The sequence below is a fragment of the Suncus etruscus genome, chromosome 3 (genome assembly GCF_024139225.1).
Source record: "Suncus etruscus isolate mSunEtr1 chromosome 3, mSunEtr1.pri.cur, whole genome shotgun sequence".
Classification (NCBI taxonomy): Eukaryota; Metazoa; Chordata; class Mammalia; order Eulipotyphla; family Soricidae; genus Suncus; species Suncus etruscus.
The window spans coordinates 95,754,748-95,826,836 of NC_064850.1; the positions used below are offsets into that span (position 1 = coordinate 95,754,748).

The following is a 72,089-nucleotide window of genomic DNA, read 5'->3' on the forward strand; positions in this document are numbered from 1 at the left end:
CAATAGCTGGGTGGCAGCAACCCAAATGTCCAATAACAGATGAACAAATAAAAGAAAATGTGGCATATATAGCCAATGGAATGTTATAAAGCCAGAAAATAAAAACCAGTTCACGGCAACTCGAATTGAAATAGAGAAATAGAGTATTGTATTGAGCAAAGTAAGCCAGAGACAGATGGGCAAATACAGGATGATCTTACTCATCTATGGTATAGAAAAATAAATCAATAGTATGAATAGCATCAACTGACAATCATCCTTGTATTATAGACATGAGAGTGCCAGGTTGGAAGGAGAAGTGAGGTTATGGAACGCTTAGGCTAACTGAAAGTATGGGAACATTTGTAGAGGTTCTGGAGCATGTGGTTGGGGAAAAGGAGTTAACATTAACATTTACACCTTGGGCTGGAGAGATAGCATAGAGGTAGGGCATTTGCCTTGCATGCAGAAGGTCAGTGGTTCAAATCTTATGGTCCCCCTAGCATGCCCAGAATGACTTCTGAGCATAGAGCCAGGAGTAATCTCTGAGCTCTGCTGGGTGTGACCCAAAACCAAAAACAAACCAAGAAAACCCCAAAAGCAGCTATACCTTAACTGTTGATCAACGAACAGAGAAAAAATGTGGAAAGAGGAAAGTCAGACCAATAGTGATACAGGAAGAGGGATTTAGGATCATGGGCATTTTGGTGGCTGTGGTGTGCTGCAAAATTGTATATAAGTATAATAAACAAACATAAATGTAGACTTATTACCTAAACTATAAAATAAAGTTTTTTAAACTATAAATGCATGATAACACAAAGCTTAGAAAACTGACAAAAACTTTAATTCTATTTGTGATACATGTCCTAAAATGTTTAGAATCTTTTCTCATTTATTATTCCAGGTTTGACTTTAAACATTCCTGAAAAGTTATAGGAATATTATGGCCAGTAGTCAGATAAAAAAAAACTTTATAAAGAATTTAAAGGGGTTTGTCAAAGCTGAACAATGCTTAAAAAGTTTAAACTATGTCTAAAAAGTTAAACTTATTTTTTTAAATCAGTAATAATTGATTTGTAGTACATTTGTAGAGCAAAATTTGTAGTAATTGATTTAAGACCATTTGTCCTACAAAATATTATAATATGAAGAAATGACTGAAGGGATTTATGTTAAAATGAGGAATCTTGATTTTTCTAGATAGTCAGTCACTAAATGTGTATTTGTTGCTTAAAAGATATATAGTCAGGTGAGTTTTAATTTCTATATATGTAGACCTTGAAGAGACTTATGAGGAGCATTTTTGTCTAAAACAAGTTTTACTAACATGATTATGTAAAGTCAGTAAACCAATATGTAGTTCTGTGGTTAACTGCACTATATCAATTCTTTTGTTTGTTTTGTTTTGGGCCACATCTGTGACACTTCGGGGTTACTCCTGGCTATGTTCTCAGAAATTGCTCCTGGCTCTGGGGACCATATCAGATGCTAGGAATCGAACCCAGGTCCATCCTGGGTTGCAAGACAAATGCCCTGCTATCACTCCAACTCCCACTATAATAGTTTTGTTCATGATGTTCAGGGATTACTCCTGGCTATGCACCCAGAAATTGCTCCTGGCTTGAAACTGCTTTCTGTAAATAAGAGCAAAATGTGGTCGTTGAGAGTTTATAGACCATACTAATCTACCTTGACCCTTTTCCAAAGCAATGGAGAAAGCCAACACATCCTGAAACTGACCCAGATGATTTGACTAAATAACCACCAATAGCCAAAAGAAACATTATTTGTTCCAGAATGGGACAAGAAGATTATTACCCTTGCAACAACTAGGCAAATAAACTCTGGTAGTAGTATATATACAGTTCAAGTTCAATGAAAACCTGACATAACATAAGTTTTGCATTTCTTCACCATGCATTCTGCTATAGTAGAGTAGAGTACAGTAAAGTCCAGAAGATGCCTGAGATCACCAGCAGCCACACTGCATTGAGACTTCAGTGAAAATAGTACTTGTCTATTGTTTGGATAACAATATTAATTATAGGTATGAGTAAGGGGCTTGCACACTATGGTGATAGTTTTGGTCTGCCATCACTTGTGAGTTATTCAACCAGTATAAAAGAAGCAGAAGGCTGTAGAGATGTAACTCACTGGAGGAGAACTTGCCTTATATTTGTGTAATCCTGTGTTTTATTACCATGATGCCATGTTCCCCTGAGCATTTGCCAGAAACAGCTTGAGTACAAAGCCAGGAGTAGCACTCCTGGACATATGTGACTTTAATTGACATATGTGACTTTAGTTGACTAATTTAGTATTGACCTTCCTTGCAATAATCTCAGTATTTTGAATTCAGTAAATTTGTATAATGTAAAATAATTGAGATTTGAGAGATACAATAGGGGTTTGGGTATTTGTCTTTTATGAAGCTAAGCCTGTCAATTACCAGAACTACAGGTGTTCGCTCCAAATTCCCCTAGTTTAACCTCTGAACAGAATCAGGAGTTTCATCTGGACACATGTAATCTAGAAACCTAAAATAAAAGGAAAAGCACTCATTTCTGGGTCCTACTATCATTTTGCTTTATAGAATGTGCAGCCTCTCTGCAGCTAGCATGTGTGACACTAAGAACAAGTAAGCCACAGAGGGAGGCAACTGGTTTGAGTAGAACCAGAAATTAGGACCTAGTCTGATTCTGTGCACATCACAGGCAACTGTTTCATCTCCCAGGTCTCTTCCACTCTAGGACATGAACATCTAGAGCATGATCATTGTCACTGTCCTTTGGTCTATAGTTATTATAGAGATAGTCGAAGGCTAGCTATGCCCATGGCTCTAGTTTTTTGATATTTAGATTCAGTGACTGACTTCAGCACATTACAACGGAGCAGGTTCTGATGGCTACCTCATTGTCAAGGTCGCTCATCATTCTGCATACCTGTGAGCAGTGTCAGCTTGATGCATGTCTGACCCAAGCAGTAGCACAGAAATGCAGGCTCACCAGGAGCCCTGGCTTGGTTCAGTGTCTTATCATTATCTTAAAACTCTTGATTATATTTTAAAAGGAATCTTACATTTTCACATTGGAACTTGTTACTATGTTGTCAACCCTCTGGACATGGCTGAGGACCGAAGACTGGCAGCTGAGATCTCAAAGGAAACTCCTAATCTCTCGGAGGGCTTAATGACTCACAGATACTTGTGCATTGGCACAGAGATTGGGAAGATTGGAAATGTCCCAGCTAATACAGACAGCAAGCTTAATTCATGACTATTAGCATCTCTCCTGTTGTTATTTATTTGTCTGTTCACTTATTTTTGTTATTACTGTGATGGGCTACATCCTGAGTGACTTTTAGTGGTGCTCATGGGGCCCCTCAATAACTGGAAATTATTTTAGGGTCACCAACATTCAAGACTTGTACTCCACCACTTGAGTCACTTCTTTCACCAAACAGTCCCATTTTAAAGATGAGAAAACTAAAACTTGGAAAGGTAAATTATCTACACAAAGCTCAAATAGATCTAGGGAGTTGTTGGAGTCCACATACAACCCTTCAGCTCAGAGACTGTGACCTACAGCCTGACAACTTGGTCTGCGCTTTTCCCCCTGAATCTCATTTATTAAGACTAAAAACAAAGCAAAACAAAAATATGCCCATGTGTTGAACGTGCAAGAAAAGATTCAGAGGACTATATTTTATTTTATTTAAAAAATAAAATAATAATGTATTTTATTAAAAATGAATCATGTATTTTACACATAATTTGTATTTTACACAAGTACATGTGTAGCGTAAATATATATATACATATAAATATATACCTATAGGCATACATATATAAGTTACAGAGTCAACAACACTGCAAGCATGAGAGCAAACTGCAGCATCAAAACTTGAGAATGTGCTTACCATCTAGTCATTAGAAAAGATGCAGTCATAAAATTTGTTTCTACATGGATGGTCTGGAGAGTACGATGCTGAGCAAAATGAGTTGGAGAAAGAGGGAATACACAGAATGATTGCATTCATTTGCGGGATATAAACAAACCATAGTAAGAGAATAATGCCTAAAAACAATAAAACTGAAGAGCAGAAAAATGGGCCTTTAGTAGGGAGATTGCCAAAGTCGTGGAAGGGAGTTAGGACAGAGAAGGTACCACTGTGACAATGACAGGGGAAAGTTATCATTCTGGAGTTTAGAGGAGATAAAATGACAAGCATGATACCCTTCAGTGATAGGACTGCAAAGTCACAGTGCCTAAAAGGAATAAAGGAAAAAGTGCTTGGGAGGTTGGGAGATTATTGTAGGAAAGGAAACATTGGTGAAGGGATGGGCCCACAAACATTATATGCCTAAAACTCAATTACGAATAACTTTGTATTTAATGGTGAGTCAATAAGTTAAAAAATAATGCACTGGCTCAGGAGACTGACTGGAGGGTAAAGGAAGACTGGAACATAGTGGAGTAAAGTTGACATTCGTGGTGCAGCTGGTTTTGGAACATCGTCATTCTGAAACTCAACTAGGAACAACTACTTATATCACAAAACCTTGATATATAGTGAACATTTAAAACAAAAAGCCAAAGACAAGATGAAACACAAAAACTTTTCAATTGTCACAAATACAAATTAAAGACTATATTCTGTAATATTTTAAGTCATAACTCATGATTCTAAGGTTTTAGCATCTCTAAGAATTTAAGCATTAAAATACTGATCAACTAGAAAAATTCTGGGCATATAATAATGGAAAGGCTCTTCTAGAGAAATAGTTCAAGGCTTGAGATAATTGCTCTTGCATCATCACTGTGAACGCTGACCCAGGGTAAGCATAAACATATACACAAAGGTGCTCATGTATACACTTAGACAATAAACCCAGATGATCACACACACACACACACACACACACACACAAACACACACACACAGCTCTAAGCCAGATTCTCCATGGGGAATTGTAGCTGGCTCAATCAGAATGACAGAATGCTTTGCTTTTTTGGACCCTGATTCTCTGTACAAAACCCAACTCACAGTCAAATTTAAATTTGTTTTGGCAACTTGCATTAGGAAACCTCAGGGACTTGCTAGATGGTAGAAGCAGTAGCTAAGGTTGTTGTTGGTAATGTCCTGAGAGGGTCTTCAGTGTGGGATAGACCTCAGATTCGGGGCACCCCACATAGTTCTCTACAAAGCTCCAGAAGAGATTGCCAGTGTTGGGGTACTCTGTTCTCTGCTGAGTTTCTCAGAGAGCCACCTCTATTCCCCATGCTGCCCTGTTCCCCCACCTCCACCCAAGGTGGGGTCTATAGTATCTCTTTCTTGGATTCCCAAGACTTGGAATACAAAGACTTCTATGAATAATGCTATTAGTGAGGTTCTAGTTTCTGGAATATCAATTTAAACCTATTTTACAGAGAGAAGCAGACCCCAAAAAGTCAAGTGCTTCACTCAAGGTCCCAAAGCATGTGTAGGGAATAGGAATAGGTAGCACAGACAATCCCTCTAGTCTTGAGTTAAGCACAAGGATCTGCCAAGCAGATCTCTGGAAAGAGCATCATCATGCTTTGGAAGGACAGAGGCGGAAACAATTAGCAGACATCCCATACACCACATTGCCCTGCCTCTCAGCCCACATTTCCTCTGTCCTGCTCTTAGGTGAAGGGCTCCAGTCTCAAAATGTAGCTCAGTTGTGGCTGCTGAACTGCGCCAGTTGCTATGGGACTCTCCAGGGTCCAGGTTAGAGACAAAGGCAGAGCATAGGGGGATTGAGTTTTATACCATCTTCATTTTTCCCTCTGATATTGAACGCACAGATCCCCCTAATGGAATCACTAGTCTCTCACGGTGAAAGGCGAGGGGTGCTCCAGTGCCCTCTGTGTACCCCTCTCCTTCCCCTCCACTGGCCACGCCTCCAGCACTTTGCATGTGCCTGTATACAAGAGGCTGGAACCCATACGTGAAAAGGAAACACAAAACAATGTTAGGAGTCGAGGCAGTAGAGCAGAGTAAACACAAAAACCAAAGACTTCAAGACTCTGTTCAGTTGCTCACAGCCAAAGCCCAGAGATGTGCTTCGCTCTCCTGGAGAGTTGCAGAGCTGGCCTGGCAACAACTTGTGCTGGTAATGGAGTGTCCTGGGATGGAGTCCAGGCCCTTGGTGTGAGCCACTGAGCTTGTGAGCTCCAGCTGCCAGAGACAGAAATGTTTGCCAAATTCACTGTGGCCCTGCCAGCTTTGGCGACACCAAGAACATACAGACTTAGAACTCCAGGCTTCTTTATGTGGACAGAGTGTATTCTCTGGGCACATCTTCCTATAGAAAATACCTCTACCTCCCAGGCCTGTGGCCATAGTTAAGGCCCTTCCAAACAAGTTGCAGTGGGGAACTCTGAACCAGATTGCCCTGGATTTCTGCTTTCCAATACCTTCTCCCCTCTGCCTTGCTTCCCTTGGTATGCTGGGGTGACTGTCACGGAATGCCAAACTGCACCATGGTCATTCATTATGCCTCTGGAAGCTTAAGCTCAAGATCAAACGGAGGCTGTAGGGTTTGGGGGTTTCCTCTGAATCCTCTCTCCTTGATGTCTAGGAGGCAGTATTCTTCTTGCATCATACCTGGCTTTTTGTCCTGGGCATGTGTCCCTGGCATTCTATGTCAAAATTCCCCCTTTTCATAAGGACATTAGTCTGATTGGATTAGAGCCCATGCTAACAGTTTTCTTTAACTAATCAAGTCTTTTTTTTTTTTTTTTTTTTTTTTTTAAATTTTTATTTTTAATTATGAGAACAAGGGTGCAAAGTAAGAGGACAAGGTAAAGTTACAGTGGAAGGACAATCACCCATAACATAATTCTCAGAAGTCCCCTTGCTGATATATTAACTTTGAAATTTCAGCCAAAGAACATTAAGATAAATAACACAGAATCCATGTACAATTACTTTGTCCCTCAAGTCCCCAGATTGTAATACATTATAATATTTCTTAACAGTACACAAGGCAATCTAAAGCCATAAAACTTACGTAACTCCTTAAACATTACAGGCATAGTATTTTCTTACATTTCCATATACATGCATATTAGCTTAAGTTAACCTCAAATTTTAAGTGAGTTCTTTTTAAGGATTAGAGTTAAAGGAGCACAGTAAGAATGGTGTTAGAGTGGCAATTGTTGTTTGCATAGGCTCACCAAAATATGAGGAACATGGAAAGAAATAACCTTGGCCTAAGTACAAAGAGACCAGACCCCTGAAGTTTCCTGGCACAAGACCAAGTCTAGGCTCCAAGCAAGCTAGATCGTCCAATCCAATACATTGTCTGTAGTGCCAACACACTTTTATTTTTCACACAGTCTCTGTTGTTGGTATCATGTTTCTGTATTAAAGATCCTGGAATCTGCATATCTTACATTGAAGTCAGGACGTGGAGCATCCTCTCCTTTCACCTCACAATCAAAGGGCAATGCAGGGAGCCCTGTCCTGTAAGCCGGTCGTTGTTGTTGTTAAGTCTTCTCAGTGTTAAGGGAAGTCTCTTTTGAGCAGGTCGAAGTCTGAGCAGTGTAGGTCTTCCATGGTAGAGGATTGCTTCCAAGTGATGTTATAGACCAGCCTGGATGTTTCGTGGATGGCTTTCCTGGTTCAGGGGAGAATGGAATATGCCCTTTCTTCTGACGTCTGTGCCAGGTCGTTATGTCAATGTTCAGGGTGTAAGGTCCCTTTGCACTACAAGGTTTGTGTGTTCTAATCTCTATTAGATAGGATCTTATTTGTATTTATACTATTTTCCCATTTTAATGTGCCTATGCAAATAAGAAGCAATGCCACATGGTGTTATTGGCGCGTATGGGGGCCATAAGAACAATTACAATGATTCCATTGACATGATTCAATCATAAGCATTAAACTGGGGGACTCTTCCACCAAAATTCCTTGTTAAACAGCTCAAAAAGAGAACATAAAAAGTGGTTAGAATCATCACTATATAAGACAACATTTAGTAAGAATTATAGCTGTCAGAGAAAAAACACAAAATATTCTAAAGAAATACGTGTCCATTTTATGTATCTTGAAACAGTTTGGGGTTGTCATACACAATGCACAGCTTTGGACTGTGATTACGATTCTACACTACTGAAGTTAAAAAGAGAAAACTAGATTAGTGATGTTTGAGAAGGGGTTAGAGAGTTAAGGAGTGAAAAAGAGCTTTGTAGGGGTGTGGGAAAGGGGAGAATACAAAATAAACATTCTGTGTACGGAAAACATAACATAAGAATAAGGGATATTCTGAATACATGAAATACATGAAGTACGCGCGGGGGCGTAAGCCCCCGCGCGGTTCTGTAGTTTTTGGATGCCTAGGGAGGAATTTCTCACCCCCTCCCCCCAAGGCCCGATTAACCAGGCGTGGCCCTGAAGACCCGCCTGGTGTAGGGGGAATCATGCTCTCCTGGACAAAGTGGTCAGCCCAGGGTCCTATGGCTAGCTGTCCTGCCCAGAGCCCCCATCATACCAGGCAAAAAGCCCACGAAATCCTGGCATGTGGAGTGTTCTGGTCCCAGCCGAGCCTCTGTGGTTTTTGGATGCCTAGGAAGGATTTCTCACCCCCTCCCCCCAGGGCCCGATTAACCAGGCGTGGCCCTGAAGACCCGCCTGGTGTGGGGGAATCTTGTTCCCCTGGACTAAGTGGTCAGCCCAGGGGTCCTATGGCTAGCTGTCCTGCCCAGAGCCCCCAACATACCAGGCAAACACACCAAGAAATCCTGGCATTCGGAGTGTTCTGGGCCCAGCCAAGGCTCTGCAGTTTTTGGATGCCTAGGGAGGAATTTCTCACCCCCTCCCCCCAAGGCCCGATTAACCAGGCGTGGCCCTGAAGACCCGCCTGGTGTGGGGGGAATCATGCTCTCCTGGACAAAGTGGTCAGCCCAGGGTCCTATGGCTAGCTGTCCTGCCCAGAGCCCCCATCATACCAGTCAAAAGCCCACGAAATCCTGGCATGTGGAGTGTTCTGGTCCCAGCCGAGCCTCTGTGGTTTTTGGATGCCTAGGAAGGATTTCTCACCCCCTCCCCCCAGGGCCCGATTAACCAGGCGTGGCCCTGAAGACCCGCCTGGTGTGGGGGAATCTTGTTCCCCTGGACTAAGTGGTCAGCCCAGGGGTCCTATGGCTAGCTGTCCTGCCCAGAGCCCCCAACATACCAGGCAAACACACCAAGAAATCCTGGCATTCGGAGTGTTCTGGGCCCAGCCAAGGCTCTGCAGTTTTTGGATGCCTAGGGAGGAATTTCTCACCCCCTCCCCCCAAGGCCCGATTAACCAGGCGTGGCCCTGAAGACCCGCCTGGTGTGGGGGGAATCATGCTCTCCTGGACAAAGTGGTCAGCCCAGGGTCCTATGGCTAGCTGTCCTGCCCAGAGCCCCCATCATACCAGTCAAAAGCCCACGAAATCCTGGCATGTGGAGTGTTCTGGTCCCAGCCGAGCCTCTGTGGTTTTTGGATGCCTAGGAAGGATTTCTCACCCCCTCCCCCCAGGGCCCGATTAACCAGGCGTGGCCCTGAAGACCCGCCTGGTGTGGGGGAATCTTGTTCCCCTGGACTAAGTGGTCAGCCCAGGGGTCCTATGGCTAGCTGTCCTGCCCAGAGCCCCCAACATACCAGGCAAACACACCAAGAAATCCTGGCATTCGGAGTGTTCTGGGCCCAGCCAAGGCTCTGCAGTTTTTGGATGCCTAGGGAGGAATTTCTCACCCCCTCCCCCCAAGGCCCGATTAACCAGGCGTGGCCCTGAAGACCCGCCTGGTGTGGGGGGGAATCATGCTCTCCTGGACAAAGTGGTCAGCCCAGGGTCCTATGGCTAGCTGTCCTGCCCAGAGCCCCCATCATACCAGTCAAAAGCCCACGAAATCCTGGCATGTGGAGTGTTCTGGTCCCAGCCGAGCCTCTGTGGTTTTTGGATGCCTAGGAAGGATTTCTCACCCCCTCCCCCCAGGGCCCGATTAACCAGGCGTGGCCCTGAAGACCCGCCTGGTGTGGGGGAATCTTGTTCCCCTGGACTAAGTGGTCAGCCCAGGGGTCCTATGGCTAGCTGTCCTGCCCAGAGCCCCCAACATACCAGGCAAACACACCAAGAAATCCTGGCATTCGGAGTGTTCTGGGCCCAGCCAAGGCTCTGCAGTTTTTGGATGCCTAGGGAGGAATTTCTCACCCCCTCCCCCCAAGGCCCGATTAACCAGGCGTGGCCCTGAAGACCCGCCTGGTGTGGGGGGAATCATGCTCTCCTGGACAAAGTGGTCAGCCCAGGGTCCTATGGCTAGCTGTCCTGCCCAGAGCCCCCATCATACCAGTCAAAAGCCCACGAAATCCTGGCATGTGGAGTGTTCTGGTCCCAGCCGAGCCTCTGTGGTTTTTGGATGCCTAGGAAGGATTTCTCACCCCCTCCCCCCAGGGCCCGATTAACCAGGCGTGGCCCTGAAGACCCGCCTGGTGTGGGGGAATCTTGTTCCCCTGGACTAAGTGGTCAGCCCAGGGGTCCTATGGCTAGCTGTCCTGCCCAGAGCCCCCAACATACCAGGCAAACACACCAAGAAATCCTGGCATTCGGAGTGTTCTGGGCCCAGCCAAGGCTCTGCAGTTTTTGGATGCCTAGGGAGGAATTTCTCACCCCCTCCCCCCAAGGCCCGATTAACCAGGCGTGGCCCTGAAGACCCGCCTGGTGTGGGGGGGAATCATGCTCTCCTGGACAAAGTGGTCAGCCCAGGGTCCTATGGCTAGCTGTCCTGCCCAGAGCCCCCATCATACCAGTCAAAAGCCCACGAAATCCTGGCATGTGGAGTGTTCTGGTCCCAGCCGAGCCTCTGTGGTTTTTGGATGCCTAGGAAGGATTTCTCACCCCCTCCCCCCAGGGCCCGATTAACCAGGCGTGGCCCTGAAGACCCGCCTGGTGTGGGGGAATCTTGTTCCCCTGGACTAAGTGGTCAGCCCAGGGGTCCTATGGCTAGCTGTCCTGCCCAGAGCCCCCAACATACCAGGCAAACACACCAAGAAATCCTGGCATTCGGAGTGTTCTGGGCCCAGCCAAGGCTCTGCAGTTTTTGGATGCCTAGGGAGGAATTTCTCACCCCCTCCCCCCAAGGCCCGATTAACCAGGCGTGGCCCTGAAGACCCGCCTGGTGTGGGGGGAATCATGCTCTCCTGGACAAAGTGGTCAGCCCAGGGTCCTATGGCTAGCTGTCCTGCCCAGAGCCCCCATCATACCAGTCAAAAGCCCACGAAATCCTGGCATGTGGAGTGTTCTGGTCCCAGCCGAGCCTCTGTGGTTTTTGGATGCCTAGGAAGGATTTCTCACCCCCTCCCCCCAGGGCCCGATTAACCAGGCGTGGCCCTGAAGACCCGCCTGGTGTGGGGGAATCTTGTTCCCCTGGACTAAGTGGTCAGCCCAGGGGTCCTATGGCTAGCTGTCCTGCCCAGAGCCCCCAACATACCAGGCAAACACACCAAGAAATCCTGGCATTCGGAGTGTTCTGGGCCCAGCCAAGGCTCTGCAGTTTTTGGATGCCTAGGGAGGAATTTCTCACCCCCTCCCCCCAAGGCCCGATTAACCAGGCGTGGCCCTGAAGACCCGCCTGGTTTGGGGGGGAATCATGCTCTCCTGGACAAAGTGGTCAGCCCAGGGTCCTATGGCTAGCTGTCCTGCCCAGAGCCCCCATCATACCAGTCAAAAGCCCACGAAATCCTGGCATGTGGAGTGTTCTGGTCCCAGCCGAGCCTCTGTGGTTTTTGGATGCCTAGGAAGGATTTCTCACCCCCTCCCCCCAGGGCCCGATTAACCAGGCGTGGCCCTGAAGACCCGCCTGGTGTGGGGGAATCTTGTTCCCCTGGACTAAGTGGTCAGCCCAGGGGTCCTATGGCTAGCTGTCCTGCCCAGAGCCCCCAACATACCAGGCAAAAACACCAAGAAATCCTGGCATTCGGAGTGTTCTGGGCCCAGCCAAGGCTCTGCAGTTTTTGGATGCCTAGGGAGGAATTTCTCACCCCCTCCCCCCAAGGCCCGATTAACCAGGCGTGGCCCTGAAGACCCGCCTGGTGTGGGGGGGAATCATGCTCTCCTGGACAAAGTGGTCAGCCCAGGGTCCTATGGCTAGCTGTCCTGCCCAGAGCCCCCATCATACCAGTCAAAAGCCCACGAAATCCTGGCATGTGGAGTGTTCTGGTCCCAGCCGAGCCTCTGTGGTTTTTGGATGCCTAGGAAGGATTTCTCACCCCCTCCCCCCAGGGCCCGATTAACCAGGCGTGGCCCTGAAGACCCGCCTGGTGTGGGGGAATCTTGTTCCCCTGGACTAAGTGGTCAGCCCAGGGGTCCTATGGCTAGCTGTCCTGCCCAGAGCCCCCAACATACCAGGCAAACACACCAAGAAATCCTGGCATTCGGAGTGTTCTGGGCCCAGCCAAGGCTCTGCAGTTTTTGGATGCCTAGGGAGGAATTTCTCACCCCCTCCCCCCAAGGCCCGATTAACCAGGCGTGGCCCTGAAGACCCGCCTGGTGTGGGGGGAATCATGCTCTCCTGGACAAAGTGGTCAGCCCAGGGTCCTATGGCTAGCTGTCCTGCCCAGAGCCCCCATCATACCAGTCAAAAGCCCACGAAATCCTGGCATGTGGAGTGTTCTGGTCCCAGCCGAGCCTCTGTGGTTTTTGGATGCCTAGGAAGGATTTCTCACCCCCTCCCCCCAGGGCCCGATTAGCCAGGCGTGGCCCTGAAGACCCGCCTGGTGTGGGGGAATCTTGTTCCCCTGGACTAAGTGGTCAGCCCAGGGGTCCTATGGCTAGCTGTCCTGCCCAGAGCCCCCAACATACCAGGCAAACACACCAAGAAATCCTGGCATTCGGAGTGTTCTGGGCCCAGCCAAGGCTCTGCAGTTTTTGGATGCCTAGGGAGGAATTTCTCACCCCCTCCCCCCAAGGCCCGATTAACCAGGCGTGGCCCTGAAGACCCGCCTGGTGTGGGGGGAATCATGCTCTCCTGGACAAAGTGGTCAGCCCAGGGTCCTATGGCTAGCTGTCCTGCCCAGAGCCCCCATCATACCAGTCAAAAGCCCACGAAATCCTGGCATGTGGAGTGTTCTGGTCCCAGCCGAGCCTCTGTGGTTTTTGGATGCCTAGGAAGGATTTCTCACCCCCTCCCCCCAGGGCCCGATTAACCAGGCGTGGCCCTGAAGACCCGCCTGGTGTGGGGGAATCTTGTTCCCCTGGACTAAGTGGTCAGCCCAGGGGTCCTATGGCTAGCTGTCCTGCCCAGAGCCCCCAACATACCAGGCAAACACACCAAGAAATCCTGGCATTCGGAGTGTTCTGGGCCCAGCCAAGGCTCTGCAGTTTTTGGATGCCTAGGGAGGAATTTCTCACCCCCTCCCCCCAAGGCCCGATTAACCAGGCGTGGCCCTGAAGACCCGCCTGGTGTGGGGGGAATCATGCTCTCCTGGACAAAGTGGTCAGCCCAGGGTCCTATGGCTAGCTGTCCTGCCCAGAGCCCCCATCATACCAGTCAAAAGCCCACGAAATCCTGGCATGTGGAGTGTTCTGGTCCCAGCCGAGCCTCTGTGGTTTTTGGATGCCTAGGAAGGATTTCTCACCCCCTCCCCCCAGGGCCCGATTAACCAGGCGTGGCCCTGAAGACCCGCCTGGTGTGGGGGAATCTTGTTCCCCTGGACTAAGTGGTCAGCCCAGGGGTCCTATGGCTAGCTGTCCTGCCCAGAGCCCCCAACATACCAGGCAAACACACCAAGAAATCCTGGCATTCGGAGTGTTCTGGGCCCAGCCAAGGCTCTGCAGTTTTTGGATGCCTAGGGAGGAATTTCTCACCCCCTCCCCCCAAGGCCCGATTAACCAGGCGTGGCCCTGAAGACCCGCCTGGTGTGGGGGGAATCATGCTCTCCTGGACAAAGTGGTCAGCCCAGGGTCCTATGGCTAGCTGTCCTGCCCAGAGCCCCCATCATACCAGTCAAAAGCCCACGAAATCCTGGCATGTGGAGTGTTCTGGTCCCAGCCGAGCCTCTGTGGTTTTTGGATGCCTAGGAAGGATTTCTCACCCCCTCCCCCCAGGGCCCGATTAACCAGGCGTGGCCCTGAAGACCCGCCTGGTGTGGGGGAATCTTGTTCCCCTGGACTAAGTGGTCAGCCCAGGGGTCCTATGGCTAGCTGTCCTGCCCAGAGCCCCCAACATACCAGGCAAACACACCAAGAAATCCTGGCATTCGGAGTGTTCTGGGCCCAGCCAAGGCTCTGCAGTTTTTGGATGCCTAGGGAGGAATTTCTCACCCCCTCCCCCCAAGGCCCGATTAACCAGGCGTGGCCCTGAAGACCCGCCTGGTGTGGGGGGAATCATGCTCTCCTGGACAAAGTGGTCAGCCCAGGGTCCTATGGCTAGCTGTCCTGCCCAGAGCCCCCATCATACCAGTCAAAAGCCCACGAAATCCTGGCATGTGGAGTGTTCTGGTCCCAGCCGAGCCTCTGTGGTTTTTGGATGCCTAGGAAGGATTTCTCACCCCCTCCCCCCAGGGCCCGATTAGCCAGGCGTGGCCCTGAAGACCCGCCTGGTGTGGGGGAATCTTGTTCCCCTGGACTAAGTGGTCAGCCCAGGGGTCCTATGGCTAGCTGTCCTGCCCAGAGCCCCCAACATACCAGGCAAACACACCAAGAAATCCTGGCATTCGGAGTGTTCTGGGCCCAGCCAAGGCTCTGCAGTTTTTGGATGCCTAGGGAGGAATTTCTCACCCCCTCCCCCCAAGGCCCGATTAACCAGGCGTGGCCCTGAAGACCCGCCTGGTGTGGGGGGAATCATGCTCTCCTGGACAAAGTGGTCAGCCCAGGGTCCTATGGCTAGCTGTCCTGCCCAGAGCCCCCATCATACCAGTCAAAAGCCCACGAAATCCTGGCATGTGGAGTGTTCTGGTCCCAGCCGAGCCTCTGTGGTTTTTGGATGCCTAGGAAGGATTTCTCACCCCCTCCCCCCAGGGCCCGATTAACCAGGCGTGGCCCTGAAGACCCGCCTGGTGTGGGGGAATCTTGTTCCCCTGGACTAAGTGGTCAGCCCAGGGGTCCTATGGCTAGCTGTCCTGCCCAGAGCCCCCAACATACCAGGCAAACACACCAAGAAATCCTGGCATTCGGAGTGTTCTGGGCCCAGCCAAGGCTCTGCAGTTTTTGGATGCCTAGGGAGGAATTTCTCACCCCCTCCCCCCAAGGCCCGATTAACCAGGCGTGGCCCTGAAGACCCGCCTGGTGTGGGGGGAATCATGCTCTCCTGGACAAAGTGGTCAGCCCAGGGTCCTATGGCTAGCTGTCCTGCCCAGAGCCCCCATCATACCAGTCAAAAGCCCACGAAATCCTGGCATGTGGAGTGTTCTGGTCCCAGCCGAGCCTCTGTGGTTTTTGGATGCCTAGGAAGGATTTCTCACCCCCTCCCCCCAGGGCCCGATTAACCAGGCGTGGCCCTGAAGACCCGCCTGGTGTGGGGGAATCTTGTTCCCCTGGACTAAGTGGTCAGCCCAGGGGTCCTATGGCTAGCTGTCCTGCCCAGAGCCCCCAACATACCAGGCAAACACACCAAGAAATCCTGGCATTCGGAGTGTTCTGGGCCCAGCCAAGGCTCTGCAGTTTTTGGATGCCTAGGGAGGAATTTCTCACCCCCTCCCCCCAAGGCCCGATTAACCAGGCGTGGCCCTGAAGACCCGCCTGGTGTGGGGGGAATCATGCTCTCCTGGACAAAGTGGTCAGCCCAGGGTCCTATGGCTAGCTGTCCTGCCCAGAGCCCCCATCATACCAGTCAAAAGCCCACGAAATCCTGGCATGTGGAGTGTTCTCTTTTTTTTTTTTTTTTTTTTTTTTTTTTTTTTTTTTTTTTTTTTAATATAATTTTTATTTTGATCATAGTGGCTTACATATTGTTGACAATAATATTTTAGGTACATATTTACATAAAATCAGGGGGGATTCCCATCCCCAAATTGTCCTCCCTACTCCCCCGTTTCCGTCTTACCTCCCATTTCCTCTTCCCTCACCCCCAGGGCGGCTAGAATATGTGGTCCCCTCTGTCTCTAACCAACTACTTAGTAGTCTTGCATCAGTTTGGTCTTGATGCCTCCCTTATTTCCCCCTCTAAGTAGGGGCAGGGGTAGCTAGTTCAAGTTGCGTGGTTTTGCCTGAAAAAGAGAAAATAAATAAACCGGGGTAAGAGTTTAATACCCCGAAAATGGGCAGAATCCTTCTAGAGGTTCTCATCATCGATTTGGGAAATGAAGGAGAAAAAGAAGTTGAAACACTCCACCAGTACCAAAAGAAGTGTCAAATATCCAGTGAGGACTCCAGCTATAACGATAAGCACCACAAAAAAACAGATAAAAAATAAACCAAAACAAACTAAAAACAAACACAAACAAACAAAAAACACGCCGTGGTCTTGAAATAAGAAACATGGCGTAGCACATAACGAAAGAAAAGAAAGGAAGAGAAAGAAAAGAAAGAAAAGAAAAAAAAAAAAAAGAATAATTGGGGCCAACAATTTCAATAATCACATCCAAACTGAGGAATCGACCAAAATAGCTAGGTAAATAAAAATAATAATAACAATAATAAATGAAGGTAAGATATATATATATAACCAAGGTTTTGTGTTTTTTGTATTTTTTTTTCCCTCCTGCCCTGGCACAGTAAATATTGGGGTCATTCGAAAAGGAATTCACTTGCCCTATAAGATATGGGGTTTCTCCGTCCTTGGAGTATACTGTCATGGAATCAGCTCTAGTCTTTGCTCAGGATCATTACTCTCCAGGTTGTGGTTTTTTTTTTTTTTTTTTGGTGTGTGGAAAGCTTCTGCTCTGTCCAGTGTGATACCGTCAGAGCTCTGTGTTTAGCAGTCCCAGTATCTGTACATATCCTGAGGTGGGACTTATGGTGAAGTCAGTCTTTGTGAATCTGGAGGTTCTGTTACCTCAGTGCCATTTTAATCCATCTTCTGTGGTTGGTGATCTTGGTCTTTGCGCTGAACCTAGGAAGGCATCTAGGATAGCGTCTTTCTTTGTTCTTCCAGAAGCCCCTTTCCGTTACAATTGTCTCTGCCGGACCTTTGGGACTGGGGATCATGCTTATTGTGCAGGTCTTAGTTCAAACCCTAGACTAGGGCTTTTTTATTGGTCCCAAGATGTATACAGTCTGGTCGTGGTTCTAGTATCCAGTCATCTGTAAATCACGATCTTGGCTTTTGGACCTACCAAAGGGTGCCACGTCTTCTGGTTTTGTCTTGTTGTTAGCTGGTGAGGTAGGCTAAACTGCTCTAAGGTCAAGTTGTTCACATTTTCCTCATTGTCGAGATATCATGTTAGAGCTGGCCCTTGTTGTTGACCCTGCAGTAATAAGGCTGTCCCAGATGGAGATTGTTTCTTACAGCTGTTGTGAGGAGCTGTGCCGTTTCTATGTCTGGGATCCAGGGTTCAAGGCTGGTTGAATGGTATCTAATCACCTGAGGTCTAAGTTGATTCCACATGACATATTTTCAAGGTAGGAGATAACCCTGTATTGTAAACAACTATGAGTTCCTATCTCTAGTAGATAAGAGCTCTTTTTTTTTTTTTTTTTTTTTTTACTATGTAAGATTTCCCCTTTATTTAGTGTGCCTTTGCAGGGGGAAGTGGTGCTCCATTATATGTCGGAGTATTTGGGGTGGACAGAGTGAGTAACAGAGATAGGTCACATACCCAAAGACGATTAAAAAAAAAAAAAAAAAAAAAAAAGGAAATAAAAGTGTATGTGCCCACAAATGTATATGTAAGGCAGACATTTAAATAAATAAGTTAATTAAAAAATATAAAAAAATTAAAATGAGTTAGCGAAGTTTTTAAAGGACCAATGTGGTGCAAAAGACTACTTTGCATTTGGGAGAGAACAGGTAAAGAGTTGGTGTATTACAGGTCTTATGCCTATGTTGGAAGTACAGTTTTCCCATTGTCTTTTGGATTTTTCTTGTGGTGTGTGGGTTCCCAGGCATCTTCCAATCACACCCCCTGCCCCCCTTCAGATTGGTAAAAATTTGCAGCTGGGAGGTCTTGGAAGAGTTCTTGCATTGGGGATACTATTGGACCTAAGTCCGGTTTCAAGAAACAGTCCATGTTAGGGGGAGTTGGTAGGGAGGGTCTCGCAGCATGTGTCCACAGGGGAGTTGGCTGTCTTTTCTTGCAGGAGACGATGTGTGGGTTCGGTTGGGTGTCCCCTCGCCTGGGTGCTGGGTACTGGTTCATTGGGTAGGAGGTCGATCTTGATGCCTAAAAGATTAAGGACTGAGGGTGGAGAGTTTTAATATGGTGGGAGATCTGGATGGGATTGAGGGGTGAAGGGATAGTTGGATTTCCGGGGGGGAGAAAGGGGAAGATATATGGGAGGGGTATGAAGGAAGAGAAAAGAGAAAATACCGTAGAAAGGGAGAAGAGAAAGGGAAAAAAGTAAAGAGAAGAGTAGAAGAGAAAAAGAAAAGAGAAAAAAAATAGAGAGAAGAAAGGAGAGAATAGCAAGGGAATGCTGGTTTGGTTGAATGTGTTCGATGACTAGAGCCTGTAGTTTAGGTCTGTACATCGCAGGTACTGCTTTGGTGGTCTGACTGGTCACGTGCTTCGATTCCTAAAAGAAGGTTTAACCTAGAGGTAAAGTGAATGTTAAAGAGTTTTCTCGTGGCCGTCTCATAGTGCAAGCAAGGTATGGTATCTCGTGTGGTATCCCGAGTTGCCATCTTAGTTTGTCCGCCCTTTGCATCTAAGGGCGCCTGTGGAAAGAAAAGCTGAGAGGTTATTTTTAAAATATAGTAAGGTAAAGGGATTAAAACGTAGTGTTATGGTATGTTGCCATTGCATTACGTGATTTCCCGCGGTGTTCTATACTTGTGTTCCTGTTTACGATCTCTAAGGGATTATTGTGGGCCTTTGTTGTAGGAGTCTGGTTACATACCTGTTCTCTCCATGTTGCTGTTTCTGTTGTTGCTGTTTTCTTTGTGGTATAATGTGCAGTCAAGAGTTTGCATTGTTCCTTTTTCATGTATTTTGGACACTGCTCCCACGTATATGTTGACTATTACAGTGATCGGAGTTTCTACCCTGTTAAACCCTGTTATATGATTGTTAGGTATTAGTTGTGTATAAAATATATGTTCTAGGTGTTTCAGAATAGTGCTACCATTCTGTGTTTATCTTTTGTCTTCTGGCTTACTTCGTTTAACATAACATGATCTAGGTCCATCCACGTTGCTGCAAAGTCTGTGATTGTATCATTTCTAACTGCCATGTAATATTCCATTGTGTATATGTACCACATCTTAATGATCCATTCATCCGTTGTTGGACACCTAGGTTGGTTCCAAGATTTGGCTATTATACTGAGTGCTGCGATAAATAGTGGGGTGCATATGTATTTTGGAATGAATGTCCTTCCATCTTGTGGGTATATGCCTAGGAGGGCAATTGCTGGGTCAAATGGCAGCTCAATTCTGAGTTCTTTGAGCACTCTCCAGACTTTCCTCCATAGGTGTTGGACTAGGGGACATTCCCACCAGCAGTGGATGAGAGTTCCTTTCATACCGCATCCCCGCCAACAAAGGTTGTTTCCATTATTTTTGATGTGGGCCATCCTCACTGGTGTAAGGTGGTATCTCATTGTTGTCTTGATTTGGATCTCCCTGATGATGAGTGAAGGTGAGCATGTTTTCATGTGTTTGTTGGCCATCCTTCTGTCTTCCTCAGAGAAGTGTCTATTCATTTCATCTCCCCATTTTTTTATAGCTTTGTTTGCTTTTGGGGGGCTCAGCTTTCTGAGTGCTTTGTATGTTCTAGATATCAGCCCTTTATCTGATATGTCGAGTGAAAAGATTTTTTCCCATTCTGTTAGCTGTCTTCTTGCGTTAAGCAGGGTTTCTTTTGCCATGCAGAAGCTTTTTAGTTTGATGTAGTCCCATTTGTTTATATTTGATGCTAACGTTCTTGCCATTGGTGCTCCATTCTCAAAGACCTTTTTGATATATAGGTCTTTGAGTGTTCTGCCTATTTTATTCTCAATAAACTTTATGGATTCGGGTCTGATTTCAAGGTCTTTGATCCACTTTGAGTTGATTTTTGTATAAGGAGTAAGGTATGGGTTGATTTTCACTTTCGTACATGTGGTTTTCCAGTTGTACCAACACCATTTGTTGAATAGGCTTTCTTTGTTCCATTTCAGATTCTTGCCTCTTTTATCAAATATTAGTTGGCTATATACCTGGGGGTTTATGTCTGGGAATTCTGTTCTGACCCACTGGTCTGATGTCCTGTCTCTGTTCCAGTACCATGCTGTTTTGATTACTATGGCTTTATAGTATAGTTTCAAGTTAGGTAAGGAGATGCCTCCCAGCTTCTTGTTTTTCAGTATTTGTTTGGCTATCCTGGGTCTTTTGTGGTTCCAGATGAATTTTGTGAATGCTTGTTCTAATTCTTTAAAGAATTGTGTCTGGATTTGGATAGGGATTGCATTAAATCTATATAGGAGTTTGGGTAGGATAGTCATTTTGATTATGTTAATTCTACCTATCCATGAGCATGGGATGTTCTTCCATTTCTTTAGATCATCTTCAATTTCTTTCTGGAGTGTTTTGAAGTTTCCCTGGTATAGGTCTTTCACTTCTCTTGTAAGGTTGATTCCTAGATACTTGATATTTTTTGATACTATCTTAAATGGAATTGTATTTTTAATCTCTCTCTCCTCAACTTCATTGTTTGTATATAGAAACGCTACTGTCTTTTGTGTATTGACTTTGTAACCAGCCACTTTGCTGTATTGGTTAATTGTTTCTAGGAGTTTTACTGTGGACTCTTTAGGTTTTTCGATGTATATCATCATATCGTCGGCAAAGAGAGATAGCTTGTGTTCCTCTTTCCCAATTTGAATTCCTTTGATTTCCTTCTCTTGTCGGATTGCTATTGCTAGGACTTCTAAGGTTATATTGAATAAGAGTGGAGAGAGTGGACAGCCTTGCCTAGTTCCTGATCTTAGTGGGAATGCTTCTAGTTTCTCACCATTGAGTATAATGTTGGCTGTAGGCTTTTCATAGATAGCTGTAACTATCTTGAGGAAGGTTCCTTCTAACCCTATTTTGCTGAGTGTCTTTAACATGAAAGGATGTTGGATTTTGTCAAATGCCTTCTCTGCATCGATTGATATGATCATGTGGTTTTTGTCTTTCATGTTGTTGATGTGGTGTATAATGTTGATTGATTTGCGTATGTTGAACCAACCTTGCATTCCTGGGATGAATCCCACTTGATCGTGATGTATGATCTTTTTGATGAAGTGCTGGATTCGGTTTGCTAATATTTTATTGAGTATCTTTGCATCTATGTTCATTAGTGAGATTGGTCTGTAGTTTTCTTTTTTGGTAGTGTCTTTGCCTTCTTTGGGAATGAGTGTGATATTAGCCTCATAAAAGGAGTTGGGGAGGATTCCTGTTTTTTCTATGGTTTGGAAGAGCCTATGGAAAAGTGGTAGTAACTCTTCTTGAAATGTTTGATAGAATTCACCTGTAAATCCATCTGGGCCTGGGCTTTTGTTCTTAGGGAGTTTTTTAATTACATCTTCAATTTCCTCTGAGGTGATTGGTCTGTTTAGGATTTCTAGATCTTCCTTTTCCAGTCTTGGAAGAGGGTGTTTTTCCAAGAATCTATCGATTTCTACTGGGTTCTCTAGCCTAGTTGAGTATAGTTGTTCATAATATGATCTCATGATATGTTGTATTTCTTGGGGTTCTGTTGTAATCTCTCCCCTTTCATTTGTGATCCTATTGATTTGGGTGTTTTCTCTCTTTTTTTTGGTGAGTTTTGCCAGTGGTTTGTCTATCTTGTTTATTTTTTCGAAAAACCAACTCCTGGTCTCATTGATTTTTTGTATTGTTTTCTTGGTTTCTATGTTGTTTATTTCTGCTCTGGTTTTTATTATTTCTTGCCTTCTGGATGTGGTTGGACTTCTCTGTTGCTGATGTTCCAATTCTTTGAGGTGATCTTTTAAACTGTTGGTTTTGTTATTTTCCTGATTCTTGACATAGGCCTGAATTGCTATGAGTTTCCCCCTAATTACTGCTTTTGCTGTGTCCCATAAATTTTGACATGTTGTCTCTTCATTGTCATTTGTCTCAAGGAATCTTTTTATTTCTTCCTTGAGTTGTTCTTTGATCCAGCTGTTGTTGAGCAGCATGTTGTTTAATCTCCAGGTATTAGTTTTTCTCCATTGCTTCTTCTTGACCTCAATTTTGAGCTCTGTGGCATAGTGATCTGAGAGGGTACTTCTAATGATCCTTACCTTTGTGGTCTTATATAGGTTGGCTTTGTATCCTAATATATGGTCTATTCTGGAGAAGGTTCCATGTGGGCTTGAGAAGAATGTGTATTCTGCTTTCTGGGGGTGGAGGGCTCTATATAAGTCTATTAGCCCTAAATCTTCTAATTTTTCATTCAGAGCTCTTATTTCTTTGCTATTTTTCTGTTTGGTGGATCTGTCCAGTGGTGATAGTGGAGTATTGAGGTCCCCTGCTATTATCACATTTCCCTTCATGTGTTTCTCCAGGTTTGCCAGTAGTTGCCTCACATATTTTGCTGGCTCTACATTAGGTGCATAGATATTGACCAGGGTTAGTGTTTCTTGATCTAATGTTCCCCTGATCAGTAAGTAGTGACCCTCTTTGTCTCTGATCACTTTCTTGAGGTTGAATGCAATTTGGTCTGATATAAGAATTGCTGTCCCTGCTCTTTTTTGTTTTCCATTGGCCTGAATAATCACTTTCCATCCTTTTATTCTAAGCCTGTGCTTATCCTGCATCTGTAGGTGTGTTTCTTGCAGACAGCAGAAGTCCGGTTTATTTTTCCTAATCCAGTTCTCTACTATGTGTCTTTTAATTGGAGAGTTTAGTCCGTTAACATTTAGGGAGATTATTGAGAGAGAGGATTGTTGTGTAGTTGTGTTGTGTAGGGTGGTTTTTGTTACAATCGGGGGTTTGGATTGTGTAATTCGTCTTTGAGTAAGTCGTTTAGGATCGGTTTTGTTTGCACAAATAGTTCAAATTCGTTCTTGTTTGAGAATGTTTTTAGTCTATCCTCCCATATGAATGTAAGTTTTGCTGGGTATTGGACCCTAGGTTGGAAATTTCTTTCATTCAGTCGTTTAAATATGTCATTCCATTGTCTTCTTGCTTGAATTATTTCAAATGGGAGATCTGGTTTGATTCTTATGTCCCTACCTTGGTACTTGAGGTTTCTTTTCTTCCTTATTGCTTTAAGGAGTTCTTCTTTCTCTTTGTTTTTTGCCAATTGGATTACCATGTGTCTTGGTGTTTGTTTATTGGGGTCTATCTTATTGGGAACTCTTTTTATTTCCTGTATTGGCATTGCAGTATCCTTCCAGAGGGTGGGGAAGTTCTCCGCTATTATCTCTCTGACTACTTGTTCTTCCCCTTTCCCTACTTCCTCCCCTTCTGGTATACCCACAATTCTTAGGTTGTTTCTTTTGTCCTTTTTCATTAGATACTGGACCTTTCCTTCCAGTGCTTTGCCTTTTATTTCTTTGTTGGTTTCTTGATCATTTTTTGTTTGCAGTTTTCCTTCGAGTTCTTCAATGTGTTTCTCCAATTCTGTGTTTCTGCTTGTAAGGCTTGTTACTTTGTCTGTTAATTCCTTCACTTCTTTTTGTATGGAATCTCTCATGTTCTTTAACATTTCTTCTTTAATTTGACTGATTTGTTCATCCATAGATTTCTTATACTCGATAGCTAGGGTTTCTCTAATTCCTTTTATTAATTCTTGCATTTCCTTCCTCATGGCTGCTTTTAGGTCTTCATCGCGTGTATCTGTGTATTTTGGTGGACTTGGAAGCTTGCAAGAGTTTGTCACCATATCTCCAGATATTAGTGATTTCCTTGATTTACGCATATTTCTTTGTATTTAATGGTGTGTTTTAGGGTGCTGTGCTTCTAATTTTCACCTGTTTTGATCCCCTGTGGTGTGGGAGTTGGTTCCCTCCCTGAGGGTGGTTCTAGAGGGACTTTTGGGTGAACTCGCTGAGGTTTTGATCCTCCTGTACTCTTTATGTGGCCTGGTTAGTTGTTTTCCTCTTTTGTTGGCAGCTAGTACTGGCCCTTTCCTGACCACAGTGGTGGGGGGCACTGTTTCTCCTCTCCTTTTTCTCCTCTCCTCTACTAGTTGGAAGTCAGTCTTCCTCTTTATTCCTGTCAGCAGGTGTAGTTCCGCTTCTGGCCACACTGGTTGCGGGCGCTGTTGAGCCTGACTCTCTGTTCCCTCCCTTATCTGGGGGTCAATGAAGCTCTGCTCCTCCGAGTTACCGCGGAAGAAATTCCCCCAGTCAAGCCCTCCCGGTAGCTGCTCTCAGCCCTAGGGGGGGTCTCAGGTCCACTCTGGGGCTCGGGGCTAGGTTGCTCTAGGTTACGTAAAGGTCCAGGGGGCAGGCCCAAGCTCACCTAGTCTATTCGTCCCACCTGTCCCAGCTGGGCAGGTGACTCCGGCCCACTAGGTACTAGGGAATGTCCTCCCCTGTCCACGCTCGGGTCAGGTGGGATGAACTCTGGGGCCTGGAAGTTGAGGCAACGGGTGGTGTGGTCTCTGTGCCAACAAGCTGGCCTCTGCAGTCTATGGGGGGGGGGGTCGCGCGCAGGGTGGCTGGCGGCTGCGGGTCGTCCACGTGTGAGCGCCCTAAAACAGTGCACTCACCAGGGACGCCGGGGTTCCCTATTCCCCGTTGGCGCGGCTGGCCTCTGCAGTCTATGAGGGGGGGGGGTCGCGCGCAGGGTGGCTGGCGGCCGCGGGTCGTCCACGTGTGAGCGCCCTAAAACAGTGCACTCACCATGGACACCGGGGTTCCCTACTCCCCGTTGGCGGCGGCTGGCCTCTGCAGTCTATGAGGGGGGGGTCGCGCGCAGGGTGGCTGGCGGCCGAGGGTCGTCCACGTGTGAGCGCCCTAAAACAGTGCACTCACCATGGACGCTGGGGTTCGCTATTCCCCGTTGGCGCGGCTGGCCTCTGCAGTCTATGAGGGGGGGGGGTCGCGCGCAGGGTGGCTGGCAGCCGCGGGTCGTCCACGTGTGAGCGCCCTAAAACAGTGCACTCACCATGGACGCCGGGGTTCCCTACTCCCCGTTGGCGCGGCTGGCCTCTGCAGTCTATGAGGGGGGGGGTCGCGCGCAGGGTGGCTGGCGGCTGAGGGTCGTCCACGTGTGAGCGCCCTAAAACAGTGCACTCACCATGGACGCCGGGGTTCGCTATTCCCCGTTGGCGCGGCTGGCCTCTGCAGTCTATGAGGGGGGGGTCGCGCGCAGGGTGGCTGGCGGTCGCGGGTTGTCCACGTGTGAGCGCCCTAAAACAGTGCACTCACCAGGGACGCCGGGGTTCCCTATTCCCCGTTGGCGCGGCTGGCCTCTGCAGTCTATGAGGGGGGGGGTCGCGCGCAGGGTGGCTGGCGGCCGCGGGTCGTCCACGTGTGAGCGCCCTAAAACAGTGCACTCACCATGGACACCGGGGTTCCCTACTCCCCGTTGGCGGCGGCTGGCCTCTGCAGTCTATGAGGGGGGGGGTCGCGCGCAGGGTGGCTGGCGGCCGAGGGTCGTCCACGTGTGAGCGCCCTAAAACAGTGCACTCACCATGGACGCCGGGGTTCGCTATTCCCCGTTGGCGCGGCTGGCCTCTGCAGTCTATGAGGGGGGGGGTCGCGCGCAGGGTGGCTGGCAGCCGCGGGTCGTCCACGTGTGAGCGCCCTAAAACAGTGCACTCACCATGGACGCCGGGGTTCCCTACTCCCCGTTGGCGCGGCTGGCCTCTGCAGTCTATGAGGGGGGGGTCGCCACTAATCAAGTCTTTTAAGGCCTAATTTCCAGATAGTTACATTTTGAAGGACTAGGGAATAGGGACTTGATATTTGAGAGGTGGGGTAGGTAATTCTACCCATAACACTTCTGGTGGATCTGTAGGGGCTAGAGCATCTGGTTTCTACAGTGGAAGCCCCACTTTCTCCTTTCCCAGCCTCCCTTGCCTGAACTCAGCTTTAATGGTGGATGCTATGTGCAGAGATTGATGTGGAAACTGGAGCCCTGGAAGCAGTTCTGAGGCAGAGGAACCTTCTGTCTCTCTCTCTCCAGTGAAGTGGTAGTGTGGCAGGTTAGCCTACCTCTGTCTCTGATACAGAAGAGGTGACCAGAGGGAACACCATTTCAGGAATTCTGTGCTGCTTGGAAGACTGTGGCTTGGAACACTCAGCTATGTGGGGAGCCTCCAGTGAGTGGTTTAGGCTTCCAGTTTCCAAAGCATGGTTGGGGTTTTCATTTGCAGCCACTCAACCTCAGATTCTCATAGTCTTCCTTATGATTCTTTCAGCTTATACTGTAATTTAAAGAAAACACTTTTGATATTAGTTATTGAACTTTATTGAACTGCATAAAAATAAAATTTCATCCCAGATTAATTTTTATAAAACATTCTCTTTTGTGAACCTATATTGATTTCCTTCTGCCAGGAGTTACACATTTAAGCTCCTTCCCAGAGCTTTTAAGACCCTCCATAATGCTATCACATCGGTTTGGTCCATCTCCTGCAACACTACTGGAGACTTAGACAGCAGCAGAATTTTTGCTTTGGTGAAAAAAAAGCTTGGGAGTTAGGACATAGATTCTCTGATCAGACTGCTTGGATTAGAGTTCAGCTCTGCTACCTTCTGTTGATGTCACCTTGCATACTTGGACCTCTCTATCCTAGTTTTCTGTGCACAATGGAGATATTGTTGGGCTTCAGGAGACAACTTAATTGACTCATCCAGGCATGGAATTGTGAGCCAGCTAGTGTAGTTGCAGGACCAACAGCAATAGTTTCACCTGAGAATTTGTTAGAAATGCCAATCTTCCATTCACACCAGACCTGTAGCTGCCAGCACTCTGAGACTGAAGCCTTTAACAAGTCCTCCAATGTATCTGATGGAAGTTTGATGATTACTGCTCTAGACTAATATCAGCTTCACCTGACAATGAGGCACCAGTCCAAGATAGTCCATAAGACTAAAATACAGAGTTGGTGAAGCTTCTAGAAAATAAGGTTCTTGGGGCCGGAGAGATAGCACAGCGGCGTTTGCCTTGCAAGCAGCCGATCCAGGACCAAAGGTGGTTGGTTGGAATCCCGGTGTCCCATATGGTCCCCCGTGCCTGCCAGGAGCTATTTCTGAGCAGACAGCCAGGAGTAACCCCTGAGCACCGCTGGGTGTGGCCCAAAAACAAAACGAAACAAAAAAAATAAGGTTCTTGACTCTTGTGAGAAATGAAAAAACAGAGTAGATACACTGTAATAATGAGGGAAGATAAAGTAGATTTGAAGAGGGCAGCAAGAAGGAGCCCAGAGCAATAAGAAAGAGACAGAATAGTGGTAAGTCCCTGCCCTGCAGGCCTTCCTCTTCTAGATAACTGGGTCTCAGGAGTAGGAAAAGGCTTCCTGTTCATCTGATTTGCTTCAGTTTCTGTGACTTGCAACCCAAAGAATTCAAATGATTTGCGTCTCCGATGGCTGTGAGGTGAACTGACACATGCAGAGCACTTAGTTCAGTGTCTGCTCCCCTGGAAGCACCCCACACATGCCTGTCATCATTACCAGCCTGAGCATCATCACTGACTCAGTAAATACATTCCAGATGCATTCAAACAAGCTGTGGAAGCCACTTCTGATACATTGGCCACTAAGCTCCTGCTTTCTAGATTCCCTCCTTCCCCTTCTCCAAAATCTTCCTCCTCAATTCAAGACCCAACTCCAATGAAGCCTCTTATTTCTCTACAAAATGACTGAAGCCTTTCCAGCCTCTGTCCATGGAATTTCTGAGGCATCCATTTCCATGCTTTAGTCTCATCTGGTTTTTAGTCTCATCTGATTTTTAGTTTCAGCTGAATTTTTTTTTATCTCTATGGAGCAATTAAATATGCTGTGGAATTCAAATTTTCCACTTGTGGGATAGGTCTATTTTCTATTTTTCTTTCCACGTGGAATGACAGTACCTTCAGGCAGAGCCCATGCACTTTTGCCATTTTCTATTGACAAGATCTAGAGTGATGAGGTGTTTGATATAAACAAAGCACCTTGGTCTCCATGATCACAATATACTCTTTTACCAATGTATTTTTGTTTGTTTGATTTTGGGTCATATTCAGATATGCTTAGAGGTTGCTCTTAGATTAACGTTCAGATTGACACAGAATAATACCCAGGGGTCACTCAGAAGTTTGGGACCATAGAGGTGGAACAGGGTACCTGCCTTATGTGCTGTATTATTGTTATGGACAGATCACAATATAAACTTTTAGACCAATTCTACATGGTACTTTTTTAATTTTTTTCTTCTTCAGTATTCCTGAGGTCACAGCAGCATAGCCAGGAAAAACTTTTCAAACACTAAATTCCCTCTGTTACCCTTATAGGGAATTCCAGGTACTTCCCCAGGCCCCATCTTTCTGCAATCATTTGTGAATGATTGGTGCTATGTGAATCTCCACTTAACTCTATTCCCTATCTTCTTCCTTTTGTGCTGTCCCCTCTTCATTGCCCCTTTCCTGCTGTGTTGGCCTCAAGCACTCCTTGTCACATCAGAACCAGGTGGAAAAGCCCCAGCCCTGTGCTGCAGAGAGCACAGGAGTGCCCCAGGCCTCCCCCTTTCTTCTTTCCTAGAATTTCCTTTACATTACTCATCTTCTGAGTTCACGGTCTTCCTTGACTCTTCCAATGACTCTAAGCTCAAGAACCCACTTAGCCTTTCAGCTCAGTTTTTCTATCCACCTTGCAAGTGGTTTCAAGCTTTAGGTCCTCTAGGAACTTTTCCTGACTTCCTTGGGTCTTTTAGTATCCAGAAGCCAATTCTCCTCTCTTCCAACTGTGTCTTGGCAGCCTCCACCCAGACTCCCCCTCCCTGCCTGCCATCTCTCAGCAGGTCACCTCCACATCTCCTAAACCACATGGACACATGACAGCTCTACTCATCACACCTCACACTGTTCACATTTATACTTCCTGTCACTGGGTGAAGGCAGAGAAGAAAAAGAGCAACACACAGTCTAATCTCTCATAGACTCTCAGGGTACTTGCCACAAAGATTCATCCTTAGCATTGCAGGAACACAACAAGCATAATGGGGAAGATGCATAGAAGCCCATCAAACTTTGAGTGAAATGACTTGGAAGGCTCTACAAGTATCAGCCAGCTCTGTAAACTCTCAAAGAATGATGTAGTGAGACCATGTTGGGTATATTTAATGAGCTAAGAGAAATAATGACAAAAGAAAGTATGAGAGGGGAAAGGAAAAAACTATCTTTAGTTATGGCAGAAATGAAGGGCACGGTAGGTGATATAAAATTTTAATAGACAACAAACAGATTATTAAATCTTCAGTGACATAATGATACCATTGCAAGCTCTGACAATTTTTTCACAAATTTTCTCTTAAAAAGTATTTTTCAACAATTCCATTGCCATTTAGTGGTAACAAGCAATATTAAGTATCTTATTTATAATAAGATGGGGCGGGCCTGAAGGAGATTGGGAAACTTGGGATAATGGTGGCAGGAATCTTACACTGGTGGTGGTATTGGTGTTGGAAAACATTGAATGCCAGAAATAACTATTGTGAGCAATTTTGTAAGCCATGGTGTTTAAAATAAAAAACTTTATATTTATTCTTAAATATTTTTTTGTGGTTTTTGAGTCACACCCCGCAGTGCTCAGGGATTATTCCTGGCTCCATGCTCAGAAATTTCTCCTGGCAGGCACGGGGGACCATATGGGATGCTGGGATTCAAACTGATGACCTTCTGCATGAAAGGCAAACGCCTTACCTCCATGCTATCTCTCTGGCCCCTTATTCTTAAATATTTTTATTTAAAGCATTATGGTTTCAAAATTATAGTTAAGATTTAGATATACAATGTTTTAGCACTCAATTTCTTTTCTTCTCCTCTCTACTCTGGGCCAAGAATGTTCTAGACATCTCTCATTTAAACCATCGTATTCCTTCATGAAATTATTCTAGATGCTAAATTTATATATCAACATATCATCCTGTATTTTTCTTTTGTTATGGCTTACTTTATTTATTTAACATAATATCATCCAGTTGCAGTATCACTACACATTGCAGTGAATTTCAGGATTGTATCATTCCTTAAACTATGTAGAATTCCATTGTGTATATGTACTACATCTTCATAATCCACTCATCTCTTATTGGGCATCTAGATTGAATCCAACACTTAATGATTGTACTGAGTGCTGCTATGAATAGTGATGTTCAGGAGAGAAGAAATTTCTATATTAAAAAACCACAAATGCAATTGAATGTCTGAGGAGCAGAACAGGAGCAGTTGAGGGGAGAGATCGGGGAGCTCTAAGGTGAGATGCAAGAACCTCCAGAACACAACAAAAAATGCAAATTTTTTAAAGAAATGACCAATACATTAGAGAAACATGGGATGAGCTCAGGAGGAAAAATATAGGGATGCAGGAATGCAAATTTAATAAAGAATCACTAAGGAAATCATAGATAAAAATTTCCCAGCGTTGAGGAGAAACTCAACTTCACCTCGTCATATTCCAGTGACTTGAAGATTACCAGTTAAAATAGACCCAAAGAGAAAAAACTCTAAGGTACATTATAATCAGGATGACAGAAACCAAAGAGGAAGACACAATATTGAATGCAGTAAAAATAAAAAAAAGGACCATACACAAAGGAAAACTGATAGCATTCACAGTAGATCAGGGGTCTCAAACTCACGGCCCGGGGCCATTTGCGGCCCTCCGTACAACATTTTGTGGCCCGTGGCCGGCCTTCAAATATCGCAGTATTCGCGATTATTTGCTTACAGAATAATTGCAATAAAAATTGCATTAGTAGGTTCTGTTCGGGGTATGCAAATGTTTAATGCGATTTTTTGCGATTTTTTTTCTTACTAATGCGATTTTTTATTGTGAATATTAGGTAAGCGAATAATTGCGAATACTTTGCACCTAGCGCAGACATCATTTTCGCTGCTCCTGCCCACTGTCCCTTGCATTATCGGAGGCCTAAGGGAGAGAAGGGAGAGAAGTTTATTACAGAATTTTATTTTGTCATACCTTCATCATGACTTCATCAAAGCCTGCAGTGAAGAGAAAGATTGATGACAGCACAGACAATTTCAGGAAAAGTGGGAGACGCAGTATTTCTTTATTGAGCACAGGGGCATCCCCACATGTCTTATTTGCTCAGAGAAAGTTGCAGTGCACAAGGAATACAACTTGAAATGCCATTATTCAACTAAACATGCTGAGGAATGTGCAAAAATATCAAGGAAATGAGAGAGCCAAACGGGTTGCCAGTCTTTAAGCATGTCTAATGAGGCAACAGAATTTCTTCAAGAAAGCAACCAAAGAGAATGTTGCATCAGTCGAAGCTAGTTACATGGTTAGTGAGATGATTGCTAAGGCAGGGAAACCATTCACAGAAGGAGAGTTTGTTAAAAAATGCATGTTACAGGCTGCAAGTATTATCTGTCTGGAAAAAAAAGGTCAGTTTAGCAAAATTAGCCTTTCTGCCAACACTGTGGCAGAGCGCATTTCTGACATGTCAAGTGACATTTATCATCAACTGTGTGAGAAAGCCAAATGTTTTGATACATACTCAGTTGCTCTTGATGAGGGCACAGATATAACAGACACTACGCAGCTCACAATTTATGTCCGTGGTGTTGATTGCAATTTTGAATTGACAGAGGAGCTGCTCACAATAATTCCAATGCATGGCCAGACCACCACTAATGAGATATTTCGGCATCTGTGTGATGCCATTGAGAATGCAGGTTTGCCATGGAAGAGGTTTGTTGGAATAATAACCAATGGAGCATCATCGATGACAGGGAGGAAAAATGGACTGGTGGCACTTGTTCAAAAAAAAAAAACTTGAATATACTCATTAGTTTATTGAGAACTGTTGTACTTTTTAGAGAAGCTGAATGAGGAATTTTAATTAGTTGAGTTTTTGAGGTTACACCTGGCAGTGCATTGGATTTGGTACTTAGGGATCAATCTGAGAACCATGTGGTGCTGGGATTGAACCCAGGAAAAAGCATATTTTCTGCAGCTCTTTGGACTCTAGTTGAAACCTATTTCTGCACTCAAGCTTGGGACTACAGGGAAAAGTGTAGGTGAATGTTGGATGTGTGCCGAAAAAGGTAATGTGGAATACAGCTGTCCACTCGGAATTTATACATGATCATGTTGATTATGGCTTTCAAAACTGTGAGAGTAAATTCGATTGGCGTGTGATAAGGAAAAGTGAGATGCCTACGTGAGCCGCCTGAACACCATCTATCAGAATAACCTAACCAAGTCCCATATAGATATCATCCATGGCCATGCAGCGTTTATGAACGATTCCAGGCCAACAATTGAGGTCAACGGGATCAAGTACACTGCCCCGCACATCCTGATTGCCACGGGGGGGGGGGTGCCCTCCGACCCACAAGAGAGCCAGATCCCTGGGGCCAGCCTAGGGATCACCAGCGATGGATTCTTTCAGCTGGAAGAATTGCCTAGCCGAAGTGTCATTGTTGGTGCAGGTTACATTGCTGTGGAGATAGCCGGGAACCTTTCAGCCCTAGGTTCTAAGATAACATTAATGATAGGGCGTGATAAGGTGCTTAGAAATTTTAATTCACTGATCAGTTCAAACTGCACTGAAGAGCTGGAGAATGCGGGCATAGAGGTTCTGAAATTTTCCCAGATCAAAGAAGTTAAAAAAGACTTCTTCTGGCTTGGAGCTCTCTGTGGTTACTTCAGAACCAGGTCTGAGTCCCACCATGTCTACAATTCCAGATGTGGACTGCCTTCTCTGGGCCATTGGGCAGGCCCCGAATTCCAGGAGTCTAAATTTAGACGAAGTGGGAGTTCAGACTGACGATAAAGGTCATGTCATCATAGAAGAGTTCCAGAACACGAGCATAAAAGGCGTCTATGCAGTCGGGGATGTGTGTGGAAAAGCCCTTCAGTTGCCATAGCTGCAGGCCGAAAACTTGCACATAGACTTTTTGAATGTAAAATGGATTCAAAATTGGACTATGACAATATCCCCACAGTGGTCTTCAGACACCCGCCTATTGGGACAGTAGGACTTACTGAAGAGGAGGCCATTCGTAAATATGGAAGGGAAAACGTGAAGACCTATTCAACCACCTTTACCCCAATGTATCACGCAGTTACCAAAAGGAAAACAAAATGTGTGATGAAAATGGTCTGCGCCTTCCAAGAGGAAAAGGTGATTGGCATCCATATGCAGGGAATCGGCTGTGATGAAATGCTACAGGGCTTTGCTGTGAAAATGGGAGCAACAAAAGCCGACTTTGATAACACGGTCGCCATCCACCCAACCTCTTCAGAGGAGCTGGTCATGCTTCGCTGAAAGTCCAGGCACTAGCCTAAGACCCAAGACCACCAGTTAATCACATTTCACCATTTCTTTACCATAATCAGGATCTTCTGCTAGTGAAAATGAGCAGTCAATAACAATTTATGTAATTGGACATTTGTGATTTTTTTTATCTGATCATGTTTCACAAAATTTTAAAGATTTTTTTTTCTTTAAGATTAACAGCTCTATGGTAGGTGAGTTTGGTTTTTTCAATCTCATTCAGAGTTCAAAGTGGGCTGGAGAGCTACAGCAAGCTGGAAGATGTGTTTTGCATGCAGGTGGCCTGAGTTTGATCTCTGGTACCACATGGTCTCAGAGAACTGTCAGGAGTGACCCTACACATAAATCCAGAAGTAGCCCCTGTGCACCACTTTGTGCCCCCCTAAAAAAAATATATGAAGTACAATGAAATTAATGTACTTGAATAACTATAGCTTGCTGATTTTTTTTGTAGAGGAAGATGACAGTAGCTTTTCATATTTAAATAATGTAAATGCACAAATACTCTTTTTTGTAGTCAGTATTGTGCACTGCATATCACAGAACTACTTCAAAGATAATCTTTTTTTTAAAGTTGAAGTATTATAGTTTGCGGTAGTATTGAAATTGTTTTATAATTGCAAAGGATACCAATCCTTTCCCCACAGCCCTCAAGGATTGTCTTAATGTGAAAGCATGTACTGAGGGGCTTTAGCTGGAGTAGCCCCAATATCACCAGGTATGGTAGCTCCCCAACTAAAATCCCAAAAAATGTTAAGGCCAGAAATGCAGCTTAGCTAGAGAGTACCTATTTGCCTTGCATGTGTGAGCATGCAAGAGTTTAACCCCCAGTACTACCCCTCCCCCATTATTTGTGATACTTTTATGACATGAAAATACATCAAACTTAGGAAAGGGTTTTAGGACCTTATTATGTAAGAGAGGGACATTGCAAAGTGATTCCAGTTTTCAAAGGAGATACACTCAACAACTTTCTTCTTATGCTGAGAAATCATACTTCAATGAATGTTTCCAATTATTCAATGTGCTGCTGATGTTTCAGTTTTTTCTGAGAATCCACTTCTAGAGATTCAAAAATAAAAGCAACCTTTTCTTCCCCCCCCCCCAAAAAAAAACCCAAAAAACTTGAAGAGGAGGGTGTAGAGAAGGCCAATACTCTTCACTGCATTATCCATCAGCAGGCCCTTTGCAGTAAATGCCTGCCGTGTGACAATGTGATGTCTGTTGTTGTGAAATGCATCAACCAAATCAGATCCAGGGACTTAAAGCACAGGAGGTTCCATGCTTTTTTAGAGGAAATGGAGTCAGAATATGGAGATGTGCTCTATTTCACCGAGGTACATTGGCTCAGCAGGGGAAATGTCCTGAAAAGATTTTTTTGAGTTGAGAGAAGTGAAAGCCTTCATGGAGAAGGATAGGAATGCTGTTTTTGAGTTGTGTGATCACAAATGGCTCATGGACTTAGCTTTTCTTGTTGATATCACACATAAGCTGAATGTACTAAACAAGATGTTACAAGGCCCAGGGCAGCTTATCAGTGCTGCCTATGATAACATGAGAGCATTCTCCACAAAACTTGTGTTATGGAAATCCCAGCTCTCTCAGACAAACCTTTGCCATTTCCCAGCATGCAAGGAACTTGTGGATGCAATCATACCATTTAGTGGTGAGAAATATGTTGATGCTATTTTTAAGCTAGAGAAGGAACTTGATCACAGATTTGCAGACTTCAAAAACCACAGAGCCACTTTCCAAATTTTTGTGGACCCCTTTTCCTTTGATGTGCAAGATGCCCCTCCTGTGCTTCAAATGGAGCTCATTGACCTGCAATGCAACTCTGATCTCAAAGCCAAGTTCAGGGAGATTAGTGGAAAAGCAGACATGCATGGGCTATTTTTGAGAGAATTGCCCCCCAGCTTCCCTGAGCTTTCCCGAATGTTCAAGTGCACCATGTGCCTTTTTGGGATCACATATTTGTGTGAAAAGTTATTCTCCACATTGAACTTCAATAAGTCAAAGTACAGGTCTAGACTTAATGATGATCATCTTCAAGCCATTCTGAGGATCTCAACTGCTTCCTCTCTAAAACCAAATGTGGTTCAGATTTGTGAGAAGAAGCACTGTCAAGTCTCTGGCAGCAAGGAATAGGCAAAAGATGCCATGTTCAGAAGAACTGTTCATGATCTTCACTCAATGTTCTATTCATGTTCAGAAGAAATAATTAAAACTATTAATAATGACGTTTGAGGACTATTTTTTGTGAAATTCCTTGTGAGGCCCTGCCTTACCCTGACTTTGCCTCCTGCGGCCCCCAGGTAAATTGAATTTGAGACCCCTGCAGTAGATCCATTAAAGGAGACTTTGTGAGCCAAAAGAGAATGGTAGGATATTATAAAATACAACTAAACAATCCCACAAACAAAAACAAAAAACTCAATGAATTGAATACTTTACCAAAAATACCCTGTCCAGCTCGGCTCCTTTTTAGATTTGAAGAAATGATGCAGAACTTTGTGGGCAAACAGCAGCTTAGGGAATTCATAGCTTTGAAACCAGTTTCACAAGAAGAATCCAAGTGCTGACAAACTTCTCCACACTTTGTCATTGAGAATGGCATTATTCATGGTGCTAACTGTTGTCTTGTACTAGTCTGAGAAAAGTCTGTTTATTCCTAGCGTGCTAACAAACTTCATATTTTTATAATGAATTTATATTTTATTTATATTGAATATTTTAAGACTATTCAGGTGATTTTGTTACATTTACCAAAGTTATTTTTAATTACAAAACACCTTTGTATTAATGCATATACTTAAGTCTAACCTATAATATAATTATAATCATATATCATAGGTAAATATTACCTATAATTCTAGTATCTCAATAAAATGATTATACTGTAAAATTAAATTAAAAAATAAAATGCAGAAAATATTCAAATATTGAAGGCAACTGAAATTCCTTGCATGATTTATAAAATAGGAAAACAGGGGATGTGACTCAATGATAGAGGACATGCTTTGCCATACCACATTATACTCCCAGAACCATTGTGTATGCACTGAGAGCAGCCAGCACTGCTGGGTGTGAACCCTGAAAATAAGAAAGGAAGAAAAGAAGGAAGGAAGGAAGGAAGGAAGGAAGGAAGGAAGGAAGGAAGGAAGGAAGGAAGGAAGGAAGGAAGGAAGGAAGGAAGGAAGGAAGGAAGGAGAAGGAAGGAAGAAGGGAGGGAGGGAGGGAGGGAGGGAGGGGAGGGAGGGAGGGGAGGGAGGGAGGGAGGGAGGGAGGGAGGGAGGGAGGGAGGAAGAAGGAAGGAGAGGAAAATTTCTTTATGTACATAGGATATTGTCCATATCACTGTGGAAATAGCCTGGGCCAAGATCTGCACCAAATGGAGCCCGCAGAACTCAGCCCCCCAATGCAAGTAGTAATGCTTAGGTCCTGGTGTTGTTGTGAGATCTGGAATCCACTAAAACAGCTAATCTTTTACTGTTCTCCGTTTCCAGTTCTTTCCTTTCGTTTTGACTCATACTTAGTGCCTGCCAACTTAGCATATCAGCTTCTATTTACATGACCAGAACTGTATTTCTGGTATAAAATAGATTTTTTTGTTTTTATCTTTTAATTGTATCACTGTGAGATACATAATCACAAAGTTGTTTATTATTGAGTTTCAGTCATAACAATATTCCAATACCGACCCCTTCACCAGTGCGCATTTCCAACCACTAATGTCCCAGTTTCCCTCCTGCCCTTTCCCTGCCTGCCTGCCTGCCTCTATGGCAGACCTCTCTCTCTCTCTCTCTCTCTCTCTCTCTCTCTCTCTCTCTCTCTCTCTCTCTCTCTCTCTCTCTCTCTCTCACACACACACACATACACACACCCTCCTCTCCTCTCCTCTATGCTTCTTTTTTTTCCTTTTGGCATTGTGGTTTTCATATTGTTACAATAATATCACTTTACCTCCTTTCAGCACCCAGGTCTTGCCTAGAGTGCTAATTTCTAATAACTATCATTGTTTATAGTGGTCCTTTCTTTACTCTGTGCCCTAACTGCATTCTGTGGCAATCTTCCTACTATGAATCAGTCCTTCTGGCCTTAATCTCTATTTCCTTTGGGAATTATTATACTATATATTTTATATGCTACAAATGACTGCAATTATTCTTTGTATAACCCTTTCCCTTTGACTCATTTCACTGAGCATATTTCACTCTCCATATCTATGTATAAGGAAATTTTGTCACTTTATTTGCATAGTATTCCATTATGTAGATGTACCATAGTTTCTTTAGCCAGTCTAAAATAGATATTTATGTTAGTCTCTACAAATGGAAATAAATGGTTAATTAAATTAATGAGTGAAAGGACACATCCTTCATCAGAAGAATTTCAGATAGACATTTTTCTCCCCTTTCAGAGACAGAGATTTTGAGGTTTTTTGAGGTTTGGGACAAGCCAGGACATGTTTCCAGATGCTCAGGAGGGCAAGTGCTTTATGGTAAAGACCTTTATGGTAGTGATCTTCAACCAATAGGCAATCTAGCATTACTCATTAGGTCTTGTGGTTGTCATGTAGCCCAATATGCTGTAATGAAAATAGAACTTTATCTCAATGTCATTCTTTCCCAAATTCCATGACCTGTCTTCTGTGACTACAGTGTCCAACAAACCCAGTTTGAAGGATATTTTGAAAAACACCTTATTAAAAAAGGTTCAGAAATGTCTGGGTCATAAAATTAAGGAAATATAGGGGGCCAGAGCGATAGCACAACGGTAGGGCATTTGCCTTGCACGTGGCTGATCCAGGATGAACCTGGTTTAATCTTCGGCGATCCATATGGTTCGGCTAGCCAGGAATGATTTCTGAGTGCATAGCCAGGAGTAACTCCTGAGAGTCCCTGGGTCTGGTCCCCCCCCCAAAAAAAAATAACAAAAAAGAAAATATGGAGAAACTCATAGCTCAAAGAAGACATGAGAACTACATGTACGGGGGAGGGGGTCTGGAACTTGGAGTAGAAAATAAAAACTGGAGGAACTCAACTTGAGAGTGGAAATTGCTTACGATAACTCGGTTGCTAGTTTCTTCACCTCCCCGCCTTTTTTGTTTTGGGGCCTAGTTACTCTTGGCTGTCCACTCAGGGACCACTGCTGGTGGGCTCAGGGTCATCCCAGGGAATAGAACCCAAACATGCAAGACTAGTGCCCTACCCACTGTACTATTGCTCCAGGTCCCAGTTTTTTTTTTTGTTTTGTTTTGTTTTTGTGCTCATCATCTCTCTGTGAGATGTGATGTGAGTGTGAGATGTTTTTGTTTTTGTTTTTGTTTTTGGGCCACACCCGGCGGTGCTCAGGGGTTACTCCTGGCTGTCTGCTCAGAAATAGCTCCTGGTAGGCACGGGGGTCCATATGGGACACCGGGATTCGAACCAACCACCTTTGGTCCTGGATTGGCTGCTTGCAAGGCAAACGCCGCTGTGCTATCTCTCCGGGCCCGTGAGTGTGAGATGTGATGTGAGTCACAATCAGCATCTTCAGGGTTGGAACTCATAGCTACACATTTGCCAGGCAATTGCTTTGAGCCACTAAGCCATCTGCCAGGCTCTGGTTTCTTCATCATAACAAATGAGCTGTGGCAAAACAAAATGCAATATTAGGAGAGGCTGAATTAAGGGCATCTGGAAAGTCCCTGCTATCGTTGATGCTTTTCTATAAATATAAGTTAATCCAAAATATGTAGAAGACACAAATAAAATGTGGCGTGAAGTATTGCTTTCCATCATGAGAATAAGAGATTTTTGTGATATTTGCTCATTTCGTTAGAGGAAGCTCTCTTGAATCTGCGTCAGTTTCCTCTTTTAACAGGGGGTTTTTGCATTTTGGGTTTATTTATTGAGTTTTGTTTGGGGGCCACACACAGTGGTCCTCAGGCTTAGTCCTAATTCAGAAATTTCTCCTGGAAGTATTGGGGGCCATATGTGTTGCCAGGATTTGAGCCTGACCATGTGCTAGGCAAGCACCTTCATTTCAGAACTATTGCTCTGGCCACTTGGGTTTGATTTAAATTCTTCTGATGGTACAAAATCTTGGTGAACTTGTTGACAATGTCAGAACAGAAGGCACCAGGGGTGGGGTTGACTGTTGCTAGAGTGTCTCTGAACCTCACATAGCAAGCGCTGATGAAGAACATTCTGGTTTCTAAAGCGTGGCTGAAATGTTGAAAGCAGGGACTGGGAATTTATTTCTGCAAAGGGCCATTTGTGTATTTATAGCATCATTCACCAGCCATTCGCCACAGGTGTGTGGCATAGATGAGCCCAATGGAAACTCATGTTTGTCTCCTCATGCACCAGGAACAAATCACAGGATTTCACCGGTTTTATCCAGCCAAACAGTCAAACCTTCCATACCCTTGGTTTAAAGGGTAAGGTTGCTCATGCTTCAAGGGGTTGACAAAAGACAGCTTGACAGATTGCTAGGAACACATCCACTTCATGACCTCTTCTGCTTCTGACTTTAAACTCTCTGGCCTACACAGTGTAGCTTAGAAAATTCCCGTGGTGGGGCCGGAGAGATAGCACAGCGGTAAGGCATTTGCCTTAGATGCAGAAGGACGGTGGTTTGAATCCTGGCATCCCATATGGTCCCCTGAGCCTGCCAGGAGCAATTTCTGAGCATGGAGACAGGAGTAACCCCTGAGCGGTGCCGGCTGTGACCCCCAACCCCCCCCCAAAAAAAGAAAATTCTCATGGTGCATTTCAAAAGAGCTTTCCTGTTCAAAGGAAGGGAACATTAAATGGAGGCTTCTAATATCTCTGAAAGTTTATTTACAGATGCATTTGACATATTTATCTGTTCTCCTCTGTGCTGGACACCATCCGTTGGGTTTGCATTCTGGCTGGGGTGTCAGATTACATAATTAAAAATAACAAGAAAAAAATAAAATAAAGGGATTGGAGAGATAGCACAGCGGTAGAGCCTTTGCCTTGCAAGCAGCTGACCCAGGAACAAAGGTGATTGGAATCCCTGCGTCCCATATGGTCCCCCAGCCTGCCAGGAGTGATTTCTGAGCAGATAGCCAGGAGTAACCCCTGAGCGCTGCCAGGTGTCGCCCAAAAACAAAACAAAACAAAAAAAGTCCCCCAAAAACAAGAAAACTAAATTTCTCTTCTTCTAATAGATCTGGCCCAACAAAATGCCATGCACTGGAAGATTAGAGACAACAGTATAACTGTCGCTGTTGTGCAGACCAAAGGTTCAGGATCAAAGTGTAACTTCTCAACTTGCAGAGAATGTGCTTTCCTATGTACTTTTATTCCCTCTAATCAGAACATCCCTGTGCCCCTTTCTCTCCCTATAGGGACAGTTAGTCCTGCTGGATCACAAACTGTAGAATCTTAGTCACCGTTTTAAAAGCCCGTTCCCTACAGTTACTTTGCAGGTTAAGACTTTAACCTATGGAACGAGTCCCCACAGTGGCAGTAATATATATTTATGTAAATATATTTATATATAAATATATTTTATATATATTCAGAAATATATATTTCTAATATATTATTTATATTTATTTAAATATATTTAGAAAATATATAATATAATTTTCTAAATTATATGTATATAATATATATGATATAAGATGATATATAATGGAAAGATATATATAAATATAAAATGTAGAAAGCAGAAATACAATTGAGGGCAGGAGCATAGGGTGAGCGCTAGAGAGGACAACTAAGAGAACTATTTTCCAGGAAGAGTGCAGACTAGTGGAGAGATCTGCCTGGCTGGGTGATGCCAAAGTTGGCATTCTCCTTCATGGACATGAGATGGACAGGGAACATGATGGGTCATTGGACTGATGGCTAAGCATGTGTGCATGCAGGAGGCCCAGCTTCCATCCCTGGCGCTGCTGCACAGTCAAGAGAAACCTCCAAGCACGGAACCAAGTGTAGCTCCAGGGCCTGGTAGGATGTGGCACAGAAAGAACAAAAACTTGATGGTGAAAAGATGTTCTTGCTCAGCTTTTCAAAAAAAACACAAAAAATAAAAACAGTGATTTATGATTATTAGACAGCATCTTATGTGACTCTTCTGACAACCTTAATTATAAACCTTTGTTTCAATGTTATTATTACAAAGCACTTCTCACACACAAAAGTAGGCAAATAGCAGAAGGAACTATCTCCCCCACTTCCAAACTTTCTGCCATCTACTCTGACTCTACTAAAATATTATAAAATAAACATCCTTCACCAGAGAATACTTACTTTTCTGATTCATTCTTTATTTTTATTGAGGCATCACAGTTCATAGTATTCTGGAAGCCATAGGTGTCTTATGACACAGTGACCCAACCAGCCCCTCACCAGGGGTTCAAGATCCTTCAGGATCCCAAATGTGAACCCCCTCCCCTCCCAGCTTCCTCTCACAGTAAATATTTCACCTGTGCTATACAAAAGAGTTCTTATTGCCAGGGTTATTTTCAACATCTAGTGAGGTACTACTACTCTCCAGTGAGATAATGGGACTCAGCCTGTGCTGATAACACCCCACATCCAGAATCCGGTCATCAAAGTTTCCCACTCCAACCTTAGGTTCTTCCGACTACACAGATACCATGGTAGGAAACATTGCAAATAACTAAATAAATCACTTTCCGAGGTGTGTAATCTAGTTGATGAGTTTAGACATCATTTCTCAGGAAGATAGATGTTATCTAAATGAGAAAATACTGGTATTTCTTTTGTTGCTACCATTAAATAAGAAGTAGATTATCTAGCAGCAGAAATAAGGGAATTGTAATAGAAACCAAAATATCTAGGTGAAGAATCAATAGGCCTTGTGTTAATTTGCCTCTAGACATTGGCGGTCTACCAAAATCTGTCTCCAGGCAAGGCTTGGGGCGATTTGCCTGGACTGTGGCGCCATCTAGTGGATATGTCAGATATTTGTATCTTTGTTGTTTTGTTTTGTTTTGTCTTGAGAAGGGGGCCATACTCTATGACCAGGGATTTTTCTGGCTCTATATACTAAGGAGTGATTCCTGACATACGTGGGGGAGCCTGAGGCTCATATGTGAGGCCAACGTTGTGAAATTGGGTCAGCAGCATACAAGGCAAGATTCCTTCAGCCTCCAAGCCAATATTTTTGTTGTCCTAAAACCAGATGACATTATTGAAGCTTTTTATCCTAAGCCATTTTCCTAGATTTTCCATGTCTTTCCTACCAAAAACATCATAAAGGCTTTGGTTCCTGCTTCCCCTTCACTACTTCTGCCTACTGAGCAAACCTGGAGCTGAGGTTTTTCTGCCTGCTGAACAAACCCATATAGTGCCACAAGACAGGGCATGCTCCCTTCTCTTCAATTTATCCCAAGGAGCAAGTTCTTTCAATGTTATTGACTTTTCCATGTATTCAATCACATCCATAAATTAAAATCTCGTAGGCTTAATGATTGATGCAGATATATGATAAAATTTTCAGAAACCTACCTTTTGAAGGACAATTTGGCTTTTACATGTCCTCAGTCTCTCCCTCTCTTTTACTCTCTGTCTCTGTCTGTCTTCTATCTGTCTCTCTCTCTCCTTCTGTTTCCTCTTAAAATTCCTGAATTGATGTTGCAAACAATTCCAGGCTACTTGGAGTACTTACACATATATGTTCCAACTGGTAGCTCTAGCAACTGTTCTAGCCAAGCATCGATATCAGCTGACAGCCAGCCATTGAAGGACTGTCCAGATATTTTACAAGGCCCAGATTTCAAGTTCCTTGGCTGAGTTCTCAACTTTGAAAAGCAAAACTATCCCACCATGCCCTGTCCAAGTTCCAGGCCACAGAATTCATGAGCATAATAAGTAGCTGCTTATCTCATTAAATTTGGCTTAGTTTTTTATGCAACCAAATTAATTGAAATAGAGAATTGGGTGTTTTATAATAAAAATTAATTGAAGTTAAGCTTGTAGAGTAGATTTTGGATTAGAAAATGGAAAAAAGCTCCTTGTAAATACATTTTGCTTGTTAAAATCATGTCAATAGAAGGGCCAGAGCAATGGCGCAAGTGGTAAGACATCTATCTGCCTTGCCCGCACTAGCTGAGAACAGACCATGGTTTGATCCCCCAGCGTCCTATATGGTCCCCCAAGCCAGGAGCAATTTCTGAGCACATAGCCAGGAATAACCCCTGAGCATCACCTGCCATTATGCTCATATGTGGCCCAAAAACCAAATTAAAAAAAATCGTGTTAATAGAGTCTCATAGTGACTCTTTCGAAAGTTGTCAGTGAAGGAAAGTGAAGAAAAAATAAAAGTGGAAGTTGAAATAAAGACATTTTGTGTATGGTGGCAGAAAGGTCTATAAAATGTTAACTATGAAAAAATTTAGAATGTCAGATATCCATAATAATCAAAATGCTTTGAGGTACATTCAGAAGTGCTGCCTGCATCCTTCTATATTCCTGCAGCAAAATAAAATAGGAGATTAATGGGCTAAAATATAAAATAAAAAAGAAGACAGATTTTTGGCCTTGTAACAACTCAGTTGTTTTTTTTAATATAAAATCTTTATTTAAGCACCATGATTCCAAGCATAATTGTAGTTGGGTTTCAGTCATAAACAGAATGCCCCCTTCACCAGTGCAACATTCCCCCTACACCCCCCCTTCTGAATGCCTGTCTGGGAACAACCCAGTTTTGAACTATACTAGGTACTTATTTCAACTTTTAAAGTACACAGATGATGTAAACTTATACTATCAATGAACATAGACACTATAAATGTATTTCCCTTCTATATGATTGTCCTAGTACCTTTTTTCTAGTTTATTTTAAGAACACTATTTTAATACACTTGATAACAATAGTATTTTAATAATAATTTAATAATTATAATTAACAATAATTTAATAAAATATGTCCTAGTCAACTGTGTTATGATATCCAGTAAACTGTAAGCTTTAAGTAGTTATGTTCTTAGGGAGCCAAAAGCTATATACCAGGTCAGAGAGATATGACAGGGGCTAAGGATACCTTGCCTTTCAGTGCTACCTACTCTAGTTTGATCCCCAGAACAATAGCCCCAGAGCATCACAATGTGTTGGTGCTTCCCCCCAAAAAAAGCATAAAATACTGATTTTTGACTGTGTATAGGTTGATGGCCCTAAAGATTATATTGTTCAACAAATATTACAAGTGAAACTTCAAAGAAAATGGGGAGTCCTCTTAGTCTTTTTAAATGCTTTTAAAATAAATACTTAAGGTCTGGAGAGATGATACAGTGGGTAATGCACTTGCCAACCTGGATTTGATCCCCAGCACCACAAATGATTCCTGAGCAGCAACAGAAGCAAAGCCCTCAGAGCTGAGCCAGGTGTGGCCCCAAAACAAATAAAAGAATGACTTCAGAAACAGTTGGTGCCAGCAACACAGGCAGCACACAGGCTCTCTGAGAACCCAACTGCTCCTTATACTTTTATCATTACTAGAGGCTAGCTACTGCCTTGTTGCATGCAATTTGGTCTTTGCAATTGATATCAAGTGTAGAACATGACAAAAGATAGACTAAATGATCTCCAAGTATAGGTCATATAGGGCAGTGTAGCTTCCACCTGAGACTACCTTCTTTTCAGGACATCCATCATTGTAATGAAGCCGCCATATTGCTCCCAAGACAGAGACATATGTTATGGTGGGGTTTCAGCTGTCAGGCCCAGGTAAGGCCCAACCAACAGCCAGGGTCAATTGCTAGATAGATAAATGATCCTTTGGAAAATTCCAGCCAAATATTCAAGTATTCTCTTTGAGTGCTTGAATATAAAGGATCAGAAACTATTTCCACCATGCCTTGTCTACAAGCATAATAAACATCTGTTTTACTATTTAACTTTGAGTTGTTAGGCAGAATAATTAGGACAACTGTGGCAAATGAAATTAAACTGTTGAAGCTATTTATATTCATGTGAAATAATGCAATATTAACTCTAAGTAGACCATTATAAGTGACATATATTTAATCCTTTGAGTATTTTTTTAAAAAGTATAAGGTTAAAACCTAATAAAAAGAATTAACTTGTAATGCTAAACCAAAATTGACCTAAAAGCAGATAGAAAAGGAATGTGTTATAAATTGAACAAATAAAAAACAAATAGAAATTTATTAGATTTAACTCAAAACATACCAATTCCATCATTAAATGTAGATTGAATATTTCCATTTAAAAGTATGTATTTCCAGGTGTCAGAGAAATAGCACAGGTATAAGGTACTGGCCTTGCATGTGGCCAACCCAGGTTCTTGCCCCTGCACTACAGATGGTTCCCCAAACACCACTATGCATACTGAGCACCAACCAAGGAGTAATTCCTAAGCACCACCTGGGGTATTCCCTCCCTCAGTAAAAGTAGATATTTTCAGACTAGCTTTTAAAAATAAAAATCAAGGGGCCATGGAGGTAGAGCAAAGGTCTTCTTTGAGGCCTTCTTTGGTTTTCATCTACCACAGTATCCCCTGAATACTGACATAAGTGGACCTAAGCCCCGACCCACAGCACTAAGCTGGTTGTAGCCCCTCAGCATAGTGTGGTAGCTTCTCTCTGCCCTCAAATCAAAACCAAGTACATACTACCCACAAAACAGATACTACCCATAAAACACAAAGGTAAGTTGTGTAGTAGAGTTAGCTCTAAATTCATGTCCTCATAAGCTGTTGACAGTTTAAGTATCTCCCATTTATCCTACATATGGGTATGTCTGTAAGAAAGTCTTGGATTGTAGGGAGGAGATAGTTTGGAAGCATATACTTTGAATGTTAAATTATTTGGCTCACACAGCCAGGCTGAGTGTCTTTGGGAGTGATTCCTGAAAACCCTGAGTTCTACTTGAAAGCCCAACAACCATTCCAGAAGTCCAGAGGCTCCCTTTCTTGACCTTGCTGAAAAACCAAATGACGCAAGCCCCTCACTTCAGTCCACTCTTTACCCTCACAAACTCAAACACCTACACCTTCTGCTCCTTTACTTAATCATTATAAATGAACTTGCTTCTACTCTGCACTCAGAATAAAGATCCATGGGGGCCAGAGCAACAGCACAGTGGTAAGGCGTTTGTCTTGCATGCTGCCAACACAGGATGGACCCCGTTCAAATCCCAGCATCTCATATGGTCTCCAGTGCCTGCCAGAAGTGACTTCTGAACACAGAGCCAGAAGTAACTCCTGAGCTCTGCCGGATGTAAACCCCCCCCCCCCGCCGCAAAAAAGAATAAAGTTCCACGAGAAGATTAAATTCCATGAGAGGAATGGCATCCTCTATCTCAACAATCTTACCTATGTAAGGAAAGAGAGGTCCTACAAACCTGGAGCAACCACAAAACTGGTGAAAAAATGGAAAAGAGTGACATGTGCCCAGTGAAATAAAGATGAAAAGTTTATATAGTTATACAGCAAATTAGGCTTAAGGCAGGAGTACTATTAGGTCACTTCATTGTAATAAAATTGCCTGAAGTCCAGATGCTATAACATCCTAAACATGTCTGCAAATGTATCAGATCTTCAGAACAGATTAGGTAAAATCCAAACAAGCGCAAGGAAGGAATACACAAATCCAAAAATCACAGTTGAGAATTCAGCATGTCTTTTAGTAGCAGACAGGAACAAGTGTATTGCTTATCATGTAAAATACTTCAATTTTGTACAAAATGAACTCTGGGAATGGACAGTAACTGGGGTTCTACAACTGTGGGCATATATTTGATATCACTAAATTTTGTTCTTAAAAAATCATTGGAGTAGAAATCTCAAATGTCTTTTACCATGATTAAAAACATTCTTTTTGGATTTTGTGCCATACCCAGTGACACTTGGGGGTTATTTCTGACTATGCAATAAGAAATCACCACTGGCTTGGGGGACCATATGGAATGCCAGAGGATCAAACCACGGTCAGTCCTAGGCTAGCACATACAAGCACATATGGCTTGAGCCACCACTCCAGTCCCGATTAAGTTTTTTGAGTAAAAACCACAAAACTCCAGGCCCATATGTCTTCTGAAGAGGCACAGGTTAAATAATTATAGTAAGACAATATTCATTTTTCATAGGCCTCAAGAAAACAGAAATTAAGACTATTTCCTGGAGCCAGAGTAGTGGCACAAGCAGTAGGGCCTCTCTACCTTGCATGCGCTAACCTATGGTCCCATATGGTCCCCCAAACCAGGAGCAATTTCTAAGCACATAGCCAGGAGTAACCCCTGAGCATCACCGGGTGTGGCCCCAAAACAAAACAAAACGAAAAAGAATATTTCCTAATTATTATTACTTTTGTTTTGTTTTTGGGCCACACCCGGCAGTGCTCAGGGGTTCCTCCTGGCTATCTACTCAGAAATAGCTCCTGGCAGGCACAGGGGACCATATGGGATGCCAGGATTCGAACCAGCCACCTTGGGTCCTGGATTGGCTGCTTGCAAGGCAAACACCGCTGTGCTATCTCTTCGGCCCCATCCTAATTATTTAATATACCTATTTACATACATCATACAGCTATAATATTTATCAAACATTTGATAAAGAATTTGCAAGAATAGGAAATTGTCAATGTTCCACAAGTATGTGAATGCAAAATCTTCAACAAAAATATATTCAAACCAAGTAACATATTGCAAGAACAGTACATTATGAACAAATGTAGTTTATGTCAGCAATGCCATATTGGGTTAACAACTAAAAGTTTTAGTCAATGTACTTTACCATAGAGCAAATAATTTGATACCAATGTATTTATATGTCATAGGTGAACATATAAAATGATTTTGCTTCATTGGAAACAGTTTGGCTGTTTCTTGAAAGCTCAGCATAGTTTTTACAGTCAGCATGCACACATAGTAGCAAACAAATGTTCATAGCAGCTTTATTTGCATGGCCCCATACTGGAAATAATTCAAATTTTACAATGACTGATGAATAATCCTTACAATGTAATACTACTCTACAACAAAAATATGAATAAATCATTGATACATAACACAGAAAGTAATAAGATTAGGGGGATACACAAGGGCCAGAAGGCATACTTTGCATGCAGCAGCCCTGAGTTCAGTCCTCAGCATCACATTATCTCCCAAGAACCTCCAAGAATAGGCACCTGAGTACTGGTGACAGAGATAATTCAAGGAGTCAAGCACATGTGGAAATTTCCAATGACCTACGCTATTAGCTTGGATAGTTCTAGTGACTTCTAGGCCCAGCATAATGAATGAACGCATACAATTTGGCTTAAAGAAATCAGGTCAAAATGTCTGTATGACTCTTTTAAATTAAAAATTAAAAGTGGGTGGACCAGAGAGATAGCATGGAAGTAGGGCATTTGCCTTGCGGTGGAATTCCGGCATCCCATATGGTCCCCTGAGCCGGCCAGGAGCGATTTCTGAGCGTATAGCCAGGAGTAACCCCTGAGCACTGATGGGTGTGACCCAAAAACAAACAAACAAAAAATTAAAAGGGGCAATAATAATATATAGTAATAAATCAGAGCAACTGTTCCTGGATCTAGAATTAGGGCATTGATGAGAATAAAACAAGCTTTTGCTTTCAAATGAACATAATCTGTATCTTGATTTTTGCAGTGGTTATATGTACTGTATATTTTGTACCATAAGACACACTGATTCCCCCAAAAGAAGGTAGGAAATGTCTGTGCGTCTTATGGAGCAAATGCCTGAAAACTAGAAAGTTTTCTGGAGTTTTCTGGAGCTGAAAACTAGAAAGTACTTAAAACTTAAACTCTCCATTTGTTAATGACAGTCATCATGATTCTTAGTGTCACATTGATTGCAGTTCACCACTTAACATGGTTGAAATATTATTCTGCTATAGTTTATTAAATATTTTAATACATCATTTGTTTTAGAATATATTTTTCTGTTTCCTCATCTAAAAACTATGTATGTCTTATGTCAGATATGTTTTATAGAATGAAAAAAATGGTAAATATTTAAAAATTTCAAAATGGGCTGAAATATGAACAGGTGAATTTTATTATCTGTAAATATGACTCAGTTAAGTAGATTTTGATCAATGTCACAATGAGGTATAACATTCCTGCCTACTAAAATGACCCCCCCAAAAAAACCCCAAACAACAAAAGGCAACTCCAAATATGGCAAGAAGGCACACTAACGTAGAGTTGGGGGGAAACACTCTGACAATGTATGAGGTATTTCTACAAAGTTAAAAATATACTATTTCTGGGCCCGGAGAGATAGCACAGTGGCGTTTGCCTTGCAAGCAGCCGATCCAGGACCAAAGGTGGTTGGTTCAAATCCCGGTGTCCCATATGGTCCCCCGTGCCTGCCAGGAGCTATTTCTGAGCATAAAGCCAGGAGTAACCCCTGAGCACCGCCGGGTGTGACCCAAAAACCAAAAAAAAAAAAAAAATACTATTTCTATGATAGAAATTATTAATGTTTTTCTGAGGGAAATAAAAATGTGTGCTTCTAAAGACATATAAGAATTCTAATGGCAGCTCTCATAACAATCTTAAAGCAGAGACCACCATACCAATAGGTAATGAGTGAATAACTGACATATTACGGGGCCGGGCGGTGGCGCTGGAGGTAAGGTGCCTGCCTTGCCTGCGCTAGCCTAGGACGGACCGCGGTTCGATCCCCCGGCGTCCCATATGGTCCCCCAAGCCAGGAGCGACTTCTGAGTGCATAGCCAGGAGTAACCCCTGAGCGTCAAATGGGTGTGGCCCAAAAAACCAAAAAAAAAAAAATAACTGACATATTACTATAAAGGTCTAATATTAGCAAATGTCACACTAAAACATTCAAATGTGTTATATTGAATGAGGGACAACACTCAGTATATACTGAGATCAGAAAATGGCTCAAAAGATTGTAGCATATGTTTTGCTATAGATTCAATCCCTGGAACTGCATGATTTGTTGAGCCCAATGCAGATACCTTCTTAGCATAGAATTAGAAGTGGTCCCTGGCACTACTGGGTGTGGGCCAACACATATCCTAAAGTCACCAGGATTGGAGCACTAGTACAGGGGTAAAGGTGTTTGTCTTGCACATGGCATATGATCCCCTGAGGACCATTAGGAGGGATCTTTGAACACAGAACCAAGGAATAATCCCTGAGAATCTCCATATATAGTCCCAAGATGAAAGGAACAGCATATCTTACAGAGAGGCAGTAGGCTTTATACCTCCTTTTATACTTAGAGAGAGGAGATAGCATATCTTACAGAGTCACTGAAAATGACTTTAGTGACACCATGATGAGGATGTTTAATGAGTTCAAAGAAACTATGGCACAGGTGTCAGCAAAACATGAAAATATAAGTCAAAATGACAACTCTACTGCAATCAGAATTGAAAAGCATGGTAATTTATATTAAAAAAAATTTAACAGAAGCTCTGAAAAGCAGAATAACAGCAACTAAACTAAAAATCAAGGAACCCAAAGAGAAGAGAACCACTAGGAAAAAGCAGAAATAGGAATTTAATTTGGGAAAAAAAAAAAAAGAATAGCATACCAGAGAGCCAATGGGATGAGTTCAAGAGGAACAATATGAGAATCATCATAGTCCCTGAAGACTCTGAAGCAAACATAATGAAAAAAAGACTAGTAAATAAAATTCTTGATAAACATTTCCCAGAGTTGAGCTCTGGGATCCAAGAGGGAGTCAGATCAATATTAGAGAGGATAGGGCTTTACCTTGAATAAAACTTCCCCAGGTTCTATCCCCAGCATCCTATATAGTCTCCAGTGCACAGCCAGGAATTCCAGAGTGCAGATCCAGGAATAAACCCTGAGTATCACCGGGTGCGATGAAGAAAACAAAAATGAAGACAAAACAAACAAAAGAAAAATAAATAAACAAGAGCCCTGAAATATCCCAGAAAAAATAAAGTCACCTAGGAAAACTTCAAGACATGTTGAAAATCTGAAGATAGAGACAGAATAATAAAGAAAAGACTAAAAAAGGAACTTAGAAAGAAAACTTATCAGATCCCTCGTATATCAAATAAAACTCTTCAAGCTATCATACAAATGATATATGAGATATGCATATCATTTTATATGATACTTTATACAGTATATCAGATAGCATATAAAAATCAATAAAATGAACACCTCACCAAGAATACTCTATCCAGCAAGATTATCAGTCAGCTGTGAAGGAATAATAGAACTTCAAGAACAGATGAGTTTAGGGAAGGGGTCTTAAACACGTGGCCCGCAGGCCGTTTGTGGCCCTACGTACAACATTTTGTGGCCCTGCCCTAGAGGAATATTTTGTTGTTTTGTTTTAGTTGTTTGGGTCACACCCCCCAATGTTCAAGGCTTACTACTGACTTTGCACTCAAGGATCACCCCAACTTTGCCTCCTGCAGCCCCAGGTAAATTGAGTTTGCGACCCCTGGTTTAGGGGATTCATAGGTGTGAAACCAGTTTTGCAAGATGCATTAAAAGAGCTTCTTTAAAGGACAAAGAAAAACTTCCTGGCATGCAACATTGAGTATGATGCTCACTACTGGTGCATGGCTGCCCTTTACTAGACTAAGAAAGGTATGTTCACTCTAAGTTTACTGAAGAATTTTATATATTTTCTTTTTTTCATTCTTTTTTGGTTTGGCCACATCTAGCATCACTCAAGGGCTACTCTTGACTCTGTACTATTGGCTGTATGCTCAGAAATCACTCCTGGTAGGCTTGGGCAACCACATGGGATGCTGGGAATTGAACCTGGGTCAGCTGCTTGCAAGGCAAATGCCCTAGCTGTTGTGCTATCCCTCTGGCCCTTATATTTTATACATTTTCAGTAATGAATTAATGTCTTTTTTGCATTGATTTCCTAATGACGCATAAATTTTGCTTTAACTCCAGAGAGTTTTATAGTAAAATTTGAAAGGCAGAGCCCCTACCTTCATTCTGGTCCCACCCTGGCAATTTACGAACTGTGGAATCCAATCCCCAGTGCAACGCATTCCCAGTTTTTTCTACTGGAAGTCCCAGTAAAGTCAAGTATGATGGAAGATTTTGTGACTCATCAAAGTCTTGAAATACAAAATCTGCTTTACCCACTTGCCTGTGCTTCGGCTTCATTCCCTGCTCCCAGGCCTTTCACCCCATTTGCCCTAAAGGCTCATATCCTGGGCTGACCTTAGCATACTTGGCTGTGTTTCTGATGTCTGGTCCATTCATTCCCCTGAGAGCAAAGTTCCCTGCCTAGTTCCTGCCTTTCCTGGCCGTAGTGGGATACTATCATGAAATACAAAATTCTAGAACCAGGCTGCTCTAACTGAAGCCACATTGTTGTCTGCCCTGTGGAGTCTATAGCTGCCTTAGCCAGGCCCTGACCAGACTCCAAGTACACACTTTTAGCCGAATTCAGCCTAAGTTTGCCATTCAGCTGGGATTCATCACCTTATACTGTGTGCTCTGTTTGGTGGGATGACTTTGGCCAGTGCTTCTACTAAGCAATTACCTGTATGGGAGAAACTGAGTGTGATCAATTCAACTCTACCCACTGCTGCTCTCTCCATGCTCTCTCCACCTTGCTTTGTTTCTATTTCACTTTGGTAGGTAGGATAAAGATTAAAATAAATAAATATATGTATTTAAAAATAATTTGATTCTACAGTCACTCAGTCGATGCAATTAATAGAGCTGTGTGCGATATCTTTGGAAGGGTGGCATTGTGAATGCTCATTCGGCCCACTGCATTGGCGAAAGATCGCCACCTTGTGGTGGAATGAGCTGTTGTCATGGAGCTCCAAAAGAACAAGAATATTTAAACAGCATCTGTTACTGATATTTGAGATTTTAGCATCTAAAAGGATAATTGATAAAAAAAAATGGGTAAGAAAGATATTCTTTTTTGTCTTTTTTGTTTTTAGGCCACACAAAGCAATGCTCGAGGCTTACTCCTGCATTCAGGGATCACTCCTAGTAGTTTTGGGGGACCATATGGGATGTTAGGGATCAAACCCAGGTCGGCATCATGCAAAGCAAATATCTTACCTACTTATCACTTGAACCCCCCCAAATTTCTTAAAATTGCCAAATCATTTATATAAAAGCTTTTCAAAATAAATATATTACTACATTTCATTAAGATTGGGGGGCCGGGGCCGGCGTGGTGGCGTTAGAGGTAAGGTGTCTACCTTGCCAGAGCTAGCCTGGGACAGATTGTGGTTTGATCCCCCAGCGTCCCATATGGTTTTCCAAGCCAAGAGCGACTCCTGGGCGCATAGCCAGAAGTAACCCCTGAGTGACTGGGGGGCCATACCTAATGATACTCAGAAGTTTCTTCTAACTCTGTACTCTGGAACCACCACTGAAGAACGTAGAGGACCAGATGAAATGCTGGGGATTGCAAACGGGTTAGCTGTATTTCAAGGCAAGAGCCCTTCCAGCTGTACTATCTCTCAACCCTGAATATATTTTAGATAGAAAATTTTGCACTTTGACATATTATAAATGATACACCCTACATTATTTATAATTAAATGTTCTCCTTATTTTTGAATCAGAGACTTGATGGCTCATTATTGTAATAAACTAATTATCAACTATCATAATCAGTTTACTATAGTATAATATATAAATATAATACAAACTATTATAATACTGCTTTACTATTTACTATCCACTTTACTCTTTACTATGTACACTAAGGAAAATTATAAACTCAAGCAATTTAGACTTGACATTCCACTTTCTAAAGCTTCTTTGCCATGAATAACAATATTTATATGTAGGAAATTTGGAGACATGTTGTTTCATCTTGCCTTTCTGAAGTGTGAAGGATCTAATTCAGGGTCATATGCAATCAAGGTACACTCTTTACCAATGATTCACAATGCAGTTCCTAAAACTGTGATTTTAAATTTAAATTCCTGGGACTGAAGCAATAATATAGTGAGTAGGGCATTTGCCTTGCACATACTAACAGATTTGCGTCATAACATCACATATGGTCCCTCAAGCTCCTCCAGAAATAAGCTTTGAGCAATATTTTTTGTGGCCACGAAAACCCCAAAATTCAAATTCTTGGTTTTGAATCCCAATAATGCAAGGCCTGTATTCTAGATTGTGCCAAGAAAACTCAACTAAAACATGTCCACTAAGTGAATCTAATGCTAGTGGTCTCCTCACAGGCTGAACCTCTAGAGACACAGTAACTGCCTATTTCCACTAAATAATTATATAACAATGAAATTATGTGTATTCAAATATCAACTTGGGGGCTACACCCAGCTATGCTCAGGGCTCACTCTTGGGCTCTGCACTCAGGTATCATTCCTGGTGGGACTCAGGGAACCATATGAGGTGACAGTTTTGGATCAAATCCAGGTTAGCTGTATGCAAGACAAGTGTCCTACTAGTTGTATGTCTGGCTTTAGCCCCCTCAGATATTACTTTTAGTTATTTTAATTACATTTATTCAATCAAAAATTTTATTGAGATTTTAGAGATAAGACATGGGAGAAAAGCATTTTAGGTTGGGTCACACATGCCTTGCCTCTCCTCCCTCAGGAATGGGATTTGTTGTATTAATTATTAATTATAAAGTCCTAGAGTTGTGGTGAGGGTCCTCTTGGCTCAGCCTGGTGCCTGCAGCCTCTCTCCCCAAAACAGCCCCTCCCAGGAGTGGGTGAGACTGACAAATTCCACAGATAGGAATAGAATACTGAAAGCGACAAAATCAAAAAGGGAAATTGCATTCAAAGGCGCATCCTTAAGATTTACAGCAGACCTGTCACAAGAAATCCTCAAGCACAATTGTCAGGTACTGGGAAGGAGATCAAGCTCGGTGCCTGGGGAAGCAGGTGGACTGTGCCATTGTCAGGTACCAGGAGGGAGATCAGACTCTGCACCTGAAAAAGCAGGCAGACCACGCCATTTTCAGGTACCTGAAGGGAGATCAGGCTCGGCACCTTGGTAAGCAGGCAGTCTGTGCCTTTGACAGGTACTGGGAGGGAACTGCTATTACTCTATTGGAGAGGCTTTTCATTGAGTTTTTAATTTCATCTACTGAGTTTTTCAGTTCTGTCATTTTAGTTTAGAGTTTTCTGATTTCTATCTTAATGTTCTCTTTAGCTTGATCTATTCTTTCTTTGAGTTCTATGAGCATCTTCCATATTAGTACTCTAAATTCCTTGTCTGAGTGGTTAACTATGTGGTAGGTACTCTCTGGGACATCAGAGCTTCCATCTTCATTCTCTATGCATGCTGATGTCTGGCATTGTTTCCCCATTGACATGCTTGTATTGGGTATTTTACTGCATGTCATGATGGGGTTCATGGGCTGAGAGATGTGTGTGGCCTTGTAGTGAAGCAGAGCGGCCATGCTCCTTCCTGTTGGTGGTGAACTTTGATAGGATTAAGTTGATTAAGTTTACTGGGACTTTCTCAGCAGTCTCCTGCAGGGATCAGGAAGCCTAATTTAAAATTCTTTATTTCTCCAACCACATTTGGTCTAGAACATCCTAATTCCTTTCCATAAACTTCTCTAAACAAAATCACAAGAACATTTCTGCAGAAAATACAGTTTGAAAACAAGCTGCTAAATAAAGATACACAATAAGACATCATAGCAATTAGGAAATATTCATTAGAAAAACTCTATAAAACAAGACAGCAAGACAACCAGCAAGACAATGACTGATGCAAATAGGGTCAAGAGATTAACCTGAAACAATTCAAATGCAGAAGGTTTTAAAAACCAGTTTTCAGGGCCCGGAGAGATAGCACAGCGGTGTTTGCCTTGCAAGCAGCCGATCCAGGACCTAAGGTGGTTGGTTCAAATCCCGGTGTCCCATATGGTCCCCCGTGCCTTCCAGGAGCTATTTCTGAGCAGACAGCCAGGAGTAACCCCTGAGCACCGCCGGGTGTGGCCCCAAAAAACAAAAAACAAAAAACAAAAAAACAAACAAAAAAAAAAAAACAGTTTTCAGTTGGGCTTCGCTGGGCTTCTGCTCTTTCTTCCCTTTTTCTTCATCAAGTTTAGATGCTGGCAAGCTGTGGACAATTCCCTCCACAGAACCCTGGGCCATACAGGCCATCCTGAACTGAAGCCACCACCTTTCTGCCCCTTGGGCAGCTCATACTGGAGTGGGCATCTGTCCGCAGGGAGCGTAGCAATCTGCTGCCTCGGCCAATGAATGTCTGGGAGTTGGAGTAGCTGAGGTTGTTTGAGCCTAAAAGTTCGATAGTTACAGAGCCGAAATCCGTATCAGGGGCTGTTGGTCGTCTTCCTGATGTCAGTCTGCTATCAATGAAGCCCCCCTTTTCTGGTCTTTTTCCAATAAGTGTTAGTGCATCTGCAGAAAAGTTCTAATGTTTATGCTCTGAGGAGTCTAGGTAAAAATGTTGTGATATGCATAAGATTTGGAAAAGGCTGATATTTTAATTATACACATTAAACTTTATGCATTGGGTTTTTTTTCTTCGTTAGTTTTTTTGTTTTGTTTTGTTTTTTTGGGTCACACCTGGCAGACAAGAGGCTAATATCTAAGATATACAAGTTACTGACAGAACTTAAGAAAAAAAAATTCTAACCCCATCAAAAAATGGGGAGAAGAAGTGAACAGACAATTTCTCAAAGAAGAAATACAAATGGCCAAAAGGCACATGAAAAAATATTCCACATCACTAATTATCAGGGAGATGCAAATCAAAACAACCATGAGGTACCATCTTACGCCACAGAGACTGGCACACATCACAAAGATCAAGAACAATAAGTGCTGGCGGCAATGTGGAAAGAAACTCATTCACTGCTAGTGGGAATGCCATTTAGTCCAGCCCTTATGAAAACAATATGGAGATTCCTCAGAAAACTGGGAATTGAGCTCCCATATGATCCAGCTATACCACTCCTAGGGATATACCCTAGGAACACAAAAATTAAATACAAAAATCCCTTCCTCATTCATATATTCATTGCAGTACTATTTACAATAGCCAGACTCTGGAAACAATAGATGAATGGCTAAAGAAGCTGTGGTACATATACACAATGGAGAATTATGCAGCTTTTAGAAGAGATGAAGTCATTAAATTTCCCTATATATGGATGGACATGGAAACTATTATGCTGAGTGAAATAAGTCAGAGGGAGAGACACAAACAGAATAGTCTCACTTTCTATGGGGTTTAAAAAATACATTATTATAATAATGCCCAGTGATGAAGGCCGGAAGGACTGGCTCAAGATATGAAGCTCACCGCAAGGAGGGGTGAGTGCAGTTAGGATACTAACAAGTACTATGACAATGCTAATGAGAGAAATAGAATGCCTGTCTCAAATACAGGCAGGAGTTGTGGGTTGAGAGATATGGGTTGCATTGGTGATGGGAATGTTGCACTGGTGAAGGGGGGGGGTGTTCTTTTTGTGACTAAAACCCAATTACAGTCATGTTTGTAATCAAGGTGTTTAAATAAAAATAAAAATTAAATTAAATTAAAAAAATTTTTTAAAAAGAATGTTAAACTCGGGGCCGGTGAGGTGGCGCTAGAGGTAAGGTGTCTGCCTTGCAAGCGCTAGCCAAGGAAGGACTGCGGTTCGGTCCCCTGGTGTCCCATATGGTCCCCCCAACCCAGGGGTAATTTCTGAGCGCTTAGCCAGGAGTAACCCCTGGGCACCAAAAGGGTGTGGCCCTAAAAAACAAAAACAAACAAACAAACAAACAAAAAGAATGTTAAACTACGAGTGTATCTGCAGAAAAGTTCTAATGTTTATGCTCTGAGAAGTCTAGGTGAAAATGTTGTGAAATGTATATGATATAGAAAAGGCTGATATTTGCCTTGACTCCTGAATCCCCGACATAGAAACGACAGAAGCTGATATTTGCCTTGACTCCTGGATCCCAGACATAGAAACGACCGAGTTCTCCACAACAGCTCCAGGAGCCAAATCCCCTCAAGGGCATGCATATGCTGCTCTGACGCCAACATGGGCCAGTTCTAAATTGATAACCTGACAATGAGGAAATGGGAACAACTTGATCTAAGTGCAAGTTGTCCTTCCTCATCAGCCAACGATAAGACAAAATCAGGAAACATGTCACCCTTTGATCTGTGCAAAAGCCAAGCTCGCTATCTACAGATGATGGCTGTTACAACCAGGACTGGACAGTACGCATCCAGGGACCAACAACAACAACAACAGCAACTAAAAGCTCTAGCCTAGCTTTTGGTCTATGATGTGTTCAACAAACAAGAACTCCAATTCCAGAGATCTGACTGAGACAACCGCATCTGAACGGGTCTCCCGGAAACATAATGAAAGACTTTATCCCAGGTTCCATCCTAGGAGCAACATAATGACCAAGACCACCAACTACAGAAGATGGATTAAAACGATACTGAAGAAGCAGAACTGCTAGAACCACAAAGAAAGACTTCATCATAAGCTCCATTCCTTGAGCTGCACAGTCACCAAGATCTCTAGATACAGAGGTCTGATTTTACCATCCAAGACGAAGCAGAAGTCTTCCATACACCACGAAAGCACTGAGGGGAGAGTAAATGATCGTGCAAGGACTCTATAGTTAATCCCATGACAGTATACTTCAGGGGTGGAGAAATCCTGTATCTCCTGGCCAAGGGAATTCCCTCTATAATATCCCCAATAGTTACTGTGCCTATGCAGGGGGGAAAAAAAAGAAAAAAAAAAGCACAAAACAATCATTTTTCCACATATTTATTTAGCGGTTGATCAATTTTTTTTTTTGACATCCTTATTTTGGTGCAGAGATTGAAGTAGATGTCTCCAATATTATTTTATTTTACTTTATTTTATCTTATCTTTTTCTTTCTTTTTGCACTCCGGCATGAATTGATTTCAGAACTGAGACTATTGTGTGGTGCTTGTCTTTATTGCTGTAGTGCTCACTGGATATTTAATTTGATATTTCTTTCTGTATTGTTGTGGTGTTTCAATTACCTATTTCACATCCTCTCTCAAACTGAGGTTGAAAGCCTTTAGAAGGACTCCGCCCATTTTCAGCATATTTGACTTCTTTTTTTTTTTTTATTTTTTCTTATTTTGTACCCCAATCTATTGCTTTTCTTTCCTTCAAACAAAATCACATAACTCGATTTATCTAGCTCCACCTCTAAAATAGAGGGGGAAACAAGGGAGGGTACCAGGACCAAACAGATATATGACCACTAATAGTAAGCTGGATAAAGAGGGGACCGACCACCTACTCTAGCAGCATGGAGGGTGGGGGGGGGTGGAGGGGATGGTGGGGTATATGGGTTACAGAAAGGGAACTGGTATGGGGGAGGACAAATTTGGTGATGGGTATTCTCCTGATTCAATGTTAATATGTACCTAAAATACTACAGTGAAAGATATGTAAGCCATTGTGATCAAAAAAATTTAAAAAAAAGAAAGAAAAGGCTGATATTTAAATTATACACATTAAACTTTATGCATTGGGTTTTATTAGAGTTTTTGCCTTTGGCAGAGGTCAGGAAAACAAAAGCTAACATTTTTTCAATTTTATTTTTAATTTAAACAAGGAAAGGGGAAATGTTACCTCACCCCCAATGCCATGTGCTAATCTCACCTAGATGATCAGACCCACTCATACCTGGAATGGCGGGGGTGGGGTGGGGAGGGAGGGTATCTTCAAGAAAGAATAATAGGGTTATCTGGGGGAGGGAAAGGAGAGAGCATAGACATCCAGGATGAATACAGAGGAGTAAGAAAGAAGCTGCTTAGCTTAGAAGCCATGTGGGAAATACACTTTTTTGTGCATTTTTTGTGATTAGGGTCTTGTAATAAAGCTGTATATCTTCTGAAGTTTCAAATGACTGCCTGTGAAATAATTTCTCTGCTGTTACTCTGCTACCTACAGACCTGCAGGCTGTAGGGGTTGCAGGTGCTGGGCCAAGTTGATAAAGGCCTCACCACAATACTAGGACTTTATAATTAATAATAAACACAACAGGGATCAATGAATCTAGCTGAATTCTGTGAATCTAAATTTTGTAAGTTCTCTGACCAATAAAGCATGGCAAAGTGGCCTGCGTTCAAGCACAAGAAATCCACAGTTCTTACTTATTGTCTCTTGGGTATTCACACTGGGAGGACTCAGTATGTTACATAAGAAGTCCAACTCCCAATTCCAACTTTCTAAAGAGCCCCTTTGAGTACCCAAAGAAAAATTAGGCTTCCTCTGAGTCTTGCCTTAAAGAACTTTTCAAATTTTTTCACACGTCTTTGTCCAGGAAGCATTAATGTAACTACAGGGAGAGAAGCTGTCTTAGACCTTTCTACCAGCATCAGTTTTTGGCTGAATGAACTACAATATGAGACCAACATCAATGATTGGGGGCCCGAGAGATAGTACAGCAGTTGGGCATTTGCCTTGCATGCAGCAGATTCAGAACAGTGGTTCGAATTCTGGCATCCCATATGGTCCCCTGAGCCTGCCAGGAGCCATTTCTGAGCTCAGAGCCAGGAGTAATCCCTGAGCATCGCTGGGTGTGACACCCCCCCCAAAATAGAATAATTGCCCTTTTAAATTCCTGACTCACAGTATCATGCTAAATAATGAAAAGGTTTTTCTTAAGTTATTAAATTGTGATTATTATTATTATTCTGTTATGCAGCAAGAGTTAAATGAAACACAGCACAATGTTGCAATTGATGCAAATGTCCAGAAGCAGAAAAGATTGCAATATTCACAGGACTGTAAAAGGGCCAGTGTGGTTGGGGTTATAAAAAGAGAAAGAAGAGGGGCCGGAGAGATAGCATGGAGGTAAGGCGTTTGCCTCTCATGCAAAAGGTCATCGGTTCGAATCCCGGCGTCCCATATGGTCCCCGTGCTCGCCAGGAGCGACTTCTGAGCATGGAGCCAGGAGTAACTCCTGAGCACTGCCGGGTGAGACCTAAAAAACAAACAAAAAAAAAAAACAAAAAAAAAAAACAAAAAAAAAACAAAAAAAAAAAAAAGAGAAAGAAGAAATAGGTGCTGAGACACTTGTATGGATGAGGCCTTAACTGTATCCTGGCCCTTCCAGATATGGCCGTTGAACATAAAGCCAGAAGTGGCCTTTGGATGTGCCCTCTCTCCCCCACCTCCACCAAAAAAGATAGAAGGATAGAAAAGAGGCTGCGATGAGCTGGGAGGTTTGATCAGCAACAAATGATGTGGTGTGTAGGGGCCACACAAAGGTCCACTGAAGAAATTTCAGAGGGCAGATACCATGATCTAATTTTTGAAAGCTGTTTCCGGCAGCTGGGCAAACGGCTCATTGTGGGATAACAGTAGACAGAGCAAAGCCATCTAGGAGGTTGTTGCAATTGGTGATATTTTCTTGTTGAAAATCTAACCCATATGTAGAAACTTATCTTGCAACATTTTCCATAACCTCCTGAAATTTGTTCCAGTTCTGGCAACTGGACCTGAGCCTAATTTCTAAAATCAGCTGTGATGGTCTTATGCCAGGAAACTTCAGGGATAGGGTCTCCTTGTATTAGGCCAAGGTTTTTTCTTTCCATGTCCTTCATATTTTGGTGGGCCTATGCAAACAATAATTGCCACTCTAACACCGTTTTTACTGTGCTCCTTTGACTCTAATCCTTAAAAAAAATCCACTTAAACTTTTGAGGGTAACTTAAACTATTATGCATGTACATGGAAATGTAAAAAAATACTATGCCTTTAATGTTTAAGAATTATATAAGTTTTATGGCTTTAGATTGCTTTGTGTGCTGCTAAGAAATATTATAATGTATTACAATCTGGGGACTTAAGGGACAAAGTAATTGTGCATGGGTTCTGTTTTATTTATCTTAATGTTCTTTGGCTGAAAGTTCAAAGTTAAGATGTCAGCAAGGGGACTTCTGAGAATTCTGTTTATGGTTGATTGTCCTTCCACTGTAACTTTACCATGTCCTCTTTCTTTGCATCTTTGTTCTCATAATTAAAAAAAATTTAAAAGAAAATTAGAAAGTGTTTTTATATAACAACCAAAAATAAAAAAAAGAAGAGCTAAGCAAAATGTGCTACAAAGCACACTTACAATAGTGTGAGACACATTAGGGAGAGTGTATAAGAGGAGAAAAATCCTGGAAGAACAGTTACCTGTGTATTAACAAGAGCATTCAGAGTACCTATGGATCTACCTTCTTTCCAGCAATTCCAGCAGTTAATGGCTTCCATACCAGGGAAATGACTTCATTCTACAAAGTGAAGAGACTTTTTTTTTTTTACCAACTTCAACTTCTTGGTACTGTGGCATTTGAAAGAGAATATTTATGATAGGAAAAGAAGAGACTACCACCCACCAACTTCCCACAAAGTCCTTTCTGGCAGTGGTGAGAAAGCTGGTAGTATATTGGAAAGAATCACTCCTAGAGTACCAGAGGCACCATATGAAAATAGCTATAGAATCATTCTGTAGGTGGTAGATGAAGACAGGAGTCATAAAATCTCAACCAGGAATGTCCATCTTTATAACTGCTTTGAAAAGGACAACAGAGGAAATGATGAGGAATTAATTGAGCTCAAAGAAACAATGGACCAGACAGCCTCAAAAAACAATATATAAACAGAGTAATAGCACTCATTTGAGGAATATAAGAAGAAAGATATTATAGTACTAATATCCAGAGACAATAGATGTTCAGGAGGACCAGTTCATATTAGAAAACTTTCTACAATAGTAGGGTAGTGCAGATAAGACAAAGATAAATCCACTGTGCCAATGATAGTTGGAAATGATCATTTTGGATAAGAACTAGGTGCTGAAAGGAGATAAAGTGATATGCATGAAACCCCTTCAGTAAGAGTATTGCAAACTACAGTGTATTAAAGGACAAAAAAAGAGAGTGTGTGTTTGAGAGAGAGAGAGAGAGAGAGAGAGAGAGAGAGAGAGAGAGGGAGAGGGAGAGGGAGGAAAAATACCTGCCTTAGAGGCAGGCAAGGGAGAAGGAGGAGGGTGAGAAGGCAACTGGGGACATTGGAGGTGGGAAATGTGCACTGGTGAAAGGTGTTGGACACTGTACAACTGAAACTCAATCATGAACAATTTTGTAACCTTGAAGAACATCTGTAGACCTTGAACTGTAAACTGAATTGTAAACCAAACAGCTTTGTAAACCATGGTGTTTAAATTAAATCATTTTAAGAACCTAAAAAAAATGAGCAGGGAAAAAAAATGAACTTAACATTCTACCACGTACAAGAAATACATTTAAAAAGTCGGAGCAAACACAAAGTCAAAGGTTAAAAGATAATCTTTCAAGCACACAACCTCCTCAAAAATGTTGGGGTGGCTCTATTAATATCAGGTGAATAGACTTCAGGCTCAAAAGATGAGACAGGTGCATATATGTTTAAGTGTATATGCTTAAAGAATATAAGAAGAAATTACACTCTTAAACATATATAAACTCAATGAGGGACCAGAAAAAAATATTTAAAACAACTGCTAATAGATTTCAAGGAGGACAATGATAGCAACACAAGTCTAATTGGAGATTTCAACAACACTCAATCACCTCTTGACAGATCAAGCTGACTAAAACTCAGCAAATAAATACTGGCTTTGAACAAAGAAGTGGATGATAGGGTGTTATATTGTAAAGATATATAGGGCTTTTATCCCCCAGAGGCCAAATGCATTCTTCTCCAATGGACACTGGACAGTCTTCAAGATAGACCACATGCTGGGCAACAAAACATTTCCATAAAACAAAGAGAATAGAAATTTTATCAACTAGCTTCAGAGACTATGGTGTAATTAAAATAGAAATTTATCACTGTTGGATGCCCTCTTTGATGCTGTCCCTGAGCTACCTGACAGCCAGAATTCCTGTAGAGCTATTTGTTACAGGGGACTCTGTAGAGCAATTGTTTCAGGGATTCTCTTCAAGGCTGAAAGTTTTGGAGAAATCACCCCACCAGAGATGGGGAAGGACAGCAAAAGGAGTGGCTTCATCTCCTCATAATTAGTGATTACTAATCAGGTTTATCTATGGGCCATCCCATCTTCCTCACCAAGAGCTCTGGTTAAAGGAGATAATACCTATCAAAACTGTTCTGCTCCTGGGGTAGTGCTGCTCCTAAGCCCCAGTATTCATGCTTATCTTCTCCCTAATGCCTGACCTACCTCCAGTCATTCTTTTATGTCCTGTTACCATTCAAGTGTCCATGTTCCTCCTGCCCTATATACATATAGAAAGGAATAAAGTGTCTCTGGTCATCAGCCTGAGACCCATTCTTTCCCCCATCAACTGGGGAGAAAGGATGTCCTTGGTTCCCAAATGCATGGGGAAGTATATACCCTTGCCAGTCAATACAATAACAAACAGAATACATTCTCATAATCACAAAAAGGATTTGCACAATCATAAACATATAACACCTAGAAATTAAACAGCTGATTTCTGAACACCAGTGGATCATAGAAAATTAAAAAGGAACTTCAAAGATCCCTAAAATAAACTAGAACAAGGACACGAGCTACCAGAATTTGGGGATAAAGCAAAAGAGTGTTAAGAAGAAATTATATAACTTTAAAAACATTCATCAAGAAAGAAGGGGGCCTGAGCTGTGGTGCAAGTGGTAAGGTGTCTGCCTTGTCCACACTAGTCTAGGACAGACTGTTGTTCTTTCCCCCCCGACATCCCATATGGTCCCCCAAGCCAGGAGCAATTTCTTAGCGCATAGCAAGGAGTAACTCCTGGTGCCAGAGTGATAGCACAGTGGTAGGTGTTTGCCTTCAATCTATGATGAACCTTGGTTCAATCTCGCAGTGTCCCGTATGGTCCCCCAAGCCAGGAGTGATTTCTGAGCACATAACCAGGAGTAACCCCTGAGCATCACAAGATGTGACCCAAAAAGAAAAGAAAAAGAAGGGCCCACATAAATAACTTGACTGCACAGCTTGAGAAATTGGAAAATGATCAACAAAAGGAGCCCAAAGCAGGCAGGAAGAATAAAATAATAGAACAGCAATTAATGAACTGGAATCCATCTCTAAATTTCAAAAGATCAATAAATCTAATAGTTGGTTCTTTGAAAAAATAAAATAGCTTAATAAACTACTAGCAAGATTCACAAAGAGAGAACCCAACAAACTGAATTAGAAGTAAAAGAAAAGATTCACAACAAATACCACAGACATTCATAGTATCACCAGAAATTACTTTTTAAATCATTATGCCACAAAAGGAGAACCTAGAAGAAATAGATAAATTATTGAACTCCTACAATCTTTCAAGGCTGAACTAATATGAAATACCTGACCACTATCACTATTGGGGAAATTGAAATAATAATCACAAGACTTCCAGAAACAAAAGTTGATGTAACTGAATTTCCTAGTGAATTATTTCAAACCTTTAAAGAGGACCTACTACCAGTCCTTTTCAGGATTTTCCAGAAAATTAAAGAAACAGAAGCACTTCCAATTTCTATGAAGAAAACATCACCCTAACACCAAAAGCAGATAGAGACACCACATAAAAGAAAATTGTAAGTAAATATCCTTTATGAACACTGATGAAATGACCTTCAACAAAATACTAGCAAATAGATTCCAACAATTTATCAAAGATGGTTATATACCATGACCAAGTAGGATTCATCCCAGGAGATATGGATGGTTTAATACATGAATCAATCAGCATACTACACCATATCAACAAAATAAAAATCATATGAGCATATCTATGGATTCAGGAAAAAAGTTTAATTAGGTCCATCATCCATTCATGATAAAAAAAGAAAAAGCTAAACAAAATAGGAATCGGAGGTACTTTCCTCAATATAATCAAAGCCATTTACCACAAAACCACAATAAATATATTCAGTGTGCTAAAATGAAGTCTTTCTTCTAAGATCAGGAACAAGACAAGTTTGCTCACTCTCACCATTTCTATTCATTATAAAACTGGACTAGCTTGTCATAACTATTAGACAAGAAAAAGATATCAGGGGTATCCTGGTAGGAAAGAATAAAATTGAAGCTCTTAATATTTGTGAATTACATGATACTATACTTAGAAAATCTAAAGACTATAAAAAAAAGCTCCTAGAAACAATACATTTGTATAGTAAAGTGGCAGCCTACAAAAAAAATACACAAATTTCTAAGGCTTTCTGATACAAAATAATGAAAGTAATGAAAAAGATATTAAAAACAATTCCATCACAATTGTATCTCAAAAAAAATCAAGTGCCTCAGAATCAATTTAACTAAAGAGGTGAAAGACCTATAAAAGGACATTACCGACACGTGGACGACCCCGCGGCCACCAGCCACCTTGTGCGCGACCCCCCCCCATAGACTACAGAGGCCGGAGCCGCTCCAACCGGGGAGTAGGGACCCCCGGCGTCCAGGGTGAGTGCACTCTCCTAGGGCGCTCACACGTGGACGACCCCGCAGCCGCCAGCCACCTTGCGCGCGACCCCCCCCATAGACTGCAGAGGCCAGCTTGTTGGCACACAGACCACACCACCCGTTGCCTCAACTTCCAGGCCCCAGAGTTCACCCCACCTGACCCGAGCGTAGACAGGGGAGGACATTCCCTAGTACCTAGTGGGCCGGAGTCACCTGCCCAGCTGGGACAGGTGGGACGAAAAAACTGGGTGAGCTTGGGCCTGCCCCCTGGACCTTTAGGTAACCTAGAGCAACCTAGCCCCGAGCCCCAGAGTGGACCTGAGACCCCTCCCTAGGGCTGAGAGCAGCTACCGGGAGGGCTTGACTGGGGGAATTTCCTCCGCGGTAACTCGGAGGAGCAGAGCTTCATTGACCCCCAGATAAGGGAGGGAAAAGAGAGTCAGGCTCAACAGCGCCCGCAACCAGTGTGGCCAGGAGCGGAACTACACCTGCTGACAGGAATAAAGAGGAAGACTGACTTCCAAGTAGTAGAGGAGAGGAGAAAAAGGAGAGGAGAAACAGTGCCCCCCACCACTGTGGTCAGGAAAGGGCCAGTACTAGCTGCCAACAAAAGGGGAAAACAACTAACCAGGCCACATAAAGAGTACAGGAGGATCCAAACCTCAGCGAGTTCACCCAAAAGTCCCTCTAGAACCACCCTCAGGGAGGGAACCCACTCCCACACCACAGGGGATCAAAACAGGTGAAAATTAGAAGCACAGCACTCTAAAACACACCATTAAATACAAAGAAATATGCGTAAATCAAGGAGATCACTAATATCTGGAGATATGGTGACAAACCCTTGCAAGCTTCCAAGCCCACCAAAACGCACAGATCCACGCGATGAAGACCTAAAAGCAGCCATGAGGAAGGAAATGCAAGAATTAATAAAAGGAATGAGAGAAACCCTAGCTATCGAGTATAAGAAATCTATGGATGAACAAATCAGCCAAATTAAAGAAGAAATGTTAAAGAACATGAGAGATTCCATACAAAAAGAAGTGAAGGAATTAAAAGACAAAGTAACAAGCCTTACAAGCAGAAACACAGAATTGGAGAAACACATTGAAGAACTCGAAGGAAAACTGCAAACAAAAAATGATCAAGAAACCAACAAAGAAATAAAAGGCAAAGCACTGGAAGGAAAGGTCCAGTATCTAATGAACAAGGATAAAAGAAACAACCTAAGAATTGTGGGTATACCGGAAGGGGAGGAAGTAGGGAAAGGGGAAAAACAAGTAGTTAGAGAGATAATAGCGGAGAACTTCCCCACCCTCTGGAAGGAAACTGCAATGCCAATACAGGAAATAAAAAGAGTTCCCAATAAGATAGACCCTAATAAACAAACACCAAGACACATGGTAATCCAATTGGCAAAAAACAAAGAGAAAGAAGAACTCCTTAAAGCAATAAGGAAGAAAAGAAACCTCAAGTACCAAGGTAGGGACATAAGAATCAAACCAGATCTCCCATTTGAAATAATTCAAGCAAGAAGACAGTGGAATGACATATTTAAACGACTGAATGAAAGAAATTTCCAACCTAGGGTCCAATACCCAGCAAAACTTACATTCATATGGGAGGATAGACTAAAAACATTCTCAAACAAGAACGAATTTGAACTATTTGTGCAAACAAAACCGATCCTAAACGACTTACTCAAAGACGATTTACACAATCCAAACCCCCGATTGTAACAAAAACCACCCTACACAACACAACTACACAACAATCCTCTCTCTCAATAATCTCCCTAAATGTTAACGGACTAAACTCTCCAATTAAAAGACACATAGTAGAGAACTGGATTAGGAAAAATAAACCGGACTTCTGCTGTCTGCAAGAAACACACCTACAGATGCAGGACAAGCACAGGCTTAGAATAAAAGGATGGAAAGTAATTATTCAGGCCAATGGAAAACAAAAAAGAGCAGGGACAGCCATTCTTATATCAGACCAAATTGCATTCAACCTCAAGAAAGTGATCAGAGACAAAGAGGGTCACTACTTACTGAGCAGGGGAACATTAGATCAAGAAACACTAACCCTGGTCAATATCTATGCACCTAATGTAGAGTCAGCAAAATATGTGAGGCAACTACTGGCAAACCTGGAGAAACACATGAAGGGAAATGTGATAATAGCAGGGGACCTCAATACTCCACTATCACCACTGGACAGATCCACCAAACAGAAAAATAGCAAAGAAATAAGAGCTTTGAATGAAAAATTAGAAGATTTAGGGCTAATAGACTTATATAGAGCCCTCCACCCCCAGAAAGCAGAATACACATTCTTCTCAAGCCCACATGGAACCTTCTCCAGAATAGACCACGTATTAGGATACAAAGCCAACCTATATAAGACCACAAAGGTAAGGATCATTAGAAGTACCCTCTCAGATCACTATGCCACAGAGCTCAAAATTGAGGTCAAGAAGAAGCAATGGAGAAAAACTAATACCTGGAGATTAAATAACATGCTGCTCAACAACAGCTGGATCAAAGAACAACTCAAGGAAGAAATAAAAAGATTCCTTGAGACAAATGACAATGAAGAGACAACATGTCAAAATTTATGGGACACAGCAAAAGCAGTAATTAGGGGGAAACTCATAGCAATACAGGCCTATGTCAAGAATCAGGAAAATAACAAAACCAACAGTTTAAAAGATCACCTCAAAGAATTGGAACATCAGCAACAGAGAAATCCAACCACATCCAGAAGGCAAGAAATAATAAAAACCAGAGCAGAAATAAACAACATAGAAACCAAGAAAACAATACAAAAAATCAATGAGACCAGGAGTTGGTTTTTCGAAAAAATAAACAAGATAGACAAACCACTGGCAAAACTCACCAAAAAAAAAAAAGAGAGAGAAAACACCCAAATCAGTAGGATCACAAATGAAAGGGGAGAGATTACAACAGAACCCCAAGAAATACAACATATCATGAGATCATATTATGAACAACTATACTCAACTAGGCTAGAGAACCCAGTAGAAATCGATAGATTCTTGGAAAAACACCCTCTTCCAAGACTGGAAAAGGAAGATCTAGAAATCCTAAACAGACCAATCACCTCAGAGGAAATTGAAGATGTAATTAAAAAACTCCCTAAGAACAAAAGCCCAGGCCCAGATGGATTTACAGGTGAATTCTATCAAACATTTCAAGAAGAGTTACTACCACTTTTCCATAGGCTCTTCCAAACCATAGAAAAAACAGGAATCCTCCCCAACTCCTTTTATGAGGCTAATATCACACTCATTCCCAAAGAAGGCAAAGACACTACCAAAAAAGAAAACTACAGACCAATCTCACTAATGAACATAGATGCAAAGATACTCAATAAAATATTAGCAAACCGAATCCAGCACTTCATCAAAAAGATCATACATCACGACCAAGTGGGATTCATCCCAGGAATGCAAGGTTGGTTCAACATATGCAAATCAATCAACATTATACACCACATCAACAACATGAAAGACAAAAACCACATGATCATATCAATCGATGCAGAGAAGGCATTTGACAAAATCCAACATCCTTTCATGTTAAAGACACTCAGCAAAATAGGGTTAGAAGGAACCTTCCTCAAGATAGTTACAGCTATCTATGAAAAGCCTACAGCCAACATTATACTCAATGGTGAGAAACTAGAAGCATTCCCACTAAGATCAGGAACTAGGCAAGGCTGTCCACTCTCTCCACTCTTATTCAATATAACCTTAGAAGTCCTAGCAATAGCAATCCGACAAGAGAAGGAAATCAAAGGAATTCAAATTGGGAAAGAGGAACACAAGCTATCTCTTTTTGCCAACGATATGATGATATACATCGAAAACCCTAAAGAGTCCACAGTAAAACTCCTAGAAACAATTAACCAATACAGCAAAGTGGCTGGTTACAAAGTCAATACACAAAAGACAGTAGCGTTTCTATATACAAACAATGAAGTTGAGGAGAGAGAGATTAAAAATACAATTCCATGTAAGATAGTATCAAAAAACATCAAGTATCTAGGAATCAACCTTACAAGAGAAGTGAAAGACCTATACCAGGGAAACTTCAAAACACTTCAGAAAGAAATTGAAGACGATCTAAAGAAATGGAAGAACATCCCATGCTCATGGATAGGTAGAATTAACATAATCAAAATGACTATCCTACCCAAACTCCTATATAGATTTAATGCAATCCCTATCCAAATCCAGACACAATTCTTTAAAGAATTAGAACAATCATTCACAAAATTCATCTGGAACCACAAAAGACCCAGGATAGCCAAACAAATACTGAAAAACAAGAAGCTGGGAGGCATCTCCTTACCTAACTTGAAACTATACTATAAAGCCATAGTAATCAAAACAGCATGGTACTGGAACAGAGACAGGACCTCAGACCAGTGGGTCAGAACAGAATTCCCAGACATAAACCCCCAGGTATATAGCCAACTAATATTTGATAAAAGAGGCAAGAATCTGAAATGGAACAAAGAAAGCCTATTCAACAAATGGTGTTGGTACAACTGGAAAACCACATGTACGAAAGTGAAAATCAACCCATACCTTACTCCTTATACAAAAATCAACTCAAAATGGATCAAAGACCTTGAAATCAGACCCGAATCCATAAAGTTTATCGAGAATAAAATAGGCAGAACACTCGAAGACCTATATATCAAAAAGGTCTTTGAGAATGGAGCACCAATGGCAAGAACGTTAGCATCAAATATAAACAAATGGGACTACATCAAACTAAAAAGCTTCTGCATGGCAAAAGAAACCCTGCTTAATGCAAGAAGACAGCTAACAGAATGGGAAAAAATCTTTTCACTCGACATATCAGATAAAGGGCTGATATCTAGAACATACAAAGCACTCAGAAATCTGAGCCCCCCAAAACCAAACAAAGCTATAAAAAAATGGGGAGATGAAATGAATAGACACTTCTCTGAGGAAGACAGAAGGATGGCCAAAAAACACATGAAAACATGCTCACCTTCACTCATCATCAGGGAGATCCAAATCAAGACAACAATGAGATACCACCTTACACCAGTGAGGATGGCCCACATCAAAAATAATGGAAACAACCTTTGTTGGCGGGGATGTGGTATGAAAGGAACTCTCATCCACTGCTGGTGGGAAT

The 72,089-nt window shown here is 42.6% G+C and overlaps 1 protein-coding gene across 1 annotated transcript; it reads left to right on the top strand.

Moving 5' to 3' along the window:
• The first annotated feature begins 3,104 nt into the window (after positions 1–3,104).
• Positions 3,105–33,535, top strand: LOC126004397 (glutathione reductase-like). Its single transcript, XM_049770836.1, is given in 8 exon segments — positions 3,105–3,240; positions 5,653–5,733; positions 28,492–28,501; positions 28,955–29,087; positions 32,245–32,362; positions 32,365–32,834; positions 32,836–33,082; positions 33,085–33,535. Coding segments are annotated over 8 exon segments (1,608 nt in total). The 3' UTR covers positions 33,498–33,535.
• Positions 33,536–72,089: the final 38,554 nt, after the last annotated feature.